This window comes from Salvelinus namaycush, chromosome 6 (genome assembly GCF_016432855.1).
Source record: "Salvelinus namaycush isolate Seneca chromosome 6, SaNama_1.0, whole genome shotgun sequence".
Taxonomy (NCBI): domain Eukaryota; kingdom Metazoa; phylum Chordata; class Actinopteri; order Salmoniformes; family Salmonidae; genus Salvelinus; species Salvelinus namaycush.
The window spans coordinates 31,339,205-31,411,293 of NC_052312.1; the positions used below are offsets into that span (position 1 = coordinate 31,339,205).

At 45.0% G+C, this 72,089-nt stretch overlaps 1 protein-coding gene and 1 long non-coding RNA gene across 2 annotated transcripts; one reads left to right on the plus strand and one right to left on the minus strand.

Moving 5' to 3' along the window:
- Positions 1-19,082: 19,082 nt before the first annotated feature.
- On the plus strand, positions 19,083-25,382 carry LOC120049329. Its single transcript, XR_005477107.1, has 3 exons — positions 19,083-19,130; positions 24,917-25,008; positions 25,252-25,382. It is a non-coding gene; the product is annotated as an uncharacterized LOC120049329 (long non-coding RNA).
- Positions 25,383-43,037: 17,655 nt separating this feature from the next.
- LOC120049870 (transmembrane protein 168-A-like) lies at positions 43,038-59,886 on the minus strand. Its single transcript, XM_038996340.1, has 5 exons — positions 59,823-59,886; positions 58,126-59,428; positions 51,660-51,802; positions 45,626-45,900; positions 43,038-44,000 (listed from the first exon to the last, which is right to left on the minus strand). The coding sequence occupies exons 2-5, from the start codon at positions 59,287-59,289 to the stop codon at positions 43,453-43,455; spliced, it is 2,130 nt and encodes a 709-aa protein (XP_038852268.1). The 5' UTR covers positions 59,290-59,428; positions 59,823-59,886; the 3' UTR covers positions 43,038-43,452.
- Between the last annotated feature and the right edge of the window lie 12,203 nt (positions 59,887-72,089).

Consider the following 72,089-nt stretch of genomic DNA (forward strand, 5'->3'; position numbering starts at 1 on the left):
TGGTTTCCTCTATCATAATTGCTCCTCTTTCACCCTGCTGCCAAAACGAACCCTGATTCAGATGACCATCCTACCTATGCTAGATTACAGAGACATAATTTATAGATCGGCAGGTAAGGGTGCTCTCGAGCGGCTAGATGTTCTTTACCATTCGGCCATCAGATTTGCCACCAATGCTCCATATAGGACACATCAATGCACTTTATACTACTCTGTAAACTGGTCATCTCTGTATACCTGTCGCAAGACCCACTGGTTCATGCTTATTTATAAAACCCTCTTAGGCCTCACCCCCCCCTATCTGAGATATCTACTGCAGTCCTCATCCTCCACATACAACACCAGTTCTGCCAGTCACATTCTGTTAAAGGTCCCCAAAGGACACACATCCCTGGGTCGCTCCTCTTTTCAGTTCGCTGCAGCTAGCGACTGGAACCAGCTGCAACAAACACTCAAACTGGACAGTTTTATCTCAATCTCTTCATTCAAAGAGTCAATCTGTGCCCAATAATGTTCGTACCATGTTTTGTGATGCTGCCATGTTATGTCGCTACCATGTTGTTATGTTGTGTTGCTACCATGCTGTTCTCATGTGTTGCTGCCTTGCTATGTGGTTGTCTTAGGTCTCTCTTTATGTTGTGTTGTTTCTCTTGTTGTGATGTGTGTTTTGTCCTATATTTATATTGTATTTATTTTTTATCCCAGACCCCCGTCCCCGCAGGAGGCCTTTAGCCTTTTGATAGGCCGTCATTGTAAATAAGAATTTGTTCTTAACTGACTTGCCTAGTTAAATAAAAGGTTAAATTAAAAAAAGACCAATAAATACAAATAAAAATACAGCAGCTATGGCAAATGAGTAATCAGGCCAGTTCAGCATTGTGAATCATGCTTTAGATACAGTACGTCATCCAACCAGGGTCATAATTCATCCTGGATCAGTGGTGAGACCAGTCGAACCATTAGAGGGGCTGTAGAGGGTTAATGTGCTACTGGTTCCAGGTCAGTTGATGTGCATGCAGTCATCATAGGAGAGCTCAATGCTCGGATGCCCCCCATCTTCCTCTCAACACAACACTAAATCCACCGGTTTTAGATAGTAAGCTATACAACTATAGACAGAATTTACTTTTTGTAGCAGGTCAGGAGAACGTATGCAGCAGGTTCATAGAAACGAACATAGTAGGTTAGTAGAATTAGATTAAGGGTTAGCTAAAATTCTCCCTGACATGACTTAAACATACAGCTTTTTTACCTTGGCTTTATACCACAACCAATATACACAACCAATAGCCACATTCACAACCAATCCCATCACCGCAGTCACTGACACCACCACCACAGACCCCGGGACCTGTAATAACACCATATCTTAGTGCCCAACAGCACAGCCAGACACAAGCACCATCCACACATCTCGACCCCCTGACCCTGTCCTTGGTTGATAGAGAGAGGGAAAGTGTGTGTGTGCGGTGGTGGTGGGGAAGGGGGGGGGACAGAGAGGAGGATGAAAGCAAAGTGTAGAACTGGATAGTGGATGGAGAGCAGAGCACCATCTGCTATAGTATTCCTGATTACTTAACTGGTGAATTAGGCACAATCAGCCTTGATCCACTTTAATCGTGTTAACTCCTGATAGGCCCTGCGGGATCTGTGGGATGGACGTTCACTTCCAGCATCTGCTGTGGGGCTGTGACTCTTGATTAACCAAAGTCGCTACATGGAAGGAAGGTCTCTACTTTGGTTACTGCCCACAGGTATATGCTTGAAGGGTTAGGAGGAAAGCGTAGTAAAAAAAACAGACGTCCGATGACCCAATGGGCACAGACGTCAATTCAATGTCTATTCCACGTTGAGTCAACGTAATTTCATTGAAGTGGCGTGGAAACAACGTTGATTCAACCAGTGGGGAGTGAGGAAGGGAAGGTGACAACTGACTTTTCTGTGAAGTATCTAAATCTAATTGATGTTTTGTGTACATCTACATAGTATTTGTTTAAGGATCTATTTACAGTATAGCATCCATTAACAAAAGACACTGTCTCTCATCTCATCCTGGCTCAAGAAATCTGCCTATAAACCAGACCCAGCTCGCAGCTCGTGTGTGTATTGGACAGAGCACCATCAGGGCTATTTTCTCCATCAATATCCGCTCATCTAATAAATGCACCAGATTGCAAAATAAAATTGAGTTTCATTTCCAGCCTGCGGCGGACCATATTGAAGCCTATTGATTGCCTCTTATTGCGTTTCTCACTCCAGGCCAGGCACGGCCCCCCTGTTTGTTGTGCGACGACGTGATAGGCTAACCCCCCCCCACGGTACAGAGAACAGACACAGAGAACACAACTCAGCACGACCGCCGAACACACTGCCACTTAACCTTGAAACCCTATTCAGAGTCCCTCTATGAATAACTCTCCTGAGAGAGGGAGGGAGATAAAGGAAGGGAGCGATAGATGGGGAGAGAAAGAAGGAGGGGATAAAGGGCAGGAGGGGGAGAGATAGTGTGGGAGAGAGGCAGCGAGAAGGAGAACTAGAGAGAGGGAGTGAGAGAAACAAAGGGAGGAAAGAGGAGAGAGAACGGGATGTAGAGAAAGACAGCGAGAGAGGTAGAGAATGGGTAATAGAACCACCAAGATTGTGAGGAGAGGTAGAGGAGAAGGCGTGGAGAGGAGTAGAGAGAAGGGGAGGAGGAGAAAGCCAGAAAAGTCACCAGGTAAAAATGATAGTCATCTATATTAGTTTCTCTGCTGCTGTACCGAAGGCTGGCGTTCATCCAAAAGATGAGCTATTTGTACCAGTGGTAGTCAAAGTAACAGCGATTATCAGGTCATTATGTTTAAACATTCTCAATAAATAACTCATTGTAGGCCTATGCAGACCCAGCAGGTTCATATGAAGGCTGAAAACAAACAATTTGATTTTTTTTTAAAGACGTAAACTGCAAGATGCCACAGAAAAGTGCTGCGTCCACGTTATAATGGCCTCAGCTCCGGTTCAGATATGGTAAACCGGGCCTATAGCTGTAATAATTAAAGGGGTTAGTGGTGGTGGAGGGGGCGTCGGGCCAGTAGTGGCTAAGACTAGCTGGAGACGACACCCTGCAGAGCCATTTGTGAAAGCCAATAAAGTTCCTGAAGGTCAGGGACACTGCTAGTCCTGGAGGGCCCCTGTCCTCCCCTCCTCTGCTTCGACTCCTCTCTTTTCCTCCTCTTCTCTCAGCTCAGTCCGAATCACTGATGCAACAAATAAGAAATCCGCTCCCTGTGGCACAGACCAGCTCCGAAGATCCTGAGAGTGGCAAGAGGCCCCTTCACTCAGAGAAACTCTAAGAGAGGGAGAGTGTGACTACGGGACTCCGATTTTATTTCCAGTTTTACTGGTGTACTCACAAGGGCTACAAGGTGAGAGCCACAACAATATTGACAAAGGGGTTTGGTTTAAAGCAGGAAAAATGCAGACGGTAGCGATGGTGGGCCCAAAAGTTTTGCTGCATCATTCCATTCAATTTTTTGGGGATAGACCAACTTCTCACACTGCGAGGGGTTTGTTTCATAACACCGTCTTGCCTTTTCAAGTGAAAGCTATTTAGTTCTCGAAATTAGTCATGTCTGGGCTCTCCGGCGCCTCTCTTCTACAGAGTGGATGGTTTTCAGATCAAGACAGGGTGGCCTGTTAGGGCAGCTGAACCCCTCCCTTACAGTCTCAGCTCTCAAGATCCTCCAGATGTGCCTTTGCATATCTCTGGTTGATTGGCTATGATTTCTCCAAGCGGGTGGAGGACTTAGTCCGACAATGTCGAGAATGTCAACGCAGGTCAATCAGTCTGTTGTCATCTGGCTGAGGGGGTCCAATTATCTCCCAGCCAATCAGCAGTATTGTACATGTGGTCCATATGCAAATAGACTGGGCTGATTTTGGGCTTAAAAATCACCAGAATGTTATTTGGCAGGCCACAGTATCCCATAGCTTCATTGACTGCTTTCGGTATGGCTTTCTCAAAGAGGTGAAATGTGGAACTGTGACCCAAGCCCGATGTTGATTTGCCTCTTGTATTGAACCAAACACACCTGTTCTGAGGGATCAGTGTGGGTATACATATTTGGCTTGGCCTGCTTTGTTGATTAGTATGAGAAAAGTCACGAGCTAAATTTGCCCGAGCGCTTAATTCATCACATCAGAGCGACAATAAATTCAGCTGCTTTTAACGGTGGAGAAATGCAGCAATGCAGTCTATCCAGAGGAGTTCTCCATCATCCTGTCTTAAAGCTTTATTAGAGGAAGTGCACAGTGTTTCTCAACATATAAATCAATTCACTAATATCACTGGAACATGGTTGCTGACCACTCACTACAGGGCCTAGGCCGGGCTGCTGGCGGGATCCCTTCGGTATTCAAACATGGTTGAAACGCTTACACACACACACACAGGCAAGCATGCCACGCACACACACAGGTGTACATACATACATTCACACACACATTTCACAACATAAATCCTACTGAAATATAAAAAGGAAAAGCAATTCCAGGTGCAGTGCAAATATTATTACGGTTATTGATGGTAATGAATGGTGTGGTATGAATGGTGTTGGACACAGTCATAGCTCACACTGGTTGGACCGCTTTCTGGGTAATAAGTTTTAAACCCCCCCCCAGACTCACATATCGTCCATAGCCTATACTCTCATAGTGGCCATATTGAAAGTCAAACTCAGTATTCTGTACAGTGGCTGAGGACGTGTGGCTGAAGCATACACTAGGGGCCTCTAAATCCATGTTTAACTGATAATAAGGCTGGTGACAAGGACAGCTTACTGACTACGGTCTCCCTCTGGTCGCACTGGAATGAGATAAGGAGGTTTACCTACCACTGTGTGACTAGGGGAAATGGGTGCACTGGGGATAGTCGTCTGTAGCCTACATAATATATCCGCTAAGACAAAACAGGATCTCGCCTATCTTAAATCTTAAATCCAATGGCAATTCGGTAAATTAACAGTCGCATTGGTGCATTTAACATGAACACAACTGTTAACATGACATCTAATGGATTATGAGGTCACACTTTATTTGGATAGCCCAGATAGAGCTTCTACGGATGGACTACAGATGGTCATACTATCAACAAACTATCTGTTGATAAGCAACTGCTTGCTAAGGTTACGCGTAGGGTTAGGCAAAGGGTTAAGTTTAGAGCCAGGATAAGGGCTATGTTTATTGTTGGTAGATAGTCTGTAGAGCATCTACAGATGGACTAACCAAATAAGTGTTACCGATTATGATGATTTATTAGGGGTTCAATACAAATCATTCTATATAGGAATGAAAACAAACTGTTTGGACACTGTTAATGTCACACCCTGATCTGTTTCACCTGTCTTTGTGCTTGTCTCCACCCCCCTCCAGGTGTCTCCAATCTTCCCCATTATCCTGTGTATTTATACCTGTGTTCTGTTTGTCTGTTGCCAGTTTGTTTTGTTTTGTGAAACCTACCAGCGGTTTCCCCCTTGCTGTTCTAGTTCCTGTTTTCACGGTTTTTACCATTCTGCCTGCTCTGACCCTGAGACTGCCTGCCGTTCTGGACCTTTTACACTCTCTGGATTACTGACCTCTGCCTGCCCTTGACCTGTCATTTTTCCTGCCCCTGTACTAGTAATAAACTTTGTTACTTCTACAGTCTGCATCTGGGTCTTACCTGAAACGTGATAGTTAACCTTAAAGAAATCCTTTTGTCCAGAAAGTGGCCATAATGTATTTAATTAGCAGCTTTCCATTGCTCCTCCATCAGCCTGAGAGAGAGTTGTTTTAATTAGAGCACTGACAGCTTAAGTTAGTCAGCCACTTAATTCTCTGTAATGCTGCACACAGCACACATATCAGTAATGTTAATGTGACAGGGACCACACATATAATGCTGAGTGGGATGCTGGGACACACACACACATGCACACACTGGTAAAGATGCAGGCACACAGACACATGCACACACACACTCCCGTAATTGATAAAACACAAACACACTGCGGTCATATGCGGTCATTCAAGGTTAACTCTTGGTTGTGCTGTTAACTAATGAGAGTCATTCCATGTTGAGGGGATATGTCTTGACAGTTGACTCTATTGGATTTCAATAGAGGGCTACAGCTCATCATATTTTTCATTTCATTCATACTTTCATCAAATGTACATGTTGGTCTATGGCGGGCTGTGTTGATATTATGTGCAACCCAAAAAGTTATTCTTAGAGATAAGGGACAGATTGAACTTTACTGGGGGGGAGGGGCTGGTCCAACTCAAGGTGTCATAGAAAATGCACCCCCCTCCCCAAAGTAAAACATATTTGCACATGATCCTCCCCTTGTACTGTAAAATAAATGGAACACCCTCCCCCCTCAGAATAAGTGTAGCGACCCTGTGTTTATAAATGTGGATGTCGACTTTGCCACTTCAGCATGCTTTAGTTGCACAGTCGATGCCATACAGGGCTACAGGCCATAAAGTTGAGGGTTCACAGACCACCACACACACTCACTCACTCTCCCTACCTGTTTCATTACACTATGATCAGATCTGGCTGCAGACAATTATCAGTTAGGGGGAAAATCCGATTTTCAAAATTGTTATACCATATTACAATTATATAAAATATATACAACAAATTTTCCACCAACAGGTTTCTGTGCCAATGCACCACGCAACCAATAAGCAAAGCATACTGACTTCAGTACTTCAACATCATGGTTTGCGTATACAATTACATTAGATACAGACACATTACAGAGATAGACAAAAACAATTCAACCTCCAGATGAGTATGAGGGGGGAGTTTAAGTACAATTCTTACAAGCTTGTTCGGCTCGTAGCTTATCTAGATGTTTAGGGCTGCTGGTGAACCATGGTGTGCCTCCATCAAACATTAGAGTTGGCACTGTGCATTGGGGCAGGCAGCGTTCTCCTGGCATCCGCAAAACCCAGATTTGTCCGTTGTACTCCCAGATGGTGAAGCGTGATTCAACACTCCCGAGAACGCGATTCCACAGAGTCCAATGGCGGCGAGCTTTATACCTGTCACGTTCCTGACCTGTTTTCCTTTGTCATGTATTTGTTTTAGTTGGTCAGGGCGTGAGTTGGGTGGGTTGGTCTAGGTTTGATTTTCTATGTTGGGATTTTGTGTTCGGCCTGGTATGATTCTCAATCAGAGACAGCTGTCAATCGTTGTCCCTGATTGAGAATCATACTAAGGCAGCCAGGGTTTCACTTGTGTTTTGTGGGTGTTTGTTCCTGTGTCAGTGTTTGGGCCACACAGGACTGTTTCGGGTTAGTCACGTTTGTTGGTTTTTGTATTTTGTAGTGTTTGTTGTTTTTCCATTAAATAATGAATACTTACCAATCCGCATCTTGGTCCGATCCATGCTCCTCCTCGTCTGAGGAGGAGAACGACTACGACAGCCGTTACAGAAACACCCACCAAAACAGGACCAAGCGGAGTGGAGAAGGAAGGCAAGAACAACAGCAATGGGGAAAAGAGGAATGGACTTGGGAGGAAATCCTAGACGGGAAAGGACCCTGGGCAGAGCCAGAGGAGTGTCGCCGCCCCAAAGCGGAGCTGGAGGCAGCGAAAGCGGAGAGGAGGTTTTATGAGGCGAAAGCAAGGCAGAGCGGCTGGAAGCCCGAGAGGCTCACCCAAAAATTTCTTGGGGGCGGCTAAAGGGGAGTGTGGCGAAGCCGGGTTGGATACCCGAGCCAACTCCCCGGGCTTACCGTGGAGTGAGAGGGCGTCGTACTGGTCAGACACCGTGTTATGCGGTGGAGCGCACGGTGTCCCCAGTACGCGTGCTTAGCCCAGTGCGGGCTATTCCACCTTGCCGCACTGGGAGGGCTAGGTTGGGCATCGAGCCGGGTGCCATGAAGCCGGCCCAACATATCTGGCCTCCAGTACGTCTCCTCGGGCCGGTGTACATGGCACCAGCCTTACAGGTGGTGTCCCCGGTTCGCCTGCATAGCCCAGTGCGGGCTATTCCACCTCGCCGCACTGGCAGGGCTACGGGGACCATTCAACCTGGTAGGGTTGGGGAGGCTCGGTGCTCAAGAGCGCGTGTCCTCCTTCACGGTCCGGTATATCCGGCGCCACCTTCCCACCCCAGCCCAGTACCATCAGTGCCAACACCACGCACCAGGCTTCCAGTGCGTTTCCAGAGCCCTGTTCCTCCTCCACGCACTCTCCCTGTGGTGCGTGTCTCCAGCCCAGTGCCTCCAGTTCCGGCACCACGCACCAGGCCTACAGTGCGTCTCAGCCGGCCAGAGTCTGCCGTCTGCCCAACGGCGCCTGAACTGCCCGTCTGCCCAACGGCGCCTGAACTGCCCGTCTGCCCAACGGCGCCTGAACTGCCCGTCTGCCCAACGGCGCCTGAACTGCCCGTCTGCCCAACGGCGCCTGAACTGCCCGTCTGCCCAACGGCGCTTGAACTGCCCGTCTGCCCAACGGCGCTTGAACTGCCCGTCTGCCCAACGGCGCTTGAACTGCCCGTCTGCCCAACGGCGCTTGAACTGCCCGTCTGCCCAACGGCGCTTGAACTGCCCGTCTGCCCAACGGCGCCTGAACTGCCCGTCTGCCCAACGCCGTCTGAACTGTCCGTCTGCCAAGCGCCGCATGAACTGCCCGTCTGTACTGAGTATTCAAAGCCGCCCGTCTGTACTGAGCCTGCAAAGCCGCCCGTCTGCCATGAGCCTTCAGAGCCGTCCGCCAGACAGGAGCCGCTAGAGCCTTCCGCCAGACAGGAGCCGCTAGAGCCTTCCGCCAGACAGGATCAGCCAGAGCCTTCCGCCAGACAGGATCAGCCAGAGCCTTCCGCCAGACAGGATCAGCCAGAGCCTTCCGCCAGACAGGATCAGCCAGAGCCTTCCGCCAGACAGGATCAGCCAGAGCCTTCCGCCAGACAGGATCAGCCAGAGCCTTCCGCCAGACAGGATCAGCCAGAGCCTTCCGCCAGACAGGATCAGCCAGAGCCTTCCGCCAGACAGGATCAGCCAGATCCGTCAGCCAGCCATGAGCAGCCAGATCCGTCAGCCAGCCATGAGCAGCCAGATCCGTCAGCCAGCCATGAGCAGCCAGATCCGTCAGCCAGCCATGAGCAGCCAGATCCGTCAGCCAGCCATGAGCAGCCAGATCCGTCAGCCAGCCATGAGCAGCCAGATCCGTCAGCCAGCCATGAGCAGCCAGATCCGTCAGCCAGCCATGAGCCGTCCAGCCGGGATCCGCCAGAGCCGTCCAGCCGGGATCCGCCAGAGCCGTCCAGCCGGGATCCGCCAGAGCCGTCCAGCCGGGATCCGCCAGAGCCGTCCAGCCGGGATCCGCCAGAGCCGTCCAGCCGGGATCCGCCAGAGCCTTCCACCAGCCAGAGCCGTCCAGCCAGGACCAGCCAGAGCCGTCCAGCCAGGACCAGCCAGAGCCTTCCGCCAGCCAGGATCCGCCAGAGCCTTCCGCCAGCCAGGACCAGCCAGAGCCTTCCGCCAGCCAGGACCAGCCAGAGCCGTCCAGCCAGGACCAGCCAGAGCCGTCCAGCCAGGACCAGCCAGAGCCGTCCAGCCAGGACCAGCCAGAGCCTTCCGCCAGCCAGGATCCGCCAGAGCCAGCCAGCCAGGATCCGCCCCTCAGTCAGGATCCGCCCCTCAGTCAGGTGCTACCCCTCAGTCAGGTGCTACCCCTCAGTCAGGTGCTGCCCCTCAGTCAGGTGCTGCCCCTCAGTCAGGTGCTGCCCCTCAGTCAGGTGCTACCCCTCAGTCAGGTGCTACCCCTCAGTCAGGTGCTACCCCTCAGTCTGTTACTGCCCTTTGGAATAGTGGGATTGACATGGAGGGTGAATATTGGGAGGAGGCCACGGAAGCGGAGGTTGACTATGGTGGGGTGGGGACCACGACCAGCGCCAGAGCCGCCACCGTGGACAGACGCCCACCCAGACCCTCCCCTAGACTTTGTGCTGGTGCGCCCGGAGTTCGCACCTTAAGGGGGGGGTTCTGTCACGTTCCTGACCTGTTTTCCTTTGTCATGTATTTGTTTTAGTTGGTCAGGGCGTGAGTTGGGTGGGTTGGTCTAGGTTTGATTTTCTATGTTGGGATTTTGTGTTCGGCCTGGTATGATTCTCAATCAGAGACAGCTGTCAATCGTTGTCCCTGATTGAGAATCATACTAAGGCAGCCAGGGTTTCACTTGTGTTTTGTGGGTGTTTGTTCCTGTGTCAGTGTTTGGGCCACACAGGACTGTTTCGGGTTAGTCACGTTTGTTGGTTTTTGTATTTTGTAGTGTTTGTTGTTTTTCCATTAAATAATGAATACTTACCAATCCGCATCTTGGTCCGATCCATGCTCCTCCTCGTCTGAGGAGGAGAACGACTACGCAGCCGTTACAATACCACTCCAGCCGACGCTTGGCATTGCACATAGTGATCTTAGGCTTGTGCGCGGCTGCTGGGTCATGGAAACCCATTTAATGAAGCTCCCGATGTTGCATCCAGAGGCATTTTGCAACTAGGTAGTGAGTGTTGCAACCGAGGACAGATTATGTTTACGCGTTCAGCAATCGGCAGTCCCATTCTGCGAGCTTGTGTGGCCTACCCCTTCGTGGCTGAGCCGTTGTCGCTCCTACATGTTTCCACTTCACAATAACAGCACTTACAGTTGACTGGAGCAACTCTAGCAAGGCAGACATTTGACGAACTGACTGGAAGACTGCTGTAAAGGTGGCATCCTATGACGGTGCCACGTTGAAAGTCATTGAGCTCGTCAGTAAGGCCATTCTACTGCCAATGTTTGTCTATGGAGATTGCATGGCTGTGTGCTCAATTGTATACACCTGTCAGCAACGGGTGTGGCTGAAATAGCCAAATCCACTAATTTGAAGGGGTGTCCACATACTTTTGTATATATAGTGTATGAAGCCTATATAAAAGGAAGAGAAGCTTAGGCCTAACCCCAGAGAGATAGAGATATGCTACGACACCGACATTAATTTCTTTATGTCAGATGGCTACTGCGTCTGGTATACAAATAGATGTAGAGAAGGAGGGTAATTCGTTAATTTTCTATCCAAATATGTTTTATAAACATAAAACAGAGTGACTATGGTAGGCCTGAAACAGCCTTCTTCATCTAAAGTTCAACTGTCGGAGTCGGTTGGAGTACACTACCTTCATATCAAAGGCCTGCAGTAACTAAAGCTTAATAATAGCCACACCTTCAAACTTTTCTAAACTTTATCAGGGTAATATCAGGGTAAATCAAGCCATTATTTATAGAAAAAATACGAGCAAAAGAGAAAATGTAAACCAGGGAAAAAACTCACTACCCTTCCCCAGAAAATCACAGAACCCTCCCCATAGGAAAACAAAAGGTTTGACAACCCTCCCCTATTTTGGACCACCCCTCCCCACGGCAAATTTTGATCTGTCCCTAAACAAATAAAAACTGTTTGAATATTCAACCCAGGGAAATGGCTTGTGCTTCTCCCCAGTACTAAATCCTCTGTTAGTTTGTTGCCAATCGATAGAAAGCTTTTCTCAGTGGTGAGAGCTCAGAATACAAAAGACCCTTTGGTAATATAGTGGGTCCCTGATGTCACAACTTCAATCTGTCGGTGTGTGGTAAACATATTTGACAAGCCAATAAAGAAAATGTACCAACAGGCAATCTCTGCATGTGGTTCACAAGGACCTGCCTTTGGTTTTGTCGTAAGTCTCAAAAAGCTCTGAAGGCGGTCCATTTACGCCTGACACTGGATTTAATGTGGTCCTGGTAAATTAATGTGTTTGAAAACATTGTACCCATTTCAATGTAGTGTAAATATAGATGTGATAGATGTGTTTGCCCCTTGCCTCTTACCTACTGCTCTGCCTTTCAACCTCCTCTTGAGATGATGGAGTAAAGTACATTTGCTTATGTCATTTAGGGGTTGCCTATCTCTAATCCTGCCAAATCAAAAGCTCCTCTCATAACTGACTGCTTTGAAGTGTTCGTCCCATTTCCCAAAGACATAAATACGTGTTCTTAATAAAAGAGACAACCCCATCCCTCTTTGAATATATTCAATCAGTCAATGGAATTATATTAAAAACAACTATATTTTAAGTGAGAAGTAGGCGTTGGTCTGAAGCCGAAGAAGGAAGGAAATTCACATGACCACCACGATGCGTTCTTCACCCATGCTCTACCAAGGTTTTTCAGCACACAGCTTTGACCTACTACATTAGCTATATATGTCTGTTGTACTTCCAACAATGTGTAGGCAGGTTGCTTAGGAGTCAAACATTCTCAAACAGCCTAGCTTAAAGTACCTTAAGATAGTTCGTTTGTACCCATTAACTAAAGACATGAAAATGTGCTTTAAAGTTTACTGAAGAAAGGGGATACATAGTCAGTTGTACAACTGAATGCATTGAACTGAAGTGTCTTCCGCATTTAACCCAAAATCAGAGAGGTGCGGGGGTCTGCCTTAATCGATGTCTTTGGCGCCCAAAGGCCTAGTACTACATTACCTATAAACAATAGTGAGTTATTACAAAATATGAAATTTACAATAAAATGTATTCATTGAATATTATACAGTGCATTCGGAAAGTATTCAGAACCCTTCACTTTTTCCACATTTCGTTACTTTACAGCCTAAATTGTTTTTTTCCTTCATCAATCTACACACAATAAGCCATAATGTCGAAGCATAAAAAATACAAAACTGAAATATCACATTTACATGTATTCAGACCCTTTACTCTGTACTTACGGCCTCGGGTCGTCTTGGGTGTCACGCTACAAGCCCAGCACACCTGTATTTGGGGAGTTTCTCCCATTCTTCTCTGCAGATCCTCTCAAGCTCTGTCAGGTTGGATGGGAGCGTCGCAGCACAGCTATTTTCAGATCTCTGCAGAGATGTTCGGGTTCAAATCTGGGCTCTGGCTGGGCCACTCAAGGACATTCAGAGACTTGTCCCAAAGCCACTCCTGCATTGTATTGGCTGTGTGCTTAAGGTTGTTGTCCTGTTGGAAGGTGAACCTCCAGTCTGAGGACCTGGAGCAGGTTTTCATCAAGGAACTCTCTGTACTTTGCTCCTTTCATCTTTCCCTCGATCCTGGCTAGTCTCCCAGTCCCTGCCACTGAAAAACATCCCCACAGCATGATGTTGCCACCAACATGCTTCACTGTAGGGATGGTGTCAGGTTTCCTCCAGACGTGATGCTTGGCAGTCAGGCGAAAGAGTTCAATCTTGGTTTCATCACACCAGATAATCTTGTTTCTCATGGTCTGAGAGTCTTTCGGTGCCTTTTGTCAAACTCCAAGTAGGCTGTCATGTGCCGTTTACTGAGAAGTGGCTTCCGTCTGGCTACAGTTCCATAAAGGCCTACTTGGTGGAGTGCTGCAGAGACGGTTGTCCTTCTGGAAGGGTTTCCCATCTTCACAGAGGAACTCTGGAGCACTGTCAGAATGACCATCGAGTTCTTGGTCACCTCCCTGACCAAGGCCCTTCACCCGATTGCTCAGTTTGGCCAGGCGGCCAGCACTAGAAAGTCTTGGTGGTTCCCAACTTCTTCCATTTAAGAATGATAGAGGCCAATGTGTTCTCGGTGACCTTCAATGCTGTAGACATTTTTTGGTACCCTTCCCAGATCTGTGCTTCGACAGATGGCTTGGTTTTTGGTCTGACATGCACTGTCAACTGTGGGACCTTATATAGACAGGTGTGTTCCTTTCCAAATCATGTCGAATCAATTGAATTTACCACAGGTGGACTCCAATCAAGTTGTAGAAACATCTCAAGGAAAAAGGATGCACTTGAGCTCGATTTAGTCTCACAGCAAAGGGTCTGAATACTCATGTAAATAAGGTATTTCTGTTTTTATTTTTAATACATGTGCAAAAATTTCTAAAAACCTGTTTTCACTTTGTCATTATGCCTATTGTGTCTAGATTGATGAGGGGGCACACATTTTCTAGTAGGCTTAAATAGAAAATATGGCAAATAGGAGTGGCAATATCATCCGCTATTATCTTCAGTAATTTTCCCTCCAAGTTGTCAGACCACAGTGGCTTGTCATTGTTGATAGACAACAATCATGTTTTCACCTCTTCCACACTCAGTTTACGGAATTCAAAATTACAACGCTTGTCTTTCTTCATTTGGTCAGATATACTTGGATATGTAGTGTCAACGTTTGTTGGTGGCATGTCATGCCTAAATTTGCTAATAATGTCAATGAGTTAGCAATATCAGTCGGTTTTGTGATGAATGAGCGATCTGATTCAATGAATGATTGAGCTGAGTTTGCCTTTTTTCCCAAAATTTCATTTAAGGTGCTCCAAAGCTTTTTACGATCATTCTTTATGTCATTTATCTTTGTTTGATAGTGTTGTTTCTTCTTCTTTTTATTCAGTTTAGTCACATGATTTCTCAATTTTGTCACGCACTGATCTGTTTAACCTGTCCTTGTGCTTGTCTCCACCCCGCTCCAGGTGTTGCACATCTTCCTCATTATCCCCTGTGTATTTATATCTGTGTTTTCTGTAAGTCTGTTACCAGTTCGTCTTGTTTGTTCAAGTCAACCAGCGGTTTTCTCAGCTCCTGCCCTCCCCCAGTCTCTTTTTTTCCCTCACCTTCCTGGGTTTGACTCTTGCCTGTCCGGACTCTGAGCCCACCTGCCTGACCACTCTGCCTGAGCCTGCCTGCCGTCCTGTACCATTGCCGCTACTCTGGATTATCGACCCCATGCCTGCCTTGACCTGTCATTTGCCTGCCCCATGTTGCTGTAATAAACATTGTTACTTCAACACAGTCTGTACTTGGGTTTTACCTTGATTCTTGATAAATGTGCAATACTTTTGCCAATGGGTTGTGCCACCAGACTTATTTGCCATTCCTTTTGCGTCATCCCTCTCAACCATACAATTTTTCAATTCTTCATCAATCCACGAGAGTTTAGTTTTTAGTCCTTTTCTTACTGGGTGCATGCTTATTAGTAACTGGAATAAGCAATTTCATCAATGTGTCAAGTTCAGCATCTGTTTGCTCCTCATAACACAGCCTAATTGGGCAGCTTAATGAAAGCCAGTGAATATTTAAATCACCCATAAAATATACCTCTCTGTTGATATCACATTATCAAGCATTTCACACGTTATCCAGATACTGACTGTTAGCACTTGGTGGTCTATAGCAGCTTCCCCCAAGAATGGGCTTTAGGTGAGGCAGATGAACCTGTAGCCATATTACTTCAACGGTATTTAACATGAGATCCTCTCTAAGCTTTACAGGAATGTGTTAGCAGCATGGCGTTTTCTTTTGACTGCACACATGTCACGCAAAAAAAGCAATGACCATTATGTTATTTTACCTGGATGCTTCGTGTGCAAATTGCAACCCTGCTACTTTTCACTTGTGGATAGAGACTTCAGGTTTTTGGGAACACATTAAAAAGTAACTTGACACTGTGTTGATCAAAAAGTGTAAATGTGTATTATAATGACAAGAAGAAAATGTCATTGACAGAGGGAGTGAACGGAATTAATGCATAAGGTAAGGGCTAGAATTTGCTCTGGATCTTCTAACAGCAACCGGTCTGTCTAGTGTGTGCATGTTTTATAATTAGCAACGTGGCAGTTTCCCCAAAGTTACCAAAGTTTGTGTATCTAACTGGCTATAATAGCAGCCAATGATGTTCGCTAGGTTATTTGTTTGTGCACTGATTACGCGCAGGTGTCCAGGTCAGCAGTTTGCACTGATGACTGTCTTCAGCCATATGAAAACCTTCCATAGCGAAATATACCTAGCTAGCTGGTTAGTTATTTTATTTTGCTTCTCATCCAACTGGTGTTAGCTAGCTACCTAAAGCTGCTGGCTTTCTACTAGCTAGCTGCTACTGTTGCGCAGCAACCAAGTTGCTCGACTGGTTTTAGAACTCTGAAATTGGTCTGAAAAGGTAGCAGCACATCCTTGGTTTTTATTGGGCAGAAATGTACACGTGCACCTACAAACGTATCCAGTCCAAATGTATCTAAGTCTAATGGTCACCTTACCGACGCTGTAGCCTTGTTTTAATCCGATGTCTAAAATTTGAGCTAGGTTTGGTAAAAAATGTATCTGACGACCCTAATGCTAACGGCCCTATCACAAATCCTGTATAGTGGTAATGATGGACAATCATGACGAGAGGGGGGTCAATCAAGTTGATTTGCGAATTCTCATCGACATTGCTGTCATATTGGCTTAGATATGATGGTAGGGAGATTTAACATTGAGTTTCAACCAATGCATACTATAGCGACTATAATGATGCCGAGAGCTCAAAGATAATTTTTTGTAGTCTTATATAAATTATATTTGAAGGTCCCACAGGCCCAGCCGCATCCATCCTTTCATACATGAATGCTGAATGCATGTCATATGGTAGTCATTACATGTGCGCATTCAGTCAATGAATTGAATAAGCAGGTTATCATTTTAGCGGTGGATGCCGCTTCTCCAGCCAATGTAATTAGAATATGGGTGATCTAGTGTCAGCCATTAAAATAGCTCGACCTGAACTGGCTGCTTAGCAACAGGGGCTGGTCATGTGAAACAGCCAGGGTTGTGTTCATTAGGCACCAAACGGGAGAACACAGACTGAAACAGGGAGGGACTACCTGGACTTGTCCAACAAGAACCACTTGTTTTCATTTTTAAATGGATTGCCACAGTGTGCCCTAATGACTACAACCCTGGTCTAGAACGAAGGGTGATGTATGAGATCCTGCTTCACATCAATCTATTCACAGTCCAGTTTACACTCAATAAATGACATGAAATCAAATCAAATTTTATTTGACACATGCGCCGAATACAACACCTTACAGTGAAATGCTTACTTACAAGCCCTTAATCAACGATGCAGTTTTAAGAAAATACCAACAAACCAAAAAATTCAAAAAAAATAAGAGATAAGAAAAACAAATAATTAAAGATCAGCAGTAAATAACAATAGCTCCCTATATACAGGGAGTAGCGGTACAAAGTCAATGTGTCAATGTGCGGGGGGCACCGGTGCCGAGGTAATTGAGATAATTATGGACATGCAGGTAGGGTTGTTAAAGTGGCTATGCATAGATAATAACAGAGAGTAGTAGCAGCAGTCTGGGCAGCCATTTGATTAGCTGTTCAGGAGTCTTATGGCTTGGGGGTAGAAGCTGTTTAGAAGCCTCTTGGACCTAGACTTGGTGCTCCGGTACTGCTTGCCGTGCGGTAGCAGAGAGAACAGTCTATGACTAGGGTGGCTGGAGTCTTTGACGATTTTTAGGGCCTTCCCCTGGTATAGAGGTCCTTGATGGCAGGAAGCTTGGCCCCGGTGATGTACTGGGCCGTACGCACTACCCTCTGTAGTGCCTTGCGGTCGGAGGCCGAGCAGTTGCCATACCAGGCAGTGATGCAATCCGTCAGGATGCTCTCAATGGTGCAGCTGTAAAACCTTTTGAGGATCTGAGGACCAATGCCGAATCTTTTCAGTCTCCTGAGGGGGAATAGGTTTTGTCGTGCCCTCTTCACGACTCTCTTGGTCTGCTTGGACGATGTTAGTTTGTTGGTGATGTGGACGCCAAGGAACTTGAAGCTGCCAACCTGCTCCACTTCAGCCCCCTCGATGAGAATGGGGGCATGCTCGGTCTTCTTTTTCCTGTAGTCCACAATCATCTCCTTTGTCTTGATCACGTTGAGGGAGAGGTTGCTGTCCTTGCACCACATGGTCAGGTCTCTGACCTCCTCCCTATAGACTGTCTCATTGTTGTCGGTGATCAAGCCTACCACTGTTGTGTCATCAGCAAACTTAATGATGGTGTTGGAGTTGTGCCTGGCCGTGCAGTCATGAGTGAACAGGGAGTACAGGAGGGGACTGAGCACGCACCTCTGAGGGGCCCCCGTGTTGAGGATCAGCGTGGCGGATGTGTTGTTACCTACCCTTACCACCTGGGGGTGGCCTGCAGGAAGTATAGGATCCAGTTGCAGAGGGAGGTGTTTAGTCCCAGGGTCCTTAGCTTAGTGATGAGTTTTGAGGGCACTATGGTGTTGAACGCTGAGCTGTAGTCAATGAATAGCATTTTCACATAGGTGTTTCTTTTGTCCAGGTGGGAAAGGGCAGGGTGGAGTGCAATAGAGATTGCATCATCTGTGGATCTGTTGGTGCGGTATGCAAATTGGAGTGGGTCTAGGATTTCTGGGATAATGGTGTTGATGTGAGCCATGACCAGCCTTTCAAAGCATTTCATGGCTACAGACTACGGGTCGTGCAGGACCATACTCATCAAATGGTATTCATTCTTCAATAAAACATTAAAAGGAATGTGGGAAACCTCCCTCAAACCATTTTAGTGATGGACATTTTACCCTCTTTATGTAATGTTTGGAGATGGAAGTAAATAGTTTTCATTGCCCATGAAGCCATACTGTATATTCATATGAAGGTGATTTTTATCTAGACCATCCAGACCCACAGAGGGTGTTGTCCTGCCTTGGCACTACACATTTCATTATGACAATAATGATGGCAACACAGTAGGAGAAGTACTTCCTGGAGAGGTGCAGGTTATAAGAATACCCTTTTTACCCTGAATGAATGGAAGTGGGCCTCGTTAACACAATGTTTTCACACCCAATACTGTTTCCCTGTTTTATAGTCCATTCACACGTCCCATGAAACATATTCTTCATCCAAATGGAACAGCTGGAGCAATAACGGCAATAACAAGTCTCCTGCCCCCATGCATCATCAGTGTGTTTGTGCCTCAACACAAAATACAGTCTCGGTCTCAGTTGCTTTTTTCATTCCCTGGCCACCCTCCCTCTCTCCCTCATTCTCTCTCAGCAGTCGGTCTCTCTCTCTCTCTCTCTCTCTCTCTCTCTCTCTCTCTCTCTCTCTCTCTCTCTCTCTCTCTCTCTCTCTCTCTCTCTCTCTCTCTCTCTCTCTCTCTCTCTCTCTCTCTCTCTCTCTCTCTGTCTCTCTTTCTCTCTCTGCCTCTCTCTCTCTCTCTCTCTCTCTCTTCGGAGTGCATGCTGGGAGTGAGTCGTCAAGCAGGAGTGATTGTGAGAGCGACTGGATTTCTTTTCACTCTATTGGGTTTTGGTATGTAAATATATATATATTGATTAGTTTAGTTGGTTTAAGGGTATTTTTTCTAAATATTACTAAGAAAGTATAGGGGTGGTGGGATAGTTTGAGGTTGTTTTTTTTTGTCGCGAGGGCACAACCAGCGGGTGGGGCGGGTTGAAATGGCCACTCGTGGAGGTTTGGAGTATGAAAAACTTAGTCGAAGGCATGGAGTGAAGATTCCAGCCTCGGCCGGCTGTTCAGTAGAAGAATGTAGTCTTGCGGTTGGTGCTATCATTGGGTATGATAGCATCAAATCAGCCTCAAGGATGAATAGCGCTGTAGTGATATTCTTAGATTCTATTGAAAAGGTGAATAAAATAGTCGAGACGGGTGTGGTCTTGCGGGAGACACAGACGCAGGTATTTCCGCTTATGAATCCGGCGAAAAAAGTGATACTTTCTAACGTGCCACCTTTTGTTAGAGATGAAGTGCTGGAGCGAGAGTTAGCGCGTCATGGTCAAATCGTATCTACAATAAAGAAGGTTCTTTTTGGATGCAAATCTCCGTTGCTGAAACATGTCGTGTCTCATAGGAGGCAAGTGCATATGATCTTAAAAAAGGACGTTGATGAACTGAATTTAGCGTTCAGTTTTAAGATTGATGGATTTGATTATGTATTTTACGCTTCGACTGAATCAATGAAATGTTTTGGTTGTGGAAGAGAGGGGCATTTGGTGCGCAGTTGTCCCGAGAATGAGCGCGCTGAGACCGGTAGTAGTTATAGTGCTGGTGCAAATAACGCACCACCGCGAAGGGATGAAAATGCTAAGGGTGCAGGGGAAGGGAGAAGGTGGGCAGATGTGGTTGGAAAAGTAGGAGAAGAAGGCATTGTGGATAAGGTGGAAATTGTGGTAGATCAGAAAAAAGAGGGAGGGGAAATAGGTGGTGAGATTGCGATTGCCGTCGCTGAGGTGGTGCTGGAGAATGAAATTGGAGGGCAAGAGGAGGTCGAAATAATGGAAAAAGAAGCAGATGTTTTCAAAATACCGAGGAGTAAAAGGAAGAATGTAAGGGGGGGTGAAGGGTCTAGTTCTAAGAGAAAGGTAGAGAGTGATAAATCAGTTGAAGATGAACAAGTGGTAGAGATGGTGGATTTTTCTTCTGGGGAGGATAGCGAGAGTGAGTCATCTGACGCGTCACAACAGTATAGCGAGACAAATGGGGTGGAAGGGAGATATGGAATTGAGAAGATACGTCAATTTCTGAAGGTGACAAAAGGGAAGAAATATATGCAGGATTACAATGTAACTGATTTTTTCCCTGAAAGTGAATTGTTTATTGAATCAGCAAAGTTTCTGATGTCAAAAATTACAGGAGGAGGGTTGAAAAGCCCTGAAATTGCTAGACTCAAGAAAGTGGTCACGAGAGTGATAAGTGATGTAAATTCGAAAGAAAATGAAAGAGTTTAGTTGCAGTTTTAACTCTGTAAAGAGATGGGGTGGCTGTATCATCTTCTGTATATTTTTTTCATCCATGAGTAGTTTTAAGATTTCTTCTTTAAACGTAAATGGGGGAAGAGATGGTAAAAAAAGAGCCATGGTGTATGAGTTAATTAGGGGAAAGGGAAGTGACATAATTTTTCTACAAGAAACGCATAGTAATTTGGAAAATGAAGTTATGTGGCAACAAGAGTGGGGGGGGACAGTGGTGTGTAGTCATAAAAACTCAAAAAGTGGGGGTGTGGCTATTTTGTTCTCAAAAGGGTTTTTGCCTTTGTCTTATGAGGTTGAGGAGATAGTTGAGGGGAGGTTATTAAAAGTCAGAGCAAGGTATGAAAACATCACTATGTGTCTGATAAATGTATATGCCCCAGTGGTGACAGTTGAGAGGGTATGTTTTTTAGAGACATTATCAAATACAGTTGAGAAATGTAATAAAGAGGATTATTTATTTATTGCTGGGGATTTCAACTGCACAGTCAGCGATTTAGATAGAAATCACCAAGAACCTCATATAGCCTCAAGGACTTTTTTAAAACGCCTCATTGTAACACATGAATTGTGTGATATTTGGCGGAGTCAAAATGGAGGCACAAGGCAGTACACCTGGGCGCATGTGAGAGAGAACACCATCTCTATGGCCAGGTTAGATAGGTTTTATTGTTTTGAGCATCAATCTCAGGTTTGTAAATCAAGTGTGATAACCCCAGTGGGATTTTCGGATCATTGTTTAATAACAGAGGTGGTGTTCATTAATGATGTAAAACCCAAAAGTGCATATTGGCATTTTAATATAACTTTATTGAGTGATGCTCACTTCAGGAAATGTTTCAGTTTTTTGTGGGAGAGGTGGAGGTCTCAAAAGGCTAGTTTTGTATCAATTCAACAGTGGTGGGATATAGGGAAAATCCAGATTCAACAATTCTGTAATCAATACACGAGGAATGTCACCAAGGATATCACTAGATCAATGAAAGCCTTAGAGTTTGAAATAGTGGAACTCATGACGTTGGTTGAGACCACAGGAGATCGAGGCCATACTCAGGCCCTCAAGAGGAGAAAAGCTGCATTGGCAGACCTGCTGGGTATCAGAGCACAGGGGGCATTGGTGAGAAGTAAGTTTCAGGGAATATCTGAAATGGATGCCTCATCCAAGTTTTTCTTTGGTTTAGAGAAAAAGAATGGACAAAGAAAAATTATTCATTGTCTCAAATCAGCTGTTGGACAAGAGCTCACTAGCCCGAGTGAAATTAGAAAGAGGGCAGTAGAGTTCTATGCTGAGCTCTATAAGTGTGAGTACAAAGAAGATAAAACAGTGACACAACAGTTCTTTGATGGGCTCCCAAAGGTGGCTGCAGAAACGCAGGTTGAGCTGGAGCAACCATTGTCTTTGCAGGAGTTATACACTGCATTAAAAGGCATGGAAAATGGAAGGGCACCAGGCATTGATGGGCTTCCTGTTGACTTTTTTAAGTCTTTTTGGGCTATGTTGGGAGAGGATTGGCTAGAAGTGGTTAATGATAGTTTAACCGGAGGGTTACTACCAATAAGCTGCAGAAGGGCTGTCCTCACCCTATTGCCCAAAAAGGGTGACCCTAGGGAGGTGAAGAACTGGAGGCCGGTGGCTTTATTGTGCACTGATTATAAGATATTGTCAAAGGCTTTGTCCAACAGGCTGAGGGAGGTGATGGGGCAAATCATACATACGGACCAGTCCTACTGTGTTCCTGGCAGGCAGATAGGGGATAACATTTCTCTGATTCGTGATTTTTTGGACGTCTCTAAGGCTATTGGGTTGGATGCTGGTCTAATTTCAATTGATCAGGAAAAGGCATTTGACCGAGTTGAACATAAATATTTATGGCACACGCTTGAGGCGTTTGGGTTCAGCTCGGGTTTTATTGCCATGATAAAGGTGATATATGGTGACATTGAAAGTGTATTGAAAGTTAACGGTGGTTTGAGTGCTCCTTTTAAAGTGTGTAGAGGTATTAGGCAGGGATGTTCTTTGTCAGGGATGTTGTATGCCATTGCTATAGAGCCACTACTAAATAGCATTAGAAGTCGCATTGAAGGGGTGTACCTTTCAGAGGATATTCCTCCTATTTGTCTCTCAGCCTATGCTGATGATGTAGTTGTGTTAGTGAAAAATCAAGCGGAGGTGGATAGTTTGAGTATAATGGTTGATCGTTTTAGGGGAATATCCTCTGCAAAGGTAAATTGGGAAAAGAGTTGTGCTTTACAGATTGGAAAATGGGATGGAGGGATCATGGCTTTGCCAGGGGGGCTAGAATGGTGTAAGGGAGGTTTTAAGTATCTTGGAGTGTACCTAGGAGATGAGGGAACTATGGAAAAAAATTGGAGTGGGGTGGTTGAAATGGTGGAAGGGAGGATGAGGAGATGGCGTTGGTTATTATCTCGTATGTCATATAGGGGGCGCACTATTATAGTTAATAATGTGATTGCCTCTGCACTGTGGCATCGGTTGTCAGTTTTAGAACCACCATCTGGCCTTCTGGCTAAGATACAGGCAATTATTGTGGATTTCTTTTGGGATAAATATCATTGGGTTCCACAAAGTGTTTTATATTTATCAAAAGAGGAGGGGGGACAAGGTCTTGTACATCTTGCTAGTAGAGCTGCTGCTTTCCGGTTTCAGTTTATTCAAAGGCTGCTTTATGGACCGGAAAAGGTGGTGTGGAGAGGGGTGGCAGGTCTTGTATTACAGAGGGTTGGAGGATTAGGATTAAAGAAGGCTTTATTTCTGGTTGATAGTAGACAAATTTCTAGGGAGGGAGTACCTCCGTTTTACAGAGGTCTTCTCAGAGTGTGGAGCATAATGAAGGTGTCCAGACGAACTTCAGCGGAGTCAGTGCATTGGTTGTTGGAGGAACCTCTGGTGTATGGGGCAAGACTGGATTGTACAACTGCAGCTGTTCCACATTTCTCCAAGATTTTGGTGAAGGGCAAAATCATCACCTTAAAACAGTTAATGGTCATGGCTGGGCCCGCCTTAATGGATGGAAGAAGGTTGGCTGAACATTTGGGGGTGAGGTCGGAAAGGATTGTCGGACAAATGCTGGGAAGCTGCAGGAAGGCTCTGTCAGAGGAAGAGTGGGGAATGCTTAATAGCCACGAGAAGAAGGTACAAGATGAAGACGTCACATTTCCAAGACTAGGGATTACACCAAATATCCCAGAGTCAGAGAGAAAGGGTTTATTGTTGGATTTGAGAGGGTTGGAGGAGGTGGGTTTGGATGAGGTGAATGGGAAGGACTTGTATAGGGGGTGTGTAAAGGTGTTAAATAAAGATAAATTGAAAAATAGAAAAGACACTCCATGGAGGGTAAAATTGGGAATTGATGACAAAGTAAAGCCAGCATGGAGAGCACTGTACAAACCACCGTTACAAAAGGGTACTGGTGATATGCAATGGAGGGTTTTACATGGCATTATTGCAGTTAATGCTTTTGTATCTGTCATTAACTCAGATGTTAGAGATGGATGTCCTTTTTGTAATATAAGAGAAACCATTTTTCACTGTTTTATGGAGTGTGAGAGGATAAAACCTCTATTGGAAATACTGGAGTCTTTGTTTAGAGCTGTAGGTGAGTTTTTTAATAACAATGTTTTTATTTTGGGGTTTCAATATAGTAAGCAACAGAAAAGAAAATGTCAACTGTTAAATTTTATTTTGGGACAAGCTAAGATGTCAATTTTTTTGAGTAGGAAACATAAGATAGACACGGGATATGAGAAGGATATAAGATGTGTTTTTAAAGGATTAGTGAAAGCAAGAATAAAAGTGGATTTTGAGTTCTTCTCAGCTGTAAAAGATCTCCCATTATTTGAGGAGAAGTGGGCATATGAAGGAGTGCTTTGTTTTGTAGAGGAGGGGAAATTATTTTTTGTTGAGGAAATAAGTTGAATGTATATGTTCTTTTGTAGTTTTATTTTATTTATTTTGAGTAGGAATTACAGTTATTGTTTCATTTCTGAAAAGGCAGTGTGTCATTATTTATGTTAATAATTGAGTAGAAAATAAAGGTTTTATAAAAACTCAAAAACTCTCTCTCTCTCTCTCTCTCTCTCTCTCTCTCTCTCTCTCTCTCTCTCTCTCTCTCTCTCTCTCTCTCTCTCTCTCTCTCTCTCTCTCTCTCTCTCTCTCTCTCTCTCTCTCTCTCTCTCTCTCTCTCTCTCTCTCTCTCTCTCTCTCTCTCTCTCTCTCTCTCTCTCTCTCTCTCTCTCTCTCTCTCTCTCTCTCTCTCTCTCTCTCTCTCTCTCTCTCTCTCTCTCTCTCTCTCTCTCTCTCTCTCTCAGCAGTCACAGCAAGGACACAAATTAGATGAGCCCTGGTATGTCTCCACACCGCATGCCACGGAGGATGACAGATATTCTCATGGGAAATGTGGGTATGTCTGTTCTGTACTTGTCTCTTACTTTTGCTGTTTGTCACATATTTGCGTTTCTCACACATCCACGCACACACACACACTTACTCTTAGAGAAGGAGAGCGAGAATGAAAAAGGGCGAGAGAAACTCCTCCCCTCTCTCTTCCCAACCCAGCACCAGGGTCCAGCCTGATTTTCAGATTTTCACAGCTGGGGGCAACTGACTCACCTGTCTCTTCTCCTCCCTCCATCCTTCCATTCAGGCCTGGCCCACATCACAAGCCAGCTGTGAGGCTACAATCAAACAATCTCCTGCAGGGAGGGCCTCTTGGGGAACACTGACATCAGTGCACAGGAATGAGCTAATATGCTCCAATAATGAGGCATGGGTAAATCTGGGAAATAAATCAGTTTTCTGCATCATTTAAGCCTGGGTCTGCCTGGTATCTTTACTCATACCGTTCAAGCTAGATATACATCAAAATATAAATCAAACTTGTTGCGAATGGTATTCCACATTCCAGAGAAGGAAGGTCAAATGTCAATATTTTGCCTCAACTACAGTATGGTATAATTCTGGAGATTCCCCTGGGCAGGAAACATCTCAAGTGTACTGTATGTGGGCTACATACATGCGTGCAAGTATACAGGCATGCACTCCGTCATGCATGTAATATCATGCAATATTTTGTCTCAGCAGAAATGTCATACTGTAGTATAGTGAAGTGGTCACATCTCTAGTGCACAGCACAGTGTGTAGGCTACCTACACACATGAATGCAAGCATACATACATACATGCAGGCACAACATCTCTTGAGACAACACACACATGACTATGACACATCAGCCCGTGTAGCTAAGTAACACGGCAGGGTACAGTATTCTGCACTACCATGGTGCGTTTGCCATTTGTTATTCCCCGTCCACCGCACGGTTGCCATCCATGCTCTACTTTACGGTGCAGCAAACAGGTATGTCTCCAGCCAGCTACAGTCTGAGTGCATGTGTGTTATGGCGGGGAGGTGGAGGACACCCCCTCGTTTCCACCACGCAGCCAGACGGAGAGCGCTTCAGTAATGTCAGCCACTTCATTAAGGGGAGAGTGGATTTGATGGCAGGGACATAGGGAGAGGTGGCTGGTACTCTGGCTGGCTTTGAGGAACTCCTGTATCAACTCTCTGTGTATTTTTCCATATGGTCCAGATCTGGCCCAGCCCTTGCCCTACCTCGGGCCGGAGTAAAACCCATCTGAACCCGACTGTGACAGCTGAGCTAATTACCGTCCTCAAATCCCACAAGGCTGACAGGCCCGTTAGCTCCCAGATTTACACTTTGAATCCCATCATCCGTTTCAACATCATTTTGCTCATACTAGGTGTTTTTGGCCAGCTATACAGCAATATCCAGCATCCAACACCATCCTCGGTTAAAAGAATCCCATACGCTGATAGGTTCGGTTGTCACAAAGGAGTGTTTGCAATCAATGGTGAACATGCACACACATATTAATACATTGTTTCATGAGGGTGCTTCTGCAAAGGAAACCCCCTCCCTGGAGCCACACACAATTTTCTGGGGGTTTTTGCAAAAATGACCATTGAACAACAGGAAATATTACAGACTGTGGCTTTATTGAAGAATCACATATCCCGAGATGGTCTCAGATATAATAATAAAAACAATAATGATATATTTTAAGCGCTTTTCAAGACATTCAAAGTCACTTTACTGAATCAGCAATAATCATCAAGATAGAAAAACAATATAATCCCACATTAAAATCAACAAGAATATAAAAGTACACTAAACATGATGACAGACGGATCAGGGGAGTAACGATATAACGTATTCTCAACTAATCTGTAGGAATCACATTTTTCTGGAACACATGAATGGCCGTTGAATCCGGCAGGGTGCATCATTCAAGCCACGGTCACCTGGGAAAGAGGGTAACACAGAGAAAGCTAATTATTGTATTGATGTTTTTTATATGTAGCTAAAAAAAAGGAACAAATTCTATTTCAGATTTATTTTTACATCTATTAAAATGTTTGGGAGGGAGAGTCCGCTGGCGACTGCATCGTTCCTCCATAGTTCATCTCCATGCAATGCTCACGGCCATTCGTGTTGTCGTTCACTGCACCATAGTTGTGGTTATCGGGTTGCCCCTGGCCGCAGTTCTGGTAGCTAAACCTGGACCCGTCGTTCCAAAGCCAAAGACCCTCCTAAAGAGCACACAGGCAGATGTGTAACCAGCAGACACTAAACACCACTGTTCTTTAAAGGAAAGTGCAATCCCCTCGCCATTGTTTTGGTAAACAGCTGATGGATGGGACTGGAGAAATATAGCCACTCTCAAATTCATAGACAGACCTAACCATACATGATATAAAAATGAGTTAACCATGTTTTGAAGCTACACAGTGTTCGTTTACAATTATACAGAACAAAAATATAAATGCAACATGGAACACTTTCAAAGATTTTACTGAGTTACAGTTCATATAAGGAAATCAGTCAATTGAAATGGATTCATTAGCCCCTAATCTATGGATTTCACATGACTGGGAATACAGATATGCGTCTGTTGATCACAGATACCTTAAACAAAAGGTAGGGTGGTGGATCAGAAAACCAGTCAGCATTTGGTGTGACCACCATTTGCATCATGCAGCGCGACACATTCTCTTTGCATAGAGTTGATCAGGCTGTTGATTGTGGCCTGTGGAATGTTGCCCCACTCCTCTTCAATGGCTGTGTGAAGTTGCTGGATCTTGGCGGGAACTGGAACAAGCTGTCATACACGTCGATCCAGAGCATCCCAAACATGCTCAATGGGTGACATGTCTGGTGAGTATGCAGGCCATGGAAGAACTGGGACATTTTTAGCTTCCAGGAATTGTGTACAGATCCTTGCGACATGGTGAAACATGAGGTGATTGCCGCGGATGAATGGCACAACAATGGGCCTCATCGCAGTGTCTTTGTGCATTCAAATTGCCATCAATAAAATGCAATTGGTCATTGTCTGTAGTTTATGCCTGCCCATACCATAAACCCACCACGGGGCACTCTGTTCACAACGTTATCAGAAAACTGTTCGCCAACATGATTGCTATACACATGGTCTGTGGTTGTGAGGCTGGTTGTACGTACTGCGAATTTCTCTAAAATTACGTTGGAGGTGGCTTATGGTAGAGACATTTAGATTAAATTCCAATTCAATGCCAATTGCACGCTCCCTCAAAACATCGGTGACATTGTGTTGTGTGACAAAACTGCACCTTTTAGAGTGGCCTTTTGTCCCCCGCACAAGGTGCACCTGTGTAATGATCATGCTGTTTAATCAGCTTTTTGATATACCACCCCTGTCAGTTGGATGGATTCTCTTGGCAAAGGAGAAATACTTTGCCAAGAGGGGGGGGGGGGGGGGGGGGGGGGTTATGAAAGACATATTTTAAAGGGAATCATACAAAAGGTAGAATATTTGGTTTTATTTAACCTATATTTTGACAGGTAAATCATACTGAGACTAGGGTCTCTTTTACAGATGAGCCCTGTAGAAATACAGTCAAACACATACAATATACAAAACATTTAGAACAAACACATTAATCAACATGGCTGTCTCCAATCGTTACTTTGAACTGTGGGACCAGAACATTTCATTTCTTAGAGCTCTGGAAGTTCCACATAAAAGGGTGCAACAAAAACTAAAAGCAGCTTTACCCAACTCTGTGGAGACTGAAGTGGCCTCCAGTGTTATCCAAGCCTGTTTGGTCATTTGAGAGTAAAAATGTAATGATGATTTTATATATAGGAAGCTTCTGAATATAAAAGGTAAAGAAAAGGAATAGCACATATCAAGTTTTAGTTTAGCAACCCTGTGAAATACACTACACTAATCCTATGAGGTTTAGAAGGAGTAAATCTGGCCCTAAATATAGACTTTTGTTAACAGCAATTTAAAAAGGTACCTCTGCCTCTGGCCATTTGGCCAAGATGGGGACGTAGTGATAGCAGTGTGTCCCATGGGCCTCCCGAGTTGCTCAGCGGTCTAAGGCACTCCATCTCAGTGCTAGAGGCGTCACTACAGACCCTGGTTCGATTCCAGGCTAGATCACAACTGGCCGTGATTGGGAGTCCCATAGGGCGGCACACAATTGGACCAGCGTCGTCCTGGTTAGGGTTTGGCTGGGGTAGGCAGTCATAGTAAATAAGAATTTCTTCTTAAATCGACTTCCCTAGTTAAATAAAGGATAAATAAAAATAACTATGCCAACCAGGTGGGCATGATGAACTCCTGGTTTGTAGTCCCTGCTTCTCCTTCGCTCCCATCTCCTCAGACTCTGTAGGAGGGAGAGATAACATTCAATATTTTGATGAAATGATTAGTTCCATCATCACAATCCGAGTGGTCAAAAGTGCGTTCCAGCCGTGGTGCTGTGTTCAATCATCTGTGCGTTATCAGTCCATTAACAAAACAATGTAATATTATAGTTTTCTGCAGGTTTCAGAAAGTCCGTTGATATGAGGATGGCATTTTACAGATTGGCAGGTTGCGTATCAGGTTCTCCATAATTTGTTTCTCTGCATCATTCAGATCCCCTACAACAAAGAGAGCCAAAGACAGAAGATTAATACTCATCTGCTCTTTAAAAAGTGTGGAATGATATCATCAAACTGCATCTGATGAGTGTGAACAGGTAATCAAACCATTGATAAGAATACCTCTGCTACCGACACATCAATAAACACCTCTTATCTAACTAAAAAGAGTAAAAAAATACATAAATAACAAAAAGAACAAAGGTATATCTCTTACTTGCATCACCCAGAGCAAAGGCAGCGCTGAGAAGCAAAAATATGGTCAACTTTGCCATGGTGATAGTCTCCTGAGAAAAAGACTTAAGACAAATTCAGCATCATACACTTTAGAACATAGGTGGAGGTGGACTTGTTCTGTTTAGTTGGAGAAAGGGGAGCACCTATATACACCTGGCCACAAGGGAGCAACTATCATTTTCTATCAATAGTTAACTAATATAATGAGGCATATACACCTGGCCACAAGGTAGAAACTATTGTTTTTTTATCAATAGTTAACTAATACTGTCAAATCTACTCCTGCCGCTCCTCTCCAGCGTTCCATGTCGCCAGTCCTGGCAACCATCATTAGGCGCACCTGGCATCAATCAGTACGTGCACCTGCTCCTCATGACGAGGCACACCTGGACACCATTTCCTCACTCATTACCTCCTCTATATCTGGCAGTCACACAGGTTTATTCCCCAGGCAGTATTGCTGTTGTTTCATGTTCGTACGTGGCGCTTGTTTCTTGTATTGGTCCGTGTTTAGTTTATTATTAAACTCCCCACCTGCACTTGCTTCTCGACTCCCAGCGTCTACGTTACAGAATTCTGGATAATCGACCACTAGGATCCGGAACCATTACACACATCACCTCACCGTGGAGTCCACTCATCAGGAAAACATTCCTTTCTTCCTCCCAATTAGTGCTCACAAGATCATCCTCGGCCTCCCATGGCTCCAACGCCATAACCCCACCATCTCATGGTCGAAGATTAATATCACGGACTGGGCACCCGAATGGCGGAGGACCTGCCTTCCCTCTCGAGTCAGTCAATGTGGTCTGGGACGTAGATGCGGACATTCACCAAGCTCTGGAGAGGGAGCCCGCACCCACTAACTGTCGTTCTGAGTGCATCTACGTTCCCAAAGAGATAAGGGATAGGCTGTTGACCTGGGTGCACACATCCCTCAACACTGACCACTCGGGTATCACTCGCACTATTCACTCCATCTCTGAGAAATACTGGTGGCCCACCTTGGTGCAGAACGTGGTGTGCTATATCAACTCGTGCCCAAACAAAATCGCTCCAGCAGGGAAGCTCCTTCCTGTGCCTCAGTGGTCTCATCTGTCCATTGGCTTTGTTACTGATCTCCCCTCTGATGGTTTCACCACCGTTGTGGACAGATTTTCTAGGTCATGCCGGTTTATTCCTCTCCCTTCTGCTCTTCAGGTCGCTGAGGCACTGTTCCAGCAGGTCTTCCTGGACATCGTCTCCGACCGTGGCCCCCAATTCACGTCACGGGTATGGAAGACTTTCATGGAGAAATTTGGGGCCACGGTCAAATCAAATTTGATTTGTCACATACACATGGTTAGCAGATGTTAATGCGAGTGTAGCGAAATGCTTGTGCTTCTAGTAATATCTAACCTAACAATTTCACAACTACCTTATACACACAAGTGTAAAGGAATGAATATGTACATAAAAATATATGAATGAGTGATGGCCGAACGGCATAGGCAAGATGCAGTAGATGGTATAGAGTACAGTATATACATATGAGATGAGTAATGTAGGGTATGTAAACATTATTTAAAGTGGCTAGTGATACATTTATTACATCAAATTTTTCCATTATTAAAGTGGCTAGACATTTGAGTCAGTATGTTGGCAGCAGCCACTCAATGTTAGTGATGGCTGTTTAACAGTCTGCTGGCCTTGAGATAGAAGCAGTTTTTCAGTCTCTCGGTCCCCGCTTTGATGCACCTGTACTGACCTCGCCTTCTGGATGATAGCGGGGTGAACAGGCAGTGGCTCGGGTGGTTGTCATTGCTCTTTTTGGCCTTCCTGTGACATCGGGTGGTGTAGGTGTCCTGGAGGGCCGGTAGTTTGCCCCCGGTGATGCGTTGTGCAGACCTCACTACCCTCTGGAGAGCCTTATGGTTATGGGCTGAGCAGTTCCCGTACCAGGCGGTGATACAGCCTGACAGGATGCTCTCGATTGTGCATCTTTAAAATTGTGTGTTTTTGGTGACAAGCCAAATTTCTTCAGCCTGCTGCGCCTTCACCATGCTGTCTGTGTGGGTGGACCACTTCAGTTTGTCCGTGATGTGTACGCCGAGGAACTTACAACTTTCCACCCTCTCCACTACTGTCCCGTTGATGTGGATAGGGGGCTGCTCCCTCTGCTGTTTCCTGAAGTCCACGATCATCTCCTTTGTTTTGTTGACATTGAGTGTGAGGTTATTTTCCTGACACCACACTCCGAGGGCCCTCACCTCCTCCCTGTAGGCCGTCTCGTCATTGTTGGTAATCAAGCCTACCACTGTAGTGTCGTCTGCAAACTTGATGATTGAGTTGGAGGCGTGCATGGCCACGCAGTCGTGGGTGAACAGGGAGTACAGGAGAGGGCTGAGAACGCACCCTTGTGGGGCCCCAGTGTTGAGGATCAGCGGGGTGGAGATCTTGTTACCTACCCTCACCACCTGGGGGCGGCCCGTCAGGAAGTCTCGGACCCAGTTGCACAGGGCGGGGTCGAGACCCAGCTTAATGACGAGTTTGGAGGGTACTATGGTGTTAAATGCTGAGTTGAGTCGCTGAACAGCTTTCTTACATAGGTATTCCTCTTGTCCAGATGGGTTAGGGCAGTGTGATTGTGTCTGTGGACCTATTGGGGCGGTAAGCAAATTGAAGTGGGTCTAGGGTGTCAGGTAGGGTGGAGGTGATATGGTCCTTGACCAGTCTCTCAAAGCACTTCATGATGACAGAAGTGAGTGCTATGGGGCGGTAGTCATTTAGCTCAGTTACCTTAGCTTTCTTGGAACAGGAACAATGGTGGCCCTCTTGAAGCATGTGGGAACAGCAGACAGGGATAAGGATTGATTGAATATGTTCGTAAAAACACCAGCCAGCTGGTCTGCGCATGCTCTGAGGATGCGGCCGGGGATGCTGTCTGGGCCTGCAGCCTTGCGAGGGTTAACACATTTAAATGTTTGTAGCATACCTCTTGTGTCTGAGCCGTTGAATTGCGACTCTACTTTGTCTCTATACTGATGCTTAGCTTGTTTGATTGTCTTGCGGAAGGAATAGCTACACTGTTTGTATTCGGTCATGTTTCTGGTCACCTTACCATGATTTAAACGCAGTGGTTCGCGCTTTCAGTTTTGCGCCATCAATCCACGGTTTCTGGTGTGGGAATGTTGTACCTTCAGCGTCTATTAAAACATCACCGATGCACTTGATAATAAACTCGCTCAGCGTATTCATCAATGTTCGACGCTATGCGGAACCTATCCCAGTCCACGTGATCAAAGCAATCTTGAAGCGTGGAATCCGATTGGTCAGACCAGCGTTGAACAGACCTGAGCGCGGGTGCTTCCTGTTTTAGTTCCTGTCTATAGGCTGGGTGCATCAAAATGGAGTCGTGGTCAGCTTTTCCCGAAAGGAGAGCGTGGGAGGGCCTTCTATGCGTTGCGGAAGAATAACAATGATCCAGGGTTTTCCCAGCCGGGGTAGCACAATCGATATGCTGATAGAATTTAGGGAGCCTTGTTTTCAGATTAGCCTTGTTAAAATCCCCAGCTACAATAAATGCAGCCTCAGGATATGTGGTTTACAGAGTCGAATGAAGTTCTTTCAGGGCCGTCGACGTGTCTGCTTGGGGGGGGAATATAAATGACTGATTTATGATCGAAGAGAATTCTCTTGGTAGATAATGCGGTCGGCATTTGATTGTGAGGAATTCTAAGTCAGGTGAACAAAAGGACTTTAGTTCCTGTATGTTATAATCACACCATGTCTCGTTAATCATAAGGAATACACCCCCGCACTTCTTACCAGAGAGATGCTTGTTTCTGTTGGTGCGATGCGTGAAGAAACCAGGTGGCTGTACCGACTCCAATAGCGTGTCTCGAGTGAGCCATGTTTCCGTGAAACAAAGAACGTTAGTCTGGCTCTCTGGAAGGCAACCCTTGCTCGGATTTCGTCTACCTTGTTGTCAAGAGACTGGACATTGGCGAGTAGTATGCTCGGGAGCGGTGCGCGATGTACCCGTCTATGGAGCCTGACCAGAAGACCGCTCCGTCTGCCCCTTCTGTGTTTTGGGTCGCCGGCTGGGATCCGATCCATTGTCCTGGGTGGTGGGCCAAACACAGGATCCGCTTCAGGAAAGTTGTATTCCTGGTTGTAATGTTGGTGAGTTGACGTTGCTCTTATATCCAATAGTTCCTCCCGACTGTATGTAATAACACCTACGATTTCCTGGGGTAACAAGTTAAGAAATAACACACAAAAAAACACAATACTGCATAGTTTCTTTGGATTGCTCAGCCTCACTTCCAGGTACCGGCCTCAGTCCAATGGGCAGGTGGAGAGGATGAGCTGGGGAGGTTCCTGAGGAGTCACTGCCGGGACCGGCATGGGGATTCCTTTCCTGAATGGAATATGCCCAGAATTCAATACGTCACTCCTCCACCGGGCTTACTCCGTGTGTCCTGGGTTATCAGCAGGCCCTGGCACCATGGACTCCAAGCTAGACCGAAGCCCATACGGTGGATGAATGGTTCCGGCGTGCAGAGGATGTTTGACGTGAGGCTCCAGCGTGCCGTCCGTTGCCAGAAGGAGCGCCACCGCAGTGAGGCACCCGTGTTCCATCCTGGTGATCGTGTCTGGCTCTCCACCAGGAACCTCCCACTCTGCCTGATAGATTACAGCTTCCCACTGACTACGTAATCTCACCCTCGTTTCATGTCTCTCTCCTCAGGACGGTGGTTCCTGGTCCCCTGGCTGAGGCTGTCCCCCACAACAGCCCTCTGCCTCCCTTCAATGGCGAGGGAGGTCCCACCCATGCTGTCAAATCCCTCCTGGACTCCCGACATCGTGAAGGTCAGCTCCAGTACCTGGTGGACTGGGAGGGGGACAGTACTGAGGAGCAGTGTTGGGTTCCGGTGGAGGACATTCTGGATCCTAACATCTGTGATTTCCACCTTCGCCGCCCGGACCAGCCCGCTCCTCCCCCTCGGGGCTGTCCGCCTGGCCGGCGCCATCCTGCGGCTGGAGACGCGCTTCAGGGGGGGATACTGTCACATCTACTCCTGCTCCCCCTCTCCGGCGTTCGACGCCGGTTTACTAATCCACCGGTCCTGGCAACCATCATTACGTGCACCTGCTCATGAGGCACAGCTGGACACATTACCTCCCCTATATCTGACACTCACTTAGGTTTATTCGCCAGGCATTATTGATTCATGTTCGTACTGTCATGCCCTGACCGTAGAGAGGCTGTTATACTCTATGTTGGTTAGGTCGGGGTGTGACTAGGGTTGGTCATCTAGGTAATTATATATCTATGTTGGCCTGGTATTGTTCCCAATCAGAGGCAGCTGTTTATCGTTGTCTCTGATTGGGGATCATATTTAGGCAGCCATTTCCCCATTGTGCTTTGTGGGATCTTGACTATGGATAGTTGCCTGTTAGCACTATTAGCTCCACGTTTCTTTTTGAGATGTATTGTTTTGGTTTTGCTGTGAGTTTCACTTAGAAATAAAAAGATGTGGAACCCAGATCACGCTGCGCTTTGGTCCAGTTATTCTAACGATCGTGACACGTACGCTTTTCTTGTATTGTTTATTAAACTCACCACCTGCACTTGCTTCCTGACACCCAGCATTTACGTTACAAATGAGGCATTCCCGTTAAAATGGATCAAAGTACAAAATAACAGGATAATATCTGTTCTTCTCATGGTACGTTTCTTATCAAAAGAGGAGCAAATGGTGCTGAATGGGCCAGGGGAGGGGGGGGTGCATGTTGCTCATGTCCATTCGGAAAGTATTCAGACCCCTTAACTTTTTCCACATTTTGTTATGTTACAACCTTATTCTAAAATGTATTAAATATATATTTTTTCCCCCTCATCGATCTACACATTACCCCATAATTACAAAGCATTCTTCTCTGCAGATCCCCTCAAGCTCTGTCACGTTGGATGGGGAGCGTCGCTGCACAGCTATTTTTTTTTCTTCATGTCTCACCACAGATGTTCAATCGGGTTCAAGTCCGGGCTCTGGATGGGCCCAAGGACATTCAGAGACTTGGCACGAAACCACTCCTGTGTTGTCTTGGCTGTGTGCTTAGGGTCGTTGTCCTGTTGGAAGGTGAACCTTCACCCCCAGTCTGAGGTCCTGGGCGCTCTGGAGCAGGTTTTCCTCAAAGATCTCTCTGTACTTTGCTCCGTTCATATTTCCCTCGATCCTGACTAGTCTCCCTGCTGCTGAAAAACATCCCCATAGAATGATGCTACCACCACCATGCTTCACCGTAGGGATGGTGCCAGGTTTCCTCCTGATGTCACGCTTGGCATTCAGACCAGAAAATCTTGTTTCTCATGGTCAGAGTCCTTTAGGTGCATCCAAGCAGGCTGTCATGTGGCTTCAGTCTGGCCTGATTAGTGGAGTGCTGCAGAGATGATTGTCCTTCTGGAAGGTTCTCCCATATCTCCACAGAGGAACTGGAGCTCTGTCAGAGTGACAGTCGGGTTGTTTGTCACCTCCCTAACCAAGGCCCTTTCCTCCCGATTGCTCAGTTTGGCCGGGTGGCCAACTCTAGGAAGAGTCTTGGTGGTTCCAAACTTCGAATGATGGAGGCCACTGTGTTATTGGGGATCTTCAATGCTGCAGACATTTTTTTTGGTACCTTTCCCCATATCTGTGACACGATACAATCCTGTTTCGGCGCTCTACGGCCAATTCCTTTGACCTCATGGCTTGGTTTTTGCTCTGACATGCACTGTCAACTGTGGGTCCTTTATAGACAGGTGTGTGCCTTTCCAAATCCTGTCCAATCAATTGAATTTACCACAGGTGGACTCCAAGTTGTAGAAACATTTCAAGGATGATCAATGGAAACAGGATGCACTTGAGCTCAATTTCGAGTCTCATAGCAGAGTGTCATACTTACGTAAAGAAGGTATTTCTGTTTTATTTTTATAAACTTGAAACATTCTAAAAACCTGTTTTGGTATTGTGTGTAAATTGACGAGAAATCAATAATACGGTTGAAGTCGGAAGTTTACATACACTTAGGTTGGAGTCATTAAAACTAGTTTTATAACCACTCCACAAATTTCTTGTTAAAAAAATATAATTTTGACAAGTCAGTTAGTACATCTACTTCGTGCATGACACAAGTAATTTTTCCAACAATTGTTTACAGACAGATTATTTCACTTATAATTCACTGTATCACAATTCCAGTGGGTTAGAAGTTTACATACACTAAGTTGACTGTGCCTTTAAGCAGCTTGGAAAATTCCAGAAAATGATGTCATGGCTTTAGAAGCTTCTGATAGGCTAAATGACATTTAAGTCAATTGGAGGTGTAGCTGTGGATGTATTTCAAGGCCTACCTTTAACCTCATTGCCTCTTTGCTTGACATCATGGGAAAATCAAAAGAAATCAGCCAAGACCTCAGAAAAATAATTGTAGACCTCCACAAGTCTGGTTCATCCTTGGGAGCAATTTCCAAATGCCTGAAGGCACCATGCTCATCTGTACAAACAATAGTATGCAAGTATAAACACCATGGGATCAAGCAGCCGTCATACCGCTCAGGAAGTTCTGTCTACTAGAGATGAATGTACTTTGGTGCGGAAAGTGTAAATCAATCCCAGAACAACAGCAAAGGACCTTGTGAAGATACTGGAGGAAACGGGTACAAAAGTATCTATATCCACAGTAAAACGAGTCATATATCGACATAACCTGAAAGGCCGCGCAGCAAGGAAGAAGCCACTGCCCAAAACCCGCCATAAAAAGCCAGACTACAGTTTGCAACTGCACATGGGGACAAAGGTCATACTTTTTGGAGAAATGTCCTCTGGTCTGATGAAACAAAAATATAACTGTTTGGCCATAATGCCCATCGTTATGTTTGGAGGAAAAAGGTGGAAGCTTGCAAGCCGAAGAACACCATCCCAACCGTGACGCATGGGGGTGGCAGCATCATGTTGTGGGGGCTCTTTGCTGCAGGAGGGACTGGTGCATTTCACAAAATAGATTGCATCATGAGGGAAGAAAATTATGTGGATATATTGAAGCAACATCTCAAGACATCAGTCAGGAAGTTAAAGCTTGGTTGCAAATGGGTCTTCCAAATGGACAATGACCCCAAGCATACTTCCAAAGTTGTGGCAAAATGGCTTAAGGTTAACAAAGTCAAGGTATTGGAGTGGCCATCACAAAGGCCTGACTTCCATCCTATAGAAAATTTGTGGGCAGAACTGAAAAATTGTGTGTGAACAAGGAGGCCTACAAACCTGACTCAGTTACACCAGCTCTGTCAGGAGGAATGGGCCAAAATTCACCCAACTTATTGTGGGAAGCATGTGGAAGGCTACCCGAAATGTTTGACCCAAGTTAAACAATTTAAAGGCAACGCTACCAAATACTAATTGAGTGTATGTAAACTTCTGACCCACTGGGAATGTGATGAAAGAAATAAAAGCTGAAATAAATAATTCTCTCTACTATTATTCTGACATTTCACATTCTTAAAATAAAGTGATGATCCTAGCTGACCTAAAACAGGGAATTTTTACTAGGATTAAATATCAGGAATTGTGAAAAACTGAGTTTAAATGTATTTGGCTAAGGTGTATGTAAACTTCCCGACTTCAACTGTACATTTTAGAATAAGGCTGTAATGTAACAAAATGTGAAAAAAGTCAAGGGGTCTGAATACTTTCTGAATGCACTATATATATACCTTGTCTGACAAAGAAGGAAGGTTGGGTTACTAGAAGGAAGGAACCTACAAATAAATTTAGGTAATTGGTTATATTCTGTTTATAAACCTAGCTAGGTCAGGTGTTTAGTTGTTTTGTTACATTACAGGATGAATAACAACATTGAAATGTGACACGTGGTCCTATGATAGGGAATCATCTCTGTTGAATCTCTGGGCTTCCTCACGTGATGTTCATGATGATAAGAAGAAGAAGGTCATGTACTAATGACAGAGGCTAATGCAGTATCCTGTAATACTTACAACTTACTAGAATGTATGGTATTGGTGAAGTATGAAAATGTATCACTACACACAGCGATGTAGAAATAGTTCCTGATTTGAATGTAGTTTTGACATATTTGGCCTTTGACGCTTGAATTCCCTTTCTGGTTTTCAGAAAAGTCTCACTCTTACTTCTCTCTTAAAATATATCTGGTTACGGCTATACTTTGATTTAGAGATTTAAATCAATGATTTCCTTCCTTCAATAGAATTGTGCTGTTGTTAATGAATGCTATTGGTATGAAGGAGACAGACAGATAGATGGAAAGACAGAGAAAGACCTTTTTATTTCAAAAGACCAAAAGGGTAGCTAGTTTGTTTCATTTCCTTACCGGATGAAGGAAGGACAAATGAACTGGATGGAAGGTTTTGTATTTGGCAGCCGCCTTTAAAATAAAATAATCACGTGGAGAGGAAAGCATTCAGTGGTTAAGTGGCCACTAAACGCATCCTCACCTCTTGTGATTGGAGATAATGCCTCTGACATTTCAATGTCACAGGAATGTCAACTGTCTTTTTTGGATGGGAAAGTTGGAGCGGTCCTGCATCGAATGAATCAATAATCTCATCCCATTACTCCAGCAGCCGGTCAGGCCCATTTACAGAGGAGAGAGAAATTCTGTATTTGTACATCTACAGTAGATTTCCCTCGCAACGAGCAGATGCTGAATGACTGTGAGCAGCACACTTAAAGGCCTGAAGGACACACAGGAGAACAGACCATACCTCTGAATAGGAAAGAGTGGAATGAGCTCATGGTCATACAGTACTGCATGATGGTTCATGTTGCAACATTGCAAAGGCTTGGAAACAATGAGTGAGACTAGGAATAATGAGGTGTGCTGGCCTTATTGTGTAGACATGGTTAAATGAAGACAGTGAATCCTTTCATATTGGTGTGTTGTTGTCTAGCAGTGAAATAAGATTTCTAGAAGAAGATTTTCTACCAATGGCCTCCTACTGTGGGCTGTGTCAATGTTTCGGTTCTTTCAAGCACACTTCTTTCAAGTGACTTAATTCATGGTTACAAAAGCATGATATACAGCTAAGTAATGCTCAAATACAGTCTGGATAACACTCACGCACATAATTTTTCCTGTATAAGGGAAACATTTTCTGACGGGCCCAAATTGTCCACTCAGTACAGATGAGGCACAGCTGCTGAATGAAGCATGCTGGGTAGTCCTACTGTCAGTGTGTGAGTGGCAGGCTCTGACTCAGCACATTGATGTGTGCTGCAGAGAGAGAGAAGAGAAAGAGAAAGAGAAAGAGAAACACCATTGTAAATACAACCCATATTTATGCTTATTTATTTTACCTTGTGTGCTTTAACCATTTGTACATTGTTACAACACTGTATATATATAATATGACATTTGTAATGTCTTTATTGTTTTGAAACTTCTGTATGTGTAATGTTTACTGTTAATTTGTATTGTTTGTTTCACTTTTGTGTATTGTCTACCTCACTTGCTTTGGCAATGTTAACACATGTTTCCCATGCCAATAAAGCCCCTTGAATTGAATTGAATTGAAGAGAGAGAGAGAGCGAGAGAGAGAGCGAGAGAGAGAGCGAGCGAGAGAGCGAGCGAGAGAGCGAGCGAGAGAGAGAGCGAGAGAGAGAGAGAGAGCGAGAGAGCGAGAGCGAGAGCGAGAGAGAGAGTCTCATTTATTACCGAATCCAGTTTAGGAGATTAATCCAGCCTTGAATCTAATATTCCAATAAATGATTCCTCCTGTATACGTGAATCACAGACCTTACCCAATAACAGCACTCTATTCCAGCCCTGGCCAATAGAAAGACAAGACAGAGACAGTGTGTGTGCGTGCGAGCATGTGTCTGTGTGAGGATGTAGGCCTGCATGAAAGCAGCAAAGCTGACACTGGAGTTTTCTCTATTCATCCCAAAACTTATCAACATTGTTTCATCCCTTCCTCTCTCTAGTCTAATAGTATCTTCCAGGCACCATGCCGCGGTTCACTGACCTGCTCTATGAAACCAATGAAATGCATCAAGTGTGACCATCGAAAGCAGCTCTACCTTGGAGACACTAAGGGAACGTTTTATGCTCTGAAGAATTGTACATTGAATTGTACACAGTATGCATCTTCTCTCACTCCCTCTTGGTTTCGTGCAGGTGACTGTGACCTCCTCCACAGACCAATTGGCAGAATGCCCAGACTATGATCTGGAAGTTAAGATAGTTTCTTGAGAAAATGAGTCCGCGAGATAACAGCCAGTCACCTGCAAGAACCAACCCTATGAACCATGCCTATGTGGTTTTTTTGGGGGGTAGCGGTATATAAGAGGGCTGAGGGGACCACCTTGGCGGAGCTAGTGGCAGACTTGTACTTTGCACGTGTGTTTGTTGTAACCTCTCCACTAAACAGATAATAAAGAGTGATTCATTTAACATTGACTTAAGGTGTCCCTGGTGTTGAATTTCCACCAAACATGTTGAGGAAAGGGGGGACTAAACTGAAGTGTGTCCAGCTAGACTCCCCAGTGAGAGAGATAACTGACAGTTCTTTACAGCAGCACAGGAAAATTATTCCTACAACATCTGTCCGGACTTCTACATTCCCAAACCCAATATTTGCTGCCAACAATAACGTTTACACAGCAAGGCTCTGTATTTGCTCAGTGTCTGTAAACCATGCCATTGTAATGTCTGGAATTGGAACGGATGGCTAGGGACACCTCTGGGTCATCTGCTCTCTCTTATGCCCCATTTCATGATTCATCTTTCCCACTCTGCTTTTTATTTTCCCTCTCTCGCTCTATGCATCCTCCTCTCTCTACACATCCTATCCTCTCAAACCACAACTAAGAGACAAGCAATTATGTAAGGGGCGATTGGGCCCGATTTAACCCATTGAACGTGCTTTCCAAACTAACCTGACAGACTCTTTTCATCTCTGAGGTAAACTTCCCATTTCAATGCCCAGGTAAATACCCGAATGTTGCTCAGCCGCACAGGCTTTTTACAAAAAGGCAATTACTTTCAATAGATATGTGATCAACTTTTTACATATTCACTTTATTATTCCAGCATAATCTGAGATAAGGCATCACATCGGTTCTTATCAGGACAACAAAGATCTAGCGAGACAAAAAGCTTGGCTTTCATTTATATGTAGAATAATACAATTTGACCTTTTTAGCATAAACGTCAGTGTATCATAAAGGCAGCATCGCAGCGAAAGAGCGAGAGAAATTAGAGAGAGCACCAAATGAAGCAGAATGGTGGCCATCGCAACCAATGAGGGCACAGTGATTCAATGGTGAGTCATTGTTTTAAAAGTGGATTTGACTCCAAAACAACCGCAAACTGGTGCCAGGCAGGGAGCTGTGTACTGTATATCCCTGCAGCTATATGGATCCTGTCAGGATGACCAATTGTCAACACTCCCTCCTCCTACTCACACTGATGCAGCACATTTATAAAATGTATCTTTAAAAAAACAAATCAATGAATTAACCACATTTGTTGTGATCCATCTAATGGAACAGAATCGGGTGCTAAAATAAGGTAATAAGGCTTTCATCTCATAATTTTAAATAGTCAGTCAACAGAAACCAACACCAAACGCAAGGCAAGACCCAACTCTTGAAAATTGTCCCAAAATCTTTGGCTAGACATTTTAATGGTAAAAATCTGTATACTATCAGTTTCAAAAGGGGAAATAAACATATGACAATTTACAAAAATCTTCCCAGAAAAAACACATGAAATAATGATATATTACATTTTCAAAATAAAGCACAATGTCCCAAGAAAGTTCAATTTACAAAGTAACACAAGGCACGTAGGGTGGATGTCAGTAAACCATAGATACACAGAATATTGTGGAGATTGTCTACTTGTACCATTAGATACAAGGCCCATACTAGTACGGTAGAAGTCTATGGCAATAAGACTGATTGCGGTGATTGTCTATAGCTTTACCATAGAAAGCAGGCCTATTGTGGTGACTCTTTACCACATATTCTATTGGTGATTGTCTCCACATAACTTACCATAGATACTGATGGTGGGCAACACATTTACATTTTAGCCATTTAGCAGACGCTCTTATCCAGAGCAACGTACAGGAGAAATTAGGGTTAAGTGCCTTGCTCAAGGGCACGTCGACAGATTGTTCACCTAGTCGGCTCTGGGATTTGAACCAACGACCTTTCGGTTACTGGCCCAACCCTCTTAACCGCTAGGCTACCTGCTGAAACTCCATTGTGATCTCCTTGCCTGGCTACCCATCCACATTGCTCCGTCAAACTGATGTTTTACCCCCCCCCCCCGACGATTTCTAGAATGCGAACACAATCTGACCAATCTGATCGGTCCCAGAAACCGATGGGTTGGGCCAGAGCCGGACTACCTGATGACGTTATCAACTTTGATTCTCTGATTGGTTAGATTTGTTATAGACGATCCAATCATTGACGAATTTGTTTTGAAGTCAAATTCTAGGATGACAGCTTCAGACAAAGTATGTAGCGATAGATAGAGCAGAGGAATTCAATTCAGGGTGAGTGGTCAGGCAAGTGATCTCCCAGGCAGACAGACAGCTCAGTCACTCTATGAGTGGACCAGTTTGATGCCCTGTCCCGTGTCTAGTATATTGGGAGGGAACCAGCCCAGTTTGAATCTTCTGAAGCACTTCAGACACACTCCACACAGCCAGAGGAGGTTGAGCCCACAGCACCAGTTGGATAGGTGCACCAGAGGATAGGTAGCCTGGGGGAAGTGGGTCTTCCAGTGCTCGGCCACGTCGCTCCCTGTGGGAAGATGGAGCGTGTAGTCGCTCCAGTGCTTCGACACGCCGTAGGCCGCTGCCACCGTCCTGTCCTTCTCCGACCACTGGGTGGTGCTGTCCGGGTTGCAGTTGAACTCCACCCACTCCGAGGTGAAGTCCCCGAGGCGGGGGGCGTCCCCGCCTTCGATGTCGCCGGCGGGGGCGAGCTCGGCCCCTTGCACGGCCAAGTAGACTCCCTCCGTCCTGCGGACCTCCTTTACCCAGGGCATGGAGTTCTCTGTGTCCAGGACCAGGATGAGACGGGAGGTGAAGCCGCTGTTCTTCTCCTTCCACCACTCCAGCAGCTGCTCCAGACGCAGAGAGTCTCCTCCTGGTAGAGAGAGAAATAAACATTGTAGTAAACACAACCTAGTCTTAGGCTGGGACAAACAAGGAACAACCATTTGCGAACAGCTGATATGTTCTATATCAGAACACGCACAATGTAAACAAAAGGAACATGTGAATAGTCAAGTTATTTGTCAAATCCTCTCTATCGTTATTCTGAGTACCATCTACAACTACACACCTGTATGGCCTATCCCTAGTCTAAGGCACTTAAGTTGAGTTATAGGGACTGCTCTCTGTTTGGGCACCCTTCCTCTGTGGCAGAAACGTGAGCGGCGTACGAGTGTGTATTTGTGCACATGAGTAGCCTGTGTGATTGAGTGTGAGTGCCAGAGACCCCCCCCCCCCCCCCCCTCTTCCCAGTCCGTTCTGTAAAACTCCAACGCCAGCCAGGGCCCAGGTTGTTTTCCACTCGGCCTCCACTGCTCAAACACTGTGACACGGGGTATGACACGCAGTATCCTTCATGAGGATTAATACGGCAGTGTGCTCCATGGCAGGAAGATTAAGAGGTGCCCGTAGATGGTGCCAAGATATTTCTTTACAGTTTGGGAGCTGCTCAGAAAGGGACTGGTTAGGAGGAGTGATACTGTGTGGTCGCGACACACTGATGCTTAAAGTACAATTTGGGTTTCAGGGGAGCAGTGGGGTGGTATACTGTGGCCACGTTGATGTTTTGGCACATATTACTAGACAACTTAGGTTGGATCTGTATCGTTAGGAGGACAATACATAAACGTTTTTTTTATTGAGCCTGCATGTTAGGAGTTTAGTAGCTAGTTTGATAACAAAGGTTTTAAAAGGTACTGTAATCATAGCTTAGAATGTACAGTATGATACAAATATATTCCTTCGTTAATCCATTAAATAATAATTGGTTAATGCGTTAATAATAGTACTAATTAACTACACTTATTACAGCTGACTTGCTCGATGAGCCACGACGACTGTCTGCATGTATTTGATTAAGGTAGGTGGTTCAGGTAGGTGGTGAGCAAGTAATGGAAATTAAAGACAAAAAGGTCAAAGTTGTCTGGGTTCATGTTGAAAGGGAAAAGTTACGAGTGGGAGTACATTAATGGTCAAGTCATGTTTAATTGACAGTGAGCTTGTCTTGCACCATGCAGTGATAAAGCGTGGGCGTGTGTTGGCAGCCACTGAAGACAAACTTCAGTTATCACACTGGGAAAATGTTGGACTCGTCATTTCAACTAAGAGTCGCCATGGATTAATGAAAAGTACGGGCACACACTGTATCTGGCAGACTACTAAATATGTTGTACTTGTTCGAACTACTGCTGTTGTTCCAGACATTTCTCAAAAACTAATGAAAAACTATAAAAATGTTTGTCAAAACAAAAATATAGTATTCTACACTCATCCTCATGTTTTATTCAAACATATAACCTTAATTTGATCCTGTATTTGTTTTTTTCCATGTTTGATCTAGTCTGGAAATAAATGTGTAAAATAAACACTGATAGACGATGAGCGATAGAGAGAGGCAAGAAGCTTGTCTGCTGGTTTCTGAGCGTTGATTAGAGGCAGCCAATCAGCCAACCAGCCAGCCAGCCAGCCAGCCAGCCAGCCAGCCATGGTGACCCTCACCTGCCAGTGCCCAGGCCCCGGTGCGCTGCGTATGCCCGCTGTAGAACACCACGTATGTATCATGGCGGGGCCCGTCGGCCGTGCGGAGCTCCAGGAAGGCCTTGAGTTTGGCCTGCAGGGCCTCCAAAGTCACCCCGCTGGTGGAGTAGTCACAGCCAAACGTCTCGATCATGTGGTGGGAGAAGAGGTGCTGCACGCTGTTCAACATGCCCGTGGAGCGCACGTTCAGCTCCTGCACCCGGTCCGGAGGTAGGAGGGTGGGCTGGCCGTCTGGGCTGTGGAGGGAAAGGAGAGAAGGATGAGAGGATGGGTGGAGGAAAGGAGGGAACGAGAATGAATATGAGGAGAGAATGGCAAGTGGAGATGGAGAGCGGAATTGGAAAGAGGAAGACGAGGAGAATGTAGAGTAAGAAAAGGAACACAGGTGAAGGCACTGGCAGTACAGTGATGGAATATGAGATAATATGAATGTGTGTGTGTGTGTGTGTGTGTGCGCATGTGCATGTGTGAGTAGGGCTACGATGAGTGAGAATAAAGATGGAGATGAGTCCTGACCCAACAACAAGATTCGGAGGTTAAGACAGAGCCACCTGTTTGATCCGGCACACCTCTTTCTCTCCATCCCACAGCACCAGGCATGAGGGCAGGAGTCAAGGCTGCCCCAGTCTCCGTCACCCAATATAGCCCCACTCACTCTGCATCTCTGTCCCTGTCATTACTCACGACTTTCTCCATTCAATCATAGAGACATCTACATAACTCAAAACTCAAAATGTCATCTTAAAGCAGAGTTATTATGCTCTTGAGAGAGAATTTGGGCTGGATAGATTGGAGAGTTCTGTTTAAATAATGAGTCGATTTTGACTGAGTAGTTGTATTGAGATGACTGGGGACAGTGGATAACGTGGCTGTTGGAGGCTGACGTGACAGATTTGTTTCACTAACCTGGCCTAGGTCTTATCTATACAAAGATGGAAACATATTAGTCTCTCGCTATCTCCTTCCCTCTGTCCTCCCTCTCTAAAAGCCTGGTCTCTCTCGCTCTCTCTCTCCCCTGCACCCTCTCTCACTTTGTCCCTGTCTGACTTTCTCTCCTTTGTTCGCTGTCCCTCGCCGTTCCCTTCTCCTCCTCCTCCCAAGGGGCCCTCACCATTGTAAAAACATGATCTGAGCCAATCAAACACTGCTTGGGAAGATGATACACTGCTATATTCTCAACATGCTCTCTGGTCTCCCGCTGGGGCCTACATCCACAGCCCTGGCATACAGAGCAGATGTACGGGCCTGCATCCGAATCCCCACCACAGAACTAGCTACTGCTAAGTGCTAACTGCCCTAACACAGAGGTCAATCAAATTAATCGCATTTATTTATCAAGCCCTTTTTACATCGTAGAGGCAGAGTCTGAAATGGCACCCTATTCCCTACATAGGGCTTTGGTCAAAAGTAGTGCACTATGGGTCCCAATCAAAGGGATAGGGTTCCATTTTGGACAGAGAGTCGCCCTGCCTGGTCATAAACACATTTTCCATCCACAGCCACTTAGTATGCCAGGGAGAGAGCAGCCTCAGGGGGAAAACATTAGGGTCATGTTTATTGGGATATTTTTTCCACTTGGTTTGTCCAGTGAGGGAATTGAAATTATGGTCTGTCCCTCTGGATGCTGTAAAGTTTTTTTTTCTTTTTTCTTTTTTTTTTTTCTCTTTTTAACTTCGGTGCAGGGAAGATTGATGATTGTGGAGAAGAATAAAGTGAATGTGTGTCTGTGTGTGTGAGGTCTGTGTACGTGTGTATACTGAATTGTGTGTGTGTGTGTACACGAGTGTCAGAGTTTCCATTAGGAAAATTTGGCGTCTGACTTTTGATCGGCAGTATTTTAATTTAACAGACATTTGAGAAATGTACCGGACCCATATGCATTTGGGCGCGTAACCTGATTAGGGCGTCCAACCACTGACAAAAATCACATTTAGATTATTTATCTTCACAGAACATGCAACTCCAGGACGCAACAGCGCGCGTCCTTCTTACCGAATTCCATGCGCACTTTTAAGATAAGAATAACAGTCACATTTACTTTTTATCAGCCAACAAGACGAGTAACAAGCAGCAAAATCACTAGCCTATGTCAATGTAATATCCCCCATAGTCGAAAAGTTTACCTACTCTTATGGTCAGCTTGTCGTTCAATGCGAGAAAGAAATAGCATATTCCAAACAGACTCTGGGACAGTTGTGAGATGATAGATCCCAAATTCATACAACTAGTAGGCCTCGGCTACATAATTTTTAAAACAAATTTAAAAGCAATGAGGCTGATGCAACAGATCAGAACGTTTAGCTTAAAATGTTGATAAACTATTATTTCTTCACAGTATAAGCTTAGCGTAGCACACAAGGCAGTAAGCTACGCAGATATGTTTGTTCCGTAATGCAATTAGCGGAAAAACACAGTTGTCAAACGCAAACTGCACATGCAAGCGGTTTCATGTGACAGAGATACAAATATCTGTTAGAAATATGGAAAGAGGGGAGATCTAAAGATGCAAGAACTAGCATGGGTTGCTAATATGACTAGAGCTGTGTTCGAATACCCATACTAACATTCTGTATTCTACATACTTCATGAGTATATACAACATACTATTAGTTCATTTTAGTATACTGTAAATGAACGGTATCGTTTCAGTTGAGCGTACTAGCGCTTTGCCTGTCTACCGGAAGTTGATGATGTTGCCATGCAACCTCTTGCTTGTTTGTTAGCATAACAAATTACTAGCTAGACATTTTACGATTTCGGGTGTGTTCGCAAATTCAATCTGGAGTGACAGAGTGTGCTCTGGGCGTTCGTAAATTCAGAGTGTTGTCAGATTGTCCGTTCATAAATTCAGAGTGTTGTCAGATTGTCCGTTCATAAATTCAGAGCGTTTCGCTCTCGGAGCGTTCAGAGCGCACACTGGACACTCTGGCCGGGGAGTAGTGTTGATCCGAGTATTCACTGGCAGTCAAGCACCCAAGCTAAGTAACTGATGTTGGCTAGCTACTTCCAGACACAAATGAGAGAACACCTCACTCTAACCATTTTACTTGCCCTAGCAGAGCTGGTTAGGCTGTTTTCATGTTATCCAGAGCACTGGTGATTGTAACAATTGTTATCCAGAGAGTTGGTGATTGTAACAATTGTTATCCAGAGCGTTGGTGACTGGAAACAATTTAATGACGCTTTTTATGGCCAACGTTTACTGCCACTGGCCATATTCAACGGGTGTTGAGTGTTCGTAAATTCATCAGTTATTCTGCGCTCTGGCACACTCAGACGAGAGTGTTCTGAAATCGGAGTAGATAGCCAGAATTAACAATGTCCATTGAAACACACAATGACTATACCACTTAGCTAAGAATGATGTGAATAGTTAGATAGCAAATAGTTAGTTAGATATCAGATAGTTAAAATACTGCCTGGCAAGTTTGATGTATTATTAGCCAACTAGCTAACATACCAGTACATAGTGCTGTAATGCTATGCTGTTTATAAGGAGAGCGTAGTTAACAAATTGTCAGCCAACGTAACTTACTTGAAAAGTCATGACTTTATTACATTGCTCAACATTTTCTTAACATTTTTCATAATTAGTTAAAGCAATGCATTTGTAACCGCTCTCGTCGGACTTTGGCTGCATTTTTCCTGACATTTTCTTCAAATCTGAAAACGTTGTGAAGCCACACCCATTTTCTGAAGAATTGCATTATGGTCCCTAAAAGCACGGAAATAGTTTACACTGCTTGTACACTTTGTATTTTGGCGATTTTAGTACGACATCCGAGAACTTTTGGCATACTAACTATATCCATACTATATACTCACATCAAAAATAGTATGGTTAGTATCGAACACAGCTTAGGATTGTGCCTTTGGTTACTGGACAATGAAAGAAAGTTGATTTGAAAACCAATAGAACATGAGAGAAATAGGCTACATGCCTCATAATATGAAGTAAAAGGTTTCAAACAGTTAAATATATGTTTTCAAAATGCATACTGCTCCAGCTCATTGCAAAGTGGTGTGTGACATGAAGCATGCCTATACCGTTGCCTATATGCACTTGAATGGCGAATGGGAAGCGTGCTTCAATTACAAGTTGAGAAATAAAAATAGCTCTTTTTAATCGTGGCCATCAAAACAGTTTAACACGCAATTGCATTTAGAATTGTTACGCAATGAGTGGGCTTATAAAAGCGAATTTCACTCCAGCAGCAACAAATGAGCTGTTTGAGAAGCTGTAGCAGCAGTTTTCACGCTGTGTGTAGAGGTTGACCGACTATGATTTTTCAACAATACCGATTATTGGAGGACCAAAAAAAGCCGATACCGATTAATCTGACGATTTTTAGATATTTGTAATAATGACAATTACAGCAATACTGAATGAACAATGAACACTTTAATTTTAACTTAATATAATACATAAATAAAATCTACTTAGTCTCAAATAAATAATGAAACATGCTCAATTTGGTTTAAATAATGCAAAAACACAGTGTTGGAGAAGAAAGTAAAATTGCAATATGTGCCATGTAAAAAAGCTAACGTTTAAGTTCCTTACTCAGAACATGAGAACACATGAAAGCTGGTGGGTCAATACTCCTAGTTCTTCAATATTCCCAGTTAAGAAGTTTTAGGTTGTAGTTATAGGAATTATGACGCGTCGACTATTTCTCTCTATACCATTTGTATTTCATATACCTTTGACTATTGGATGTTCTAATAGGCACTTTAGTATTGCCAGCCTAATCTCAGGAGTTGATAGGCTTGAAGTCATAAATAGCGCTGTGACTCAAGCATTGCTAAGAGCTGCTGGCAAACGCAGTAAAGTTTGAATGAATGCTTACGAGCCTGCTGACGCTTTACCACCGCTCAGTCAGAATGCTCTATCAAATATCAAATCATAGACTTAATTATAATAAGCACAGAAATACGAGCCTTTGGTCATTTAAATGGTCAAATCTGGAAACTACAATTTCGAAAACAAAACGTTTATTTACGGAACCGTTACGTATTTAACGGGTGGCAACCCTAAGTCTAAATATTGCTGTTACATTGCACAACCTTCAATGTTATGTCATAATTATGTAACATTTTGGCAAATTAGTTTGCAACGAGCCAGGCGGCCCAAACTGTTGCATATACCCTGACTCTGCGTGCAATGAAAGCAAGAGAAGTGACACAATTTCCCTAGTTAATATTGCCTGCTAACATGAATTTATTTTAACAAAATATGCAGGTATAAAAAAAATATACTTCTGTGTATTGATTTTAAGAAAGGCATTGATATTCATGGTTAGGTACATTCGTGCAACGATTGTGCTTTTTTCGCGAATGCGCTTTTGTTAAATCATCCCCCGTTTGGCGAAGTAGGCTGTGATTCGATGACAAAATTAACAGGCACAGCATTGATTATATGCAACGCAGGACAAGCTAGTTAATCTAGTAATATCATCAACCATGTGTAGTTAACTAGTGATTATATTAAGATTGATTGTTTTTTTTATAAGATAAGTTTAATACAAGCTAGCAACTTACCTTGGCTCATTGCTGCACTCGCGTAACAGGTGGTCAGCCTGCCACGCTGTTTCCTCGTGGAATGCAATGTAATTGGCCATAATCAGCATCCAAAAATGCAGATGACCAATTGTTATGAAAACTTGAAATCGACCCCAATTAGTCGGCCATGCCAATTAATCGTTCGACCTCTAGCTGTGTGACAAATTTTCCGCTCATATGCTCTGTATCTGTATGCTGTGCGCGTGTGATAAACATAACGACTAACGAAAATACACACGCGACAATTTAATTCCACAAAATTTTGCACATTAACTTATAGACCGATAAGCATGTATTTGCAAATGTATTTGTTTTTGCCAAAAGCTGGCTATTACCGGCTAACGGAGACCCTAGTGTGTGTGTGTGTGTGTGTGTGAGTTCAGTGTACATGTGTCTACGTAGTCTTTATATGTGTGTGTGTACGGTTAAATACCTGCTGTAGCTGGTAGGGACGACGAGAGCGTAGCCCACACATGTGCCCCCCAGGCAGCTGCCCAGCTCATGGAAGAGCCCATGGGCCAGAGACTCCAGAGGGAGGACCACCAGGAACACACTCATGAACACACCATTTGAGGGCTGCAACACAAGAGAGCATTTCATTTGTGTTTTGAAACAAGAGAATTTAGCTATTTAGATACAGACATAAAAAAATTCCATCACAAGGCTTCAGCTCAAAACACCCTTCAAAGACACTCAAGTGAAGCTGTGGGAATGAGTGAGAATGAAGCCTTTTCAAAGATAGATTGTGGCCTTGGAATTCACTTAGACTATAGGCCTACCCAATGGACTCTGTTATACAAATTCACCAAGCTGTTAATTCAGTAAATAAACACAAATTACACAGAAACAATAGGCATCTAAATTATTTTATGATGTTGCCATGACGATTTCCACGTAGCCTTGTGTTTCTTCAATTAGACTTGTGCTACATTCACATTTGCAATTAAAATCCTTATTAACTCTTTCCTCAATCTGACTTGTCCAATTAGCGAGGCACCAGCAAGGTTACCACATCACTTCAGAGCTCCCTGCTTCATTATTAGCTAGGATGGAGGCAGCAGACCTCTTGTTAAATTCAGCTCCGACTGCCCAAGGCCTCACAGCTGGTCCATCATCATCTCCTCAGTCCTCATTTGACATAGCAACACTGAAGCTCTTATGCCATCCCAGCCTTCAAGCCCTTTTATTGTAGAGCAAGGCTATAGGCCTAGATTAAAGAAAAATTATTCAAGGCTATAGCTAGGCCTACATGTTTGGTAACACGGACACTGAATTGTATATTTTACTATGTTGAGTGTGTGGGTGGGTAAGTATTATTGCTTAAAGACATGCTCCAGTACTTTGGTGACTAAGAAATATAAATATTTAACCTCCCACTTTGTGGATGTGTCAATGTGTAGTTCATACATGCATCATCTATAGGCAGAATTACTGTCACCTTAATTAGCCACAAAATCCCTAGTTTGAAAGTGACTGCTTTCTTGAAGCTGCGCCATTTTCCCTACATTTCCCCCCACATGGGCCAGACTCCTAGCAATTAGAGTTCTAGCCAATACGCTTCAGCCCCTCGCATTTGTGTGACAGCTAGCAAGACACCTGCCCACCGTTATCCAAAGAGGTTGCAGTGCTGCCCCAACGACTCAGTGGACACAGCAGAGAGAGAGCGAGAGGGAGAGAGTAATTACGTGGTACACATAGCTGCACATATGTGACGTAGTACGCTATTTTTGGAGACCACTTTTGGCTCGTGAGTAATATTTTCAGAACAACTGGCTAAAAAGTATACAAAAGGTACAGGAGAATCTCTTTAAGGGTAGTTCCATTTCAGCAAGCCATGACACCCACCATCTCCGATTGTTGTTGAAATAGTTTGTCGCATTCCTGCAAACATTATTTTGTTGAAAATACTATTTGAACTCTGAGCAATTAAGCTAATTGTCCATTTCAATCATAGGATTCATATAATATTATTTAAATATGATACCCAACATCTGATTTGGACCAAACTAATTAAAATTACTAAGATGTGAGGAATCCAAATAAATCGCCAAAAGCCACCCATGTACCCCACCCAAACCAAGCCCACTCCAACTGCCAGTGTACAGTATCAGTTCTCTGTTTGACAAGTATTATGAAGCTTTTTCTCCCCATAAATTAGTGTGAGAGTACCAGGTTTTGTCCACTAGATGCTGCTGTTCCTGCTCGTATTGCCACAGCCTTTTATACATTTTGCAGGTCTCTTGCGCTTATTAAAGGTCGTTTTTATTCCAATATCAAATCATTTCTGAGTAACAATTAAGTACCTTGATTGTGGTTGTTTTAAATTAAAATGGTCAAAAATAACAAACAAAAAAAGCTTCTTAGCAAAGACCAATTTCTCAAGCAAGAATTTTGCTAGGATTGTCTGGGAGTGGTCTGAGTAGGTAGGGGAAAATTTAAACTAGCTGAGAAATTTGGAACGGTTTCTTACTGGTCTATTTACTGATTTACCGTCTGGTGATGTCAACAGTCAGGCCAAATCTCCATCCCACCAAAACAGGCAGAAATTTCAGGCGGCCTTTTCAAATCAAACTTTATTTTATTTGTCACGTGCCGAATACAACAGGTGTAGTCCTTAACGTGAAATACTTACTTACAAGTCCTTAACCAACAGTGCAGTTCAAGAAAGAGTTAAAAAAATATTTACCAAATAAACTAAAGTAAAAAATGATTAAAAAGTAACAATAACGGGGCTATATAAGGGGGGTACCGGTACCGAGTTAATGTGCAGGGGCACAGGTTAGTTGAGGTAATATGTACATGTAGGTAGGGGTGGAATGACTATGCATAGATAATAAACAGCGAGTAGCAGCTTGCCGTGCGGTAGCAGAGAGAACAGTCTAAGACAATTTTTGGGGCTTTCTTCTGACACCGCCTAGTATATAGGTCCTGGAAGGCAGGAAGCTTGGCCCCAGTGATGTACTGGGCCGTACGCACTACCCTCTGTAGCGCCTTACGGTCAGATGCCGAGCAGTTGCCATGCCAGGCGGTGATGCAACCGGTCAGGATGCTCTTGATGGTGCAGCTGTAGAACTTTTTGAGGATCTGGGGGCTCATGTGAAATCCTTTAAGTCTTCTGAGGGGGAAAAGGTGTTGTCGTGCCCTGTTCACGACTGTCTTGGTGTGTTTGGACCATGATAGTTCGTTGGTGATGTGAATACCATGGAACTTGAAACTCTCGACCCGCTCCACTACAGCCCCCTCTATGTTAATGGGGGCCCGTTCAGCCCACCTTTTCCTGTAGTCCACGATCAGCTCCTTTGTCTTGATCACATTGAGGGAGAGGTTGTTGTCCTGGCACCACGCTGCCAGGTCTCTGACCTCCTCCCTATAGGCTGTCTCATCGTTGTTGGTGATCAGGCCTACCACTGTTGTGTCATCAGCAAACTTAATGATGGTGTTGGGAGTCGTGTTTGGCTACGCAGTCGTGGGTGAACAGGGAGTACAGGAGGGGACTAAGCACACACCCCTGAGGGACCCCAGTGTTGAGGATCAGCGTGGCAGACCTGTTGTTGCCCACCCTTACCACCTGGGGGTGGCCCGTCAGGAAGTCCAGGATCCAGTTGCAGAGGGAGGTGTTTAGTCCCAGGGTCCTTAGCTTAGTGATGAGCTTTGTGGGCACTATGGTGTTGAACACTGAGCTGTAGTCAATGACCAGCATTCCCACATAGGCGTTCCCTTTGTCCAAATGGGAAAGGGCAGTGTGGAGTGCGATAGAAATTGCGTCATCTGTGGATCTGTTGGGGCGGTATGCAAATTGGAGTGGGTCTAGGGTATCCGGGATGATGATGTTGATGTGAGCCATGACCAGCCTTACAAAGCACTTCTTGGCTACCGACACGAGTGCTATGGGGCGGTAATCACTTCGGCAGGTTACCTTTGCTTTCTTGGGCACAGGGACTATGGTGGTCTGCTTTCAACATGTAGGTTACAGACTCGGTCAGGGAGAGGTTGAAAATGTCAGTGAAGACACTTGCCAGTTAGTTTGCGCATGCTTTCAATTACACGTCATGGTAATCCTTCTGGTCCAGCGGCTTTGTGAATGTTGACCTGTTTAAAGGTCTTGCTCACATCACAGTCATCTGGAACCGCTGGTGCTCTCATGCATGCTTCAGTGTTGCTTGCCTCGAAGCAGGCATAAAAGGCATTTAGCTCGTCTGATAGGCTCGCGTCACTAGGCAGCTTGTGTCTGGGTTTCCCTTTGTAGTCTGTAATAGTTTTCAAGCCATGCCACATTCGACAAGCATCAGAGCCGGTGTAGTAGGATTCAATCTTAATCCTGAAGTGAAGCTTTGTCTCTGATGGTTCGTCTGAGGGCACTAAAAGGGCATTATCATTTTCACAATTTCGCAGTATTATTCCAACCTCATATTGTGGAAATATATAAAACACAGGAAATCACATTTTTGACTGCTCAGGGCCTTTAAATGGACCCATTGCAACTTTAGGTAGAAAACCAACAGCTTTTGCTCATGATTAAAATAAATGGTGGGTCATAGCTTAAAGGGATACAGCGAGATTCTGACAATTTGTTTTCTACCTACCCAGACAAACTCGTGGATAGCATGTTACTGTCTCTGCAGCGTGCAGTATGAAGGAAATTACATTATTTTATTTGCGAGCCAATGATGACGCTACTCGCCTAACATTAACGCAATAACTGGAAGTCTACAGGTACAGTAGTATAAGCTGGCTGGAGATCTTATATGATGTGGCAAATAGTTGCCTCAGTGTAGCCTGTTATGCTAAGAGCAGATTACCAAGTAAAGCTAAATAATGTATGGCTCTTTATGTAAGGAGATAGGCTTATTAAAGTGCTAATTAATTTGGTCACGGTTGAGAGCAGAAGCAGCTCTCCTCTCCGGCTTGGGACTGTCTTGTGAATGCATGCCAGGCCTCTAGCAAGTGTCAGTCTCTGGGGCTTATGACGTGACGCTTGATGTTTCAATGTTGATAATGCCACTCGCCTTGCTTTGTTACTAGGCGATGCAGCTATCATGGTCAGGTCTGTCTCGAATAAGATAATTAAAATCTTCTCAAATGATTCAAATCTTCTCAATGAGGAAAAACCCAAATAAATGAAAAGCTCAGATCAATCACTCAATCGATCAATCAGCTGATCAATAAACCAACTGATTTATCAATCCATCTTTTCATTCATTAGTTTAACATATACAGTGGCTTGCGAAAGTATTCACCCCCTGTCACATTTTTCAATTTTTTTGGCCTTACAACCTGGAATTAAAATAGATTTTTTTGGGGGGGGTTGTATCATTTGATTTACACAACATGCCTACCACTTTGAAGTTGCAAAACGTTTTTTATTGTGAAACAAACAAGAAATAAGACAAAAAAACTGAAAACTTGCATAACTATTCACCCCCCAAAGCCAATACTTTGTAGAACCACCCTTTGCAGCAAATTACAGCTGCAAGTCTCTTGTGGTATGTCTCTATAAGCTTGGCACATCTAGCCACTGGGATTTTTGCCCATTCTTCAAGGCAAAACTGCTCCAGCTCCTTCAAGATGGATGGGTTCCGCTGGTGTACAGCAATCCTTAAGTCATACCACATATTCTCAATTGGATTGAGGTCTGGGCTTTGACTAGGCCATTCAAAGACATTTAAATGTTTCCCCTTAAACCACTTGAGTGTTGCTTTAGCAGTATGCTTAGGGTCATTATCCTGCTGGAAGGTGAACCTCCATCCCAGTCTCAAATCTCTGGAAGACTGAATCAGGTTTTCCTCAAGAATTTCCCTGGATTTAGCGCCATCCATCATTCCTTCAATTCTGACCAGTTTCCAAAACCCTGCAGATGAAAAACATCCCCACAGCATGATGCTGCCACCACCATGCTTCACTGTGGGGATGGTATTCTCGGGGTGATGAGGTGTTGGGTTTGCGCCAGACATAGCGTTTTCCTTGATGGCCAAAAAGCTACATTTTTACTCTGACCAGAGTACCTTCTTCCATATGTTTGGGGAGTCTTCCACATGCCTTTTGGTGAACACCAAATGTGTTTGCTTATTTTTTTCTTCCAGTAATGGCTTTTTTCTGGCCACTCTTCTGTAAAACCCAGCTCTGTGAAGTGTACAGCTTAGTGGTCCTATGGACAGATACTCAAATCTCCACTGTTGAGCTTTGCAGCTCCTTCAGGGTTATCTTTGGTCTCTTTGTTGCCTCTCTGATTAATGCCCTCCTTGCCTGGTCAGTGAGTGTTGGTGGGCGGCCCTCTCTTGACAGGTTTGTTGTGGTGCCATATTCTTTCAATTTTTTTATAATGGATTTAATGGTGCTCCGTGGGATGTTCAAAGTTTCAGATTTTTTTTTTATAACCCAACCCTGATCTGTACTTCTCCACAACTTTGTCCCTGACCTGTTTGGAGAGCTCCTTGGCCTTCATGGTGCCGCTTGCTTGGTGGTGCCCCTTGCTTAGTGGTGTAGTGGTGTTGCAGACTCTGGGGCCTTTCAGAACAGGTGTATATATACTGAGATCATGTGACACATGTGACACGTGATTGCACACAGGTGGACTTTAACTAATTATGTGACTTCTGAAGGTAATTGGTTGCACCAGATCTTATTTAGGGGCTTCATAGCAAAGGGGGTGAATTCATATACAAATATCACTTTTCTGTTTTTTATTTTGAATATTTTTTTTAAACAAGTTGTTTTTTTCATTTCACTTCACCAATTTGGACTATTTTGTGTATTTCCATGACAGGAAATACAAATAAAAATCAATTTAAATTACAGATTGTAATGAAACAAAATATGAAAAACACCAAGGGGGATGAATACTTTTGCAAGGCACTGTATTACCCTGCCAGTTCACCATTTACCACTATGTAGCATCTTACCTGCCAGGACACAGCTGCCAGTATGGCTGTGGACACCAGGCTGAAGAAGACCAGGCGTTCAGAGATCAGGCAGAAGTGTCTCATCCCCCGCGAGGCCATGACCCGGTCCAGGCTGCGTGTGTCTGACTGCTGGATCGAGCACGTTTTCTGACATTCACTCAGCTTGGTGTGGAAGCCCCATAGTGTGATCAGCAGCACCACATGGCAGACTGTCCAAAACAGGCCAAACACACAGAATCCAGGGATCACCAGGTACCACAGTTCTAGATGGCTCATCTTTAGAGCGGCTAGGATGAAGAAGGCTATCTCCACCAGCCCCAGAGGGAGCAGGGAGAGTCGACGCCAGACACGTCCCCAGGAAAGCAGGGGCAGCCAGCGCTCGGTGGCCCCCAGGCTGCTGAAATAGACGTCCAAGAGGGGGTCACATATCAGACGGCCCAGGTAGCAGCCCAGGGCGAAGGGATTGGTGGTTATCCCCACGGCCTTGAAGAACAGCAGGGAGGTGACCAGGGCGAAGCAGGCCAAGTTGGGCAGGGCTAGGAGGGACTTAACACGTAGGCTCACGATCAGAGCCCCCAGCGCCACCACTAGGGCAATGAGGGCAATAGATTTGTGCATCAGCATGGTGGTGCTGGCAATTCCAAAGCCCAGGAGTTCTAGGAGCTCCTCGGACAAGAGCAGGGTGGGTTTATAGTGAATGCAGCCCATTATCCTATCTGTTAAGGCCCACACCGTCCTCAAAGCCACACTAGCCAGCAGTAGGTAGTTAGTAGCCTGCTCCTTCACATTCTTCTCCAGAGAGGGACTATTGAGGAAGCACAGGAGGCCCAGAAGGAAGCCAAACCACAGGTGGAAGAGGCTTAGACTGGCTGACTCCATGGAGAAGTAGTAGTAAAGGATGCTGGCGATGCCCAGGACGAAGAGACCCAGGATGAAGATAACAAGGATCATGGGCTCGTCTGTCTGCTCCCAGCGCACGTACAGGCCCAGGCATACCGCCACCATCAGGTTGAAACTGGACAGGTAACCAAGGCAACGCACTGACGACCACATGTCCACCTCCCTGCTGGGCTCATGCCCAGGCCCGCTCTCCTCCTCCGGCTCCAGGCGTGACATGGCTGTGTAGAGACAGTGGCTGAGGCAGTAACAGATCCTCCTGAACATTCAACTGGGGGGACTCATGATTCAATGATCAGATATAACACTGACAGTAGCAAGCTTGTGTAGGTTTTGTAGCGGACTGGGACACTTGAATTTAGGCAACATTATGGATGAGATCCAGATGAAATAGGCTATTCAGCCACTGTGAAAGGAGAACATATTTTGGGAATGTGAAAAATGTGTACATGAATTATCATAAACACAACAATCATCCTAATTTAGCTGTCATATGTTGGCTGGGTGACAAGCAAGTAAACAAACACCGTTATAATTATCATAGCAATAAACATGTACACTGTTGCTGTTGACAGAAGATTAGAGACAGTTAGCTAGCTTGCTTGCTAGGTGCTGCTGTCAATAGCACAGGAATGCCACATAGCACAACAATGGCTACCTAGTTACGCGGCGTAAGGTTGAATAAGTGATGACATCTCCCACAATTCCAGAGACATCACAGTAAAACTACTTCAAATCATTAAAGCTATTCACAAATAACTAGCGATGACAAAACGAAAGATTAATATTGAGTTGCTTACTCTTGTTTGTTTAAAACTTTTTTCGTTTCCAGTTCGTGATGTTTCCGGGCTCCAAACTACGGCAAGGATGATGAGTCAAACATAACTGGGATTTTGCGTTTGCAGAGAAAACGAATGTGGTTTGACGTCAGGTTGTCACTCTCAATAAATTATTATTCCATTAGAGGTGACATCAATGAAAGATAATTATTTACGTTAACAGTCAGTGGCGGTTCTAGCTTGTATGGCTCCCTGGGTGAACCCCCGCTTCAGCGCCCCCCCCCCCCAAAAAAGAAGCACCATTCTGCACTAACTGTCATTTTTATTCAGACATTTGGAACAACAATAAATAATCATAACATTTAAAAATATATAAATATAAAAATATATAAAAAAATAAGACTCGTAAATATCAAAAATAAGTAACAAAGACAAATAGAAACAAATTGTAGTATATAAATACAAATACAAAATGGAATCGAATTATTACACTATTGCTAACAAAAAACACAAATAAAACTAAATTGCACGAATCCTATATCACACAAATGCACAAATAGAATAACACACTTATAAAGAAGAGAACCTGATTATTACACTATTGCACTTCAAACAAGAAACACACAAACTAAATTGCACAACTGCCACCTAAACCCTGACCTTTCTTGCCTTCCTTAATGGAAAGTCATCAATTACATCATCATAAGAAATTTGCCCAGCAATTGCATGGTTAATACTGATGACAGGAACGCCACTAAGGCGTTCCTGTGACATGGTGGACCTCAGGTAGGATTTGATGAGCTTCAACTTTGAAAAGCTCCTCTCTGCTTCAGCTACGATCACTGGAAGAATAAGACAAATTCTGAGAGCATAAATTTGGATTGGTTTTATATTATTCTTAACGATTTCGCACAAACCAGAAAAAAATGCAACAATATGTTTGTGAAACAATGTATTCACAGTATTATTAATGAATTGTGGTTTATTTGGTAGCATTTCGTAGTGTGACTGATTTTACTAATTGCATTAGTACCGTACAAAGTTAGAGGTGCGCTATTTGGTAGATTCCCCCGCTCCCCCTATCTCAGGCTTCCAGTGGGGAGACCTGAGGTCAACCTACCATCGCCCCCCTCCCCATCTCGTACTTCTGAGTGGGAGAGCTTCCCAGACAGTAGCCTGCCTAGCTCACAAACTAGAATCAGGGCGCCCGCTCCGACAAGTTTAATTGACCCACAGTCCCACACGGTGAAATGATATCATTGACGTAATGTGCATATGAGCAATAAAAAAAAAATTGTCCAGGCGCCCCATAACAAGTTTTTGTTGTCCCGGGCGCCCCGTACCGCCCCCCGGCAAGATGCCGCCCATGTCGCCAATACCTAAATCTGCCACTGTTAACAGTACTGATATATAAAAAAAAATCAATCAAGATAATTGAACAAATATGTAATTTTAATATTCATTGATCAGAAAAGACAACCACCTCAAGCATATAATTATTGCATCCACATCCATTGTGTGCCCTCTATGGTTTGTGAACATATCTGTTATGCAGGTGAATGAGGACCCAAAAGCGACTTAAGGAAACAGAGTCTTTATTCCAGGCTAAAACAAACAATGATTCTCCTGGAAATTAACATAGGCAAATCCAAAACAGGAAACCGAAATCCTCTCGTCAGTAGAGAGGAACGACTGGAGACGCGACCACAGACTGCAGGTCGCTTCAGGAGGGCACAGGCCGTAGCTGACATAGACACCTGCTCACACGCAGCATCCGAAGAAGGCAAAAACACGACAGGGCGGAACAAGGACACAGGACAGCAAACATCAAACAAGAATCCGACAAGGACAGAAGCGGAAAACAGAGGGAGAAATAGGGACTCTAATCAGAGGGCAAAATAGGGGACAGGTGTGAAAGAGTAATGAAGTAGTAGGGAAAATGAGGAACAGCTGGGAGCAGGAACGGAACGATAGAGAGAGAGAGCGAGAGAGGGAGAGAGGGAAAAAACCTAATAAGACCAGCAGAGGGAAACGAATAGAAGGGAAGCACAGGGACAAGACATGATAATAAATGACAAAACATGACAGTACCCCCCCACTCACCGAGCGCCTCCTGGCGCACTCGAGGAGGAACCCTGGCGGCAACGGAGGAAATCATCAATCAACGAACGGTCCAGCACGTCCCGAGATGGAACCCAACTCCTCTCCTCAGGACCGTAACCCTCCCAATCCACTAAGTACTGGTGACCACGTCCCCGAGAACGCATATCCATGATCTTCCGTACCTTGTAAATAGGTGCGCCCTCGACAAGGACGGGGGGGGGGGAGGAAAGACGAACGGGGGCGCGAAGAAAAGGCTTGATACAGGAGACATGGAAAACAGGGTGGACGCGACGAAGATGTCGCGGAAGAAGCAGTCGCACAGCGACAGGATTGACGACCTGAGAGACACGGAACGGACCAATGAACCGCGGAGTCAACTTGCGAGAAGCTGTCGTAAGGGGAAGGTTACGAGTGGAAAGCCACACTCTCTGACCGCGACAATACCTAGGACTCCTTATCCTACGTTTATTGGCGGCTCTCACAGTCTGCGCCCTGTAACGGCAAAGTGCAGACCTGACCCTCCTCCAGGTGCGCTCACAACGTTGGACAAAAGCCTGAGCGGAGGGAACGCTGGACTCGGCGAGCTGGGACGAGAACAGAGGAGGCTGGTACCCAAGACTACTCTGAAACGGAGATAGCCCGGTAGCAGACGAAGGAAGCGAGTTGTGAGCGTACTCAGCCCAGGGGAGCTGTTCTGCCCAAGACGCAGGGTTTCGAAACGAAAGGCTGCGTAATATGCGACCAATCGACTGATTGGCCCTTTCTGCTTGACCGTTAGATTGGGGATGAAACCCGGAAGAGAGACTGACGGAAGCACCGATCAAACGACAGAACTCCCTCCAAAACTGTGACGTGAATTGCGGACCTCTGTCTGAAACGGCGTCTAACGGGAGGCCATGAATTCTGAACACATTCTCAATGATGATCTGTGCCGTCTCCTTAGCGGAAGGAAGCTTAGCGAGGGGAATGAAATGTGCCGCCTTAGAGAACCTATCGATAACCGTAAGAATCACAGTCTTCCCCGCAGACGAAGGCAGACCGGTAATAAAGTCTAAGGCGATGTGAGACCATGGTCGAGAAGGAATGGGAAGCGGTCTGAGACGACCGGCAGGAGGAGAGTTACCTGACTTAGTCTGCGCGCAGTCCGAACAAGCAGCCACGAAACGGCGCGTGTCACGCTCCTGAGTAGGCCACCAAAACCGCTGGCGAATAGAAGCAAGCGTACCCCGAACGCCGGGGTGGCCAGCTAACTTGGCAGAGTGAGCCCACTGAAGAACAGCCAGACGAGTAGAGACAGGAACGAACAGAAGGTTACTAGGACAAGCGCGCGGCGACGCAGTGTGAGTGAGTGCTTGCTTTACCTGTCTCTCAATTCCCCAGACAGTCAACCCGACAACACGCCCTTCAGGGAGAATCCCCTCGGGGTCGGTAGAAGCCACAGAAGAACTAAAGAGACGGGATAAGGCATCAGGCTTGGTGTTCTTATTTCCCGGGCGATAGGAAATCACGAACTCGAAACGAGCGAAAAACAACGCCCAACGAGCTTGACGTGCATTAAGTCGTTTGGCAGAACGGATGTACTCAAGGTTCTTATGGTCAGTCCAAACGACAAAAGGGACGGTCGCCCCCTCCAACCACTGTCGCCATTCGCCTATGGCTAAGCGGATGGCCAGCAGTTCGCGGTTACCCACATCATAGTTGCGTTCCGATGGCGACAGGCGATGAGAAAAGTAAGCGCAAGGATGGACCTTATCGTCAGAATGGAAGCGCTGGGACAGAATGGCTCCCACGCCCACCTCTGAAGCGTCAACCTCGACAATGAATTGTTTAGTGACGTCAGGAGTAACAAGGATAGGGGCGGATGTAAAACGCTTCTTGAGGAGATCAAAAGCTCCCTGGGCGGAACCGGACCACTTAAAGCAAGTCTTGACAGAAGTCAGAGCTGTGAGAGGGGCAGCCACTTGACCGAAATTACGAATGAAACGCCGATAGAAATTAGCGAAACCGAGAAAGCGCTGCAACTCGACACGTGACTTAGGAACGGGCCAATCGCTGACAGCCTGGACCTTAGCGGGATCCATCTGAATGCCTTCAGCGGAAATAACAGAACCGAGAAATGTGACAGAGGAGACATGAAAGGCGCACTTCTCAGCCTTCACGTAGAGACAATTCTCTAAAAGGCGCTGGAGTACACGTCGAACGTGCTGAACATGAATCTCGAGTGACGGTGAAAAAATCAGGATATCGTCAAGGTAAACGAAAACAAAGATGTTCAGCATGTCTCTCAGTACATCATTAACTAATGCCTGAAAGACAGCTGGAGCATTAGCGAGACCGAACGGCAGAACCCGGTATTCAAAATGCCCTAACGGAGTGTTAAACGCTGTCTTCCACTCGTCCCCCTCTCTGATGCGTACGAGATGGTAAGCGTTACGAAGGTCCAACTTAGTAAAGAACCTGGCTCCCTGCAAAATCTCGAAGGCTGACGACATAAGGGGAAGCGGATAACGATTCTTAACCGTTATGTCATTCAGCCCTCGATAATCCACGCAGGGGCGCAGAGTACCGTCCTTCTTCTTAACAAAGAAAAACCCCGCTCCGGCGGGAGAGGAAGAAGGCACCACGGTACCGGCGTCGAGAGAAACAGACAGATAATCCTCGAGAGCCTTACGTTCGGGAGCCGACAGAGAGTAAAGTCTACCCCGAGGGGGAGTGGTCCCCGGAAGGAGATCAATACAACAATCATACGACCGGTGAGGAGGAAGGGAGCTGGCTCTGGACCGACTGAAGACCGTGCGCAGATCATGATATTCCTCCGGCACTCCTGTCAAATCACCAGGTTCCTCCTGAGTAGAGGGGACAGAAGAAACAGGAGGGATAGCAGACATTAAACACTTCACATGACAAGAAACGTTCCAGGATAGGATAGAATTACAAGACCAATTAATAGAAGGATTATGACATACTAGCCAGGGATGACCCAAAACAACAGGTGTAAAAGGTGAACGAAAAATCAAAAAGGAAATGGTCTCACTGTGATTACCAGATACTGTGAGGGTTAAAGGTAGTGTCTCACATCTGATACTGGGGAGAGGACTACCATCTAAGGCGAACATGGGCGTGGACTTCCCTAACTGTCTGAGAGGAATGTCATGTTTCCGAGCCCATGCTTCGTCCATAAAACAACCCTCAGCCCCAGAGTCTATCAAGGCACTGCAGGAAGCAGCCGAACCGGTCCAGCGTAGATGGACCGACAAGGTAGTACAGGATCTTGATGGAGAGACTTGAGTAGTAGCGCTCACCAGTAGCCCTCCGCTTACTGATGAGCTCTGGCCTTTTACTGGACATGACATGACAAAATGTCCAGCAGAACCGCAATAGAGGCAAAGGCGGTTGGTGATTCTCCGTTCCTTCTCCTTAGTCGAGATGCGAATACCTCCCAGCTGCATGGGCTCAGTCTCTGAGCCGGGGGGAAGAGATGGTTGAGATGCGGAGAGGGGAAACACCGTTAACGCGAGCTCTCTTCCACGAGCTCGGTGACGAAGATCTACCCGTCGTTCTATACGGATGGCGAGTGCAATCAAAGAGTCCACGCTGGAAGGAACCTCCCGGGAGAGAATCTCATCCTTAACCTCAGCGTGGAGTCCCTCCAGAAAACAAGCGAGCAACGCCGGCTCGTTCCAGTCACTGGAGGCAGCAAGAGTGCGAAACTCTATAGAGTAATCCGTTATGGATCGATCACCTTGACATAGGGAAGCCAGGGCCCTGGAAGCCTCCTTCCCAAAAACTGAACGATCAAAAACCCGTATCATCTCCTCTTTAAAGTTCGGATAATCGATAGAACACTCAGCCCTTGCCTCCCAGATGGCTGTGCCCCACTCCCGAGCCCGACCAGTAAGGAGTGATATGACGTAAGCGATCCGAGCTCTCTCTCTTGAGTACGTGTTGGGCTGGAGAGAGAACACAATATCACACTGGGTGAGAAAGGAGCGACACTCAGTGGGCTGCCCAGAGTAACATGGTGGGTTATTAACCCTAGGTTCCGGAGACTCGGAAGACCAGGAAGTATCTGGTGGCACGAGACGAAGACTCTGAAACTGTCCAGAGAGATCGGAGACCTGAGCGGCCAGGGTTTCAACGGCATGACGAGCAGCAAACAATTCCTGCTCGTGTCTGCCGAGCATTGCTCCCTGGAACTCGACGGCAGTGTTGCGAGAATCCGTAGTCGCTGGGTCCATTCTTGGTCGGATTCTTCTGTTATGCAGGTGAATGAGGACCCAAAAGCGACTTAAGGAAACAGAGTCTTTATTCCAGGCTAAAACAAACAATGATTCTCCTGGAAATTAACATAGGCAAATCCAAAACAGGAAACCGAAATCCTCTCGTCAGTAGAGAGGAACGACTGGAGACGCGACCACAGACTGCAGGTCGCTTCAGGAGGGCACAGGCCGTAGCTGACATAGACACCTGCTCACACGCAGCATCCGAAGAAGGCAAAAACACGACAGGGCGGAACAAGGACACAGGACAGCAAACATCAAACAAGAATCCGACAAGGACAGAAGCGGAAAACAGAGGGAGAAATAGGGACTCTAATCAGAGGGCAAAATAGGGGACAGGTGTGAAAGAGTAATGAAGTAGTAGGGAAAATGAGGAACAGCTGGGAGCAGGAACGGAACGATAGAGAGAGAGAGCGAGAGAGGGAGAGAGGGAAAAAACCTAATAAGACCAGCAGAGGGAAACGAATAGAAGGGAAGCACAGGGACAAGACATGATAATAAATGACAAAACATGACAATATCATGGTGAAGGTGGCATAGTGGTGCCAAGGGGCACATCTCAAATGACACCCTACTCAAGTAATTACTTTTCTACATACAGTAGCTCTGGTCAAATACTACACTATATGGGAATAGTCAAAGAGAGATTACACTGGTTAATTATGATACATTCTGGAAAATGATTATGTGGAGTAGTGTGGCTTTGTCTAAAACAGGGGCACTGTGGAGGCAGGGGTCTATTCATTTTTTATTTTTCTCTCTGCATTGTTGGGAAGGGCCCATAAGTAAGCATTTCACTGTTGTTTACGAAGCATGTGACAAATAAAATGTGATTTGATTCGATCTTTTCTGACTGACTAGGTATAATAATGCACATACAGATACAGCGGCAGTCTTTCCTCCCACACATCACTGTGAAGCCCACAGAGCCAAGAAACGTCTGAGCTGGAGACTGGGGACACAACACTTAACACAATCGCAGCCCTCATCAAAAATCATATCAACGTACTGTAATTGGAGAGATTTAGGGTCCTGAGTTTTTCCCCACCATTTCATATGATGACATGACCAGGAAAACTCTAGACCGTAGTTATGAGCACCGTGTGTATCAGGACCACATAAATGTTCTGTATAGTTTACATGAAATACATTTGGTCAAGGTGAATGATACATTTGGACTTGAGGATTGTAATGTAAATAACATCAATTCTAATTCTATGGTACCCATATCTGTAACTGCCAAGCCCAACTGCAGGCTTTATTTGACTATCCTCTTCTTTTTTGCACCAAAAATCTCAACGTTGGGCTTTTAAGACCAAGATAAACCCATTGGCCTTTTGGATCATTTACAGCATTACAGAGGAGAAGCCTTTTAAAAGGTTTATTTAGGATTTTCTGCTGATACAACATGATAAACGTAAGGATGGGATGAACATCAAGGAGAAGGCTAATTCACTATCCTGAGGCTATAAAGCATCCAAAAAGTCTGTGTGTGTGTGTGTACGTGTGTACGTGTATGTGTACGTGTGTGTTTGTAATAGATTGACAATCAACATTCACAGCTTATAAACAGCCCATTTGTTGATACACAGATAGGGTGGTATCTCAAAGTATCAGGAGGAGGGCAAAGTGAGGTTCTGTAGAGATAAGTGTGTGTGTGTTTGTGCGTTTGTGTTTGTGTTTGTGTGCTGTACCCCAGGTACTGTAAAAGTGAAATGTTAATGTCAAAGGGAGCGTGTTTCTCTCTGCTGAGCTGATTGGGCAAGAGTAAGGCAGAGTGTCGCGTGGTGTACCGGAGGGCCTGAAGGGTACGGAAGTCACACCCGTTTACACTCTGGGGAAATTGACTGATGATAGGAAGAAAGAACACTTGTGAGTGATTCAGAGTGTATTAAGAGGTCATCACTTTTTATAAATACACCCAATTAGTCCACTTCAACCTTGCTCTTTTTTCCTCAATGAAATATCGAGGTCGTCATGTATTAAATAGGCCACATATTTCAGGCACGACCACGATAACTGTTACAACAGAATTCAAGTGACCATTTTTTAAATTAGTGCAGAGTTGCTTCATCCTTAATTGAATATTTGGTTGGAACGTAAGACTATTCTTGGTAAGCAGCACAGAAAAGCAGCTCAACAGCACCTGCCCCAACACAGCAGCAGTTCCCTGGTGTGCTGTTTCCACAAGGCAGAGAAGACTAGCTCACCCGTGATTACTTATTTTCCGAAACCCAATCAGAGCTCATGAATGGTGCCGATGTTTTCATTACCCCCTGTAGGTCACAGCACTCAATGAATGAACTCCCACATAAAGAGAGTGAGAGAGAAGTAAGGGGAGAGTGGGAGGGAGAGAGGGGTGAAGGAGACTGAGGACAGAGAGAGAGAGAGGGAGAGGGGGAGAAAGGGACAGAGAGAGAGAGAGGGAAGGAGAGGGAAAGGGGAGAAAGAGAGATAGAGAGTGAAAGATAAAGAAGGAGAAGGAGAGAAATAACTAGAATATATATATATAGAGAGAGGGGGGAAAAAAGAGAGAGAAAGAGTGAGGTTCATCTGAATTATGCAGGGAGTCCGGGCCTCATCGCGTGTTCGTCATTCTTAGATGTGCAATAAGACGTGGCAAGATGACTTTACAACAACATTCTGAGGAAACATGGCCACCCTAACGGAACCACCACCATCCAGTATCCACTGTTGGGGAGTAGTGAACTACATGTAGTTCAACTAGTAATTTAACTACATTTTCAAATGTTTTCAGTAGTTAATTACTTTTTTTGCCATGTAGTGGTGTAGCTACAGTGAATTGGGAAAGTATTCAGACCCCTTGACTTTTTCCACATTTTGTTACATTACAGCCTTATTCTAAAATTGATTAAATTGTTTTTTCCCCTCATAAATCTACACAGAATACCACATAATTGCAAAGCAAAAACAGGTTTTTAGACATTTTTGCAAATGTATTAAAAATACAAAATTGAAATATCACATTTACATAACTATTCAGACCCTTTACTCAGTACTTTGTTGAAGCACCTTTGGCAGTGATTACAGCCTCGAGTCTTCTTGAGTAGGACGCTACAAGCTTGGTACCTGTATTTGGGGAGTTTCTCCCATTCCTCTTTACAGATCCTCTCAAGCTCTGTCAGGTTGGATGGGGAGCATTGCTGCACAGCTAATTTCAGATATCTCCAGAGATGTTCGATCGGGTTCAAGTCAAGGCTCTGGCTAGGCCACTCAAGGACATTCAGAGACTTGTTCCGAAGCCACTCCTGCATTGTCTTGGTTGTGTGCTTAGGGTCGTTGTCCTGCTGGAAGGTGAACCTTCGACCCAGTCTGAGGTCCTGAGCGCTCTGGAGCAGGTTTTCATCAAGGAGCTCTCTGTACTTTGCTCCATTCATCTTTGCCTCGATCCTGAATAGTCTCCCAGTCCCTGCCACTGAAAAACATCCCCACGGCATGATGCTGCCACCAACATGCTTCACCATAGGGATGGTGCCAGGTTTCCGCCTGACGTGACGCTTGGCATTCAGGCCAAAGAGTTCAATCTTGGTTTCATCAGACCAAAGTATCTTGTTTCACATGGTCTAAGATTCCTTTAGGTGCCAAGCGGGCTGTCATGTGCCTTTTACTGAGGAGTGGCTTCAATCTGGCCACTCTACCATAAAGGCCTGCAGAGATGGTTGTCCTTCTGGAAGGTTCTCCCATCTCCACAGAGGAACTCTAGAGCTTTGTCAGAGTGACCATCGAGTTCTTGGTCACCTCCCTGACCAAGGTCCTTATCTCCCGATTGCTCTATTTGGCCGGCCGGCCAGCTCTAGGAAGAGTCTTGGTGGTTCCAAACTTCTTCCATTTAAGAATTATGGAACCCACTGTGTTCTTGGGGACCTTCAATGCTGCAGAATTCTTTTGCTACCCTTCCCCAGATCTGTCTCGACACAATCCTGTCTCGGAGCTCTACTGACAATTCCTTCAACCTCATGGCTTTGTTTTTGCTCTGATATGCACTGTCAACTGTGGGACCTGATATAGGCACGAGTGTACCTTTCCAAATGTTTTATTTATTTAAATTGAACCTTTATTTTACTAAGCAAATCATGTCCAATCAATTGAATTTACCACAGGTGGACTCCGATCAAGATGTAGAAACATCTCAAGGATGATCAATGGAAACGGGATGCACCTGAGCTCAATTTCGAGTCTCATAGCAAAGGGTCTGAATAATTACATGAATAAGGTATTTCAGTTTTTTATTTTTAATAAAGTTGTATACATTTCTAAAAAACGTTTTTTCTTTGTCATTTTGGGGTATTGTGTGTAGATTGCTGAGTATTATTTTAATATACTCCATTTTAGAATAAGGCTGTAAAGTAACAAAATGTGGAAGAAAGTCTTTCCAAAGGCACTGTAAGTACTGGAACTATACACTACTTGTTTTGCAGAAATACAATAAAATGTGGGTGAAGTATGCAATATTTTCTTTCTCTGCATCAGACCTGCCTAATTCTCACTTGAAACATTGTTTTTGTCTTTAATCGGATAAATGACACATTCTGTTAACATATGACCCCAAAGTGTGCTCTTGCAATTTATAGTCTGACATTTCACAAAGTAGTTTGGATGTAGTGAACCACTTTTTCAAAGTAACTTTAGTTAAATAAACTATATTTTTCGTAGGGAAAGCTTTAGTGTACCTTAACTTCTTTCAGCGTGAAGTAAAGCTTGGTAAACTATCTTTTCAGAGTAGCTTCCTCAACACTGCCAGTATCCACAGTCTTCTGCTCTCTGCATATAGAGCAGAGGCAATCCCCTTCCTAAGTCCTCAGTGATTTTAGCTCCCATTAAAAATGCAGAGCTGTGTCCTTATGGTGGTGGAGCGGTGAGGGTGTGTTTTATTTGCTTGTTGTCCTGCGGTTGGTTTGACTGTGTGGATAACCCTGGCCAGATCCACCCAGACGGTGAGAGATCCAGATTTGAGGCCTCCAGTGACCTAAATTGCTGATGTTTATCATTGTTCACTGTGCCTCGCCAGGTCTGTGGTCTGGGTCTCTTTTCCTACCTAGCAACAGCCACCGCTTCATTCTTCTCCCCAGGCAGCCTCTACCATTCACTTCAAATGCCCAGCTTCCACTTCACCTCACATTACCTCGGCCTACATAGAATCCTTCGTCTACCTCACCAACCCTAACCATAGTACCTACCTAAAGCTCTCCACCACATTATGCAGGTTTAGTTAGAGATAGCCAGCTGGAGAGCAAGCTGCCACCTTGCATAGCTATCACCTCACCCTATCTAACCCCCTTCAACCGATCTAGCCCAACTTACCCCCCTTTTCCACCCACATTGCCCACCTACTCTATGCCCCCCACATTCCACCCCCAGGTTAACCCTCGCCGGCACGGCAGCAGGCATAGACATGTGTAGCAGGTATACTCCTCACCTCGTATTCGGTCAGGTGACAGGCTTTATAAAGCTCACCCTTCATACTCTCTAACTGTATGAGACATACGGTGAGAGCCTTCAGGAGGAGAGGCCTGTTCAATCACAGTTTCATCTTCACAGAAATCAATGTGATGGAGTGGGTGTGCCACACAAAGTTAATGTTTGGAGAGTCAGGCACATCAGAGCCTAACATCAGAGCCTATTCATTTTCTTTCCCCCAGAAGTACCGATATTCAAAGGGGTGGAACGCTATTCTATGGCAGTGGCAGGGTAAGTCTCCGTCTCTGTAATACGCAGCAAAAAGAAATCCTCTGTTGATTAATACTCAAAGGAAAATAAATCCACCACTAACTGTCACTTTATGCTCAAAAGTCATCTATCTCGACGGGACAATGACGACGCTTCACCGGCCAGACATCTTGTCAACTCACAGGGATCAATTCAAACAGCTATTACACTCCTTATC

Coding starts and splice junctions, on each gene's coding strand:
- LOC120049870 (XM_038996340.1), bottom strand. CDS start 59,289: ATGTTCAGGAGGATCTGTTACTGCCTCAGCCACTGTCTCTACACAGCC. Junction 51,803..58,125: donor TGGCAGCTGTGTCCTGGCAG/GTAAGATGCTAC, acceptor CTTGTGTTGCAG/CCCTCAAATGGTGTGTTCAT. Junction 44,001..45,625: donor CGGGGCCTGGGCACTGGCAG/GTGAGGGTCACC, acceptor TCTCTCTACCAG/GAGGAGACTCTCTGCGTCTG.